At 36.2% G+C, this 65,498-nt stretch overlaps 1 protein-coding gene across 1 annotated transcript; it reads right to left on the bottom strand.

The window, feature by feature from the left end:
• Positions 1–11,053: 11,053 nt before the first annotated feature.
• Positions 11,054–44,407, bottom strand: METTL14 (methyltransferase 14, N6-adenosine-methyltransferase non-catalytic subunit). The gene is made up of 11 exons (XM_082389677.1): positions 44,155–44,407; positions 40,211–40,299; positions 36,174–36,261; positions 34,676–34,756; positions 34,222–34,309; positions 28,582–28,672; positions 26,046–26,187; positions 22,340–22,432; positions 19,502–19,618; positions 18,170–18,380; positions 11,054–12,370 (listed from the first exon to the last, which is right to left on the bottom strand). Exons 1-11 carry the CDS (start codon positions 44,218–44,220, stop codon positions 12,066–12,068), a joined length of 1,371 nt encoding a protein of 456 aa, XP_082245803.1. The 5' UTR covers positions 44,221–44,407; the 3' UTR covers positions 11,054–12,065.
• Positions 44,408–65,498: the final 21,091 nt, after the last annotated feature.

Here is a 65,498-nt window from a genome sequence, read left to right as displayed (position 1 = left end):
GCCTGTGCTCTAGAGCCCGCAAGCCACAACTAGTGAGCCCGCGAGCCACAACTACTGAGCCCGCGAGCCACAACTACTGAAGCCCATGTGCCTAGAGCCCATGCTCTACAACGAGAAGCCACTGCAATGAGAAGCCCGCGCACTGCAATGAAGAGTAGCCCCCGCTATCCGCAACTAGAGAAAGCCCGCGCGCAGCAACGAAGACCCAACGCAGCCAAAAATAAATAAATATTAAAAAAAAAATCAACCTAATTGAATCAGAATCTCTATTTCATAGGACTGGCAGGTAAGATTTCCTATCTTTGGTCCATACTGATGACTAGTGTCAAAGCCCCACAGTCTCCTGAAGTCCAGGGCTCCTCTGCTTCCACGTTGTGTTTTGGGGAAATGAATGTGTAGCCTGGGGACGACACTTTCCTACGTGCACAACTCAGCTGCCTCCCGGTGAGGTCACCTCTCCCAGAGGCAATACCACCGACCAGCAGCAGTTTCCCAGAACTCCTGGGAGCCGCCCTGTGCCCGTTCTCAACCATCCTGCCCTCTGCTCACTGTCAGGCGATCTACTCTCCCCTGGGTCCACTATTACAAATAGGAGGCATGCTTTTCACTTAAGCTATTAACAAGCTGATACAGATGTGGTTAAATAATTTGCCTTACTTTTTTAATAGGTTGCATCTGGCACAAGTATTTTAAAAATTTGTGTCCTGGGGAAAGAGTCAGATGTCTTTAAAGTCAGACCAAAGTAAATTGATTCTGTAAGTCCCCTAATAAGTAGTAAGCCAGTGGAAATTACTTTGTTTCCTCAGCCTCAAAGATGAGATTGTTATTTGAGAGAAAAAAAATCCTTACTAGAGAGACACATTCCTCTTATGTAGCAAGAAAGTAACAACAGAAGGGAAAAGAAGTGAAACGAGAAGGTTATTTAAAAATCCTCTGGGAATTACTTCCAATTATTAGTCAAGCAAAGAGTAAAGGATTATTTGTTTATTGAGCACTTACTGTGTGCCACACAGTAGACGCTGAGAAAGCATCCTGCTGCCTTTATAAAGTCAATGATGAAGACCAATTGCTAAGAGCATGAGCAGCAGGGTTACTAACTCGGAACTAAACGAGTAGGCAAAGACAGGTATCCGATGGAATGGGAATCTTTCACTTAAGAAGCAATCACTCGAAAGCAATCAGAACTGGGAATGTTCCCCAAAGAGGTTCTAATGCCATTCTGACCCAACCTCCTGTCAGTATCATCTCAAGCAGGTGGGTGGGATTTAAATTTTAGGGAGTCAGTTGGCTGACAAGCTTACATGTGCTTATATTTTCTTAAATTTTGCTTTGGAATTATTTTTATAAATACAATATTCTTAATCATGCTTATATGCTTTAAAATTTTTATTTCAATAAGACATAGCAGTAGAAAAGTAAGCTATAATCTTGAGCTATTTACCATGCATATATGCCTTGCTTTTTGGACAAGGTGGAGCATAAGCTCCACCTATGCAGCTTATCTGAATCATAGTCAACATGATTACATCAAAAACCAATCCTTTACTTAATATGAAATTATGTACCTACCCAGTTGTCTTGAAAAGCATAAACCTATAAAATGACGGCAAATTCTGTAAGACATTTAAGCAATTACCTTGGAAATTTAACCAGCATAAACTACTAAACTGGGCATCTCTGAACAAAACTGTGTTTGACGTTTTGCCCTCTGCTTTAAAAAGACAAAGAAAACAAAAAAACCATGCAAAAAAGGTAGAATAATGATGTATTCTTTTACGATATTAACAACTGTAATTATAAACTAAAAACTTGTGCAGATGTGGAATTCTATAAAAGGTGTGACAACACAGGCCTATACCTCCACATTTTCTCCACTGGACAGATGCATGAATGGCTGCAGTAACATCACTGTATTCAACTTTAAAGTATTAGTCCATGTCTGCACTTATTTGTGTGTTCCAAAGTGTACCAACTACATAAATTGTTTTCAAAGGTGATGGTTTCCTGTCCTAATCAAGTAAATTTTTTTCTTCAAGTTAATTTGGTCACACAGTATTTAGAAGCCTGAATTTAAAATATGCATGATTTAGCTAGCCAAATTAATTTTTAAAAATTTTAGTTCTATAAAAGGAAAATATAAGCAAAGGACACCAAACTATTTTAACTGCCAACATCTAGGGAGATTTCACATGAACATTTCAGACTTACCGTCTTCCCTCTGTGGTGACAATTAGTTGGAGCTGAGTAGTGATGTCCGCCTTACCTAGGGCATGAGCTCTCTCCCCATCTCTCTCTCTCAGGTCTCCATGGCCCTGAGATCAAGTCAGTGGCTATTTATTAAGGGGCTCTGTGCTGCTCCGCTTTTCTTAGGAGCTGAGAAAACCCACCAATGTGGGAAAACAGCACAGACAAAAGGGAGAAAGTAAATGAGTGTAAGTAAATATTCCCACATTAAGTATGCAAATAAAATGTGTCTAAAAAAGAATTATTCCACTATAAAACAAACTCATGGCTTGCTTCACTGATTTATATTACATGCTTAGTTCCTATATGTGTTTTACATCATTGACTTTGATTTCAATTTTTTAGAAGTATTTTTGGAAAAAACCTACCTTATTTGATTTCACTGTTTATTAGCACCTCCAGTTAGAGGCAAGAACTATAGCACATACTTAAACTGATCATTTTGACATTTTGCCCAATTCTAGAAAAAGGGGTTACTGTAAATGAACATCTAGATTAAATGAGGTAGTATTTTCTCTGTGCATTGTAGCTAGTACTGTTTATATTTGAGTAACTGACTGGGGACCCTGAGAGCAGAAGCAATGTGACTTTTTCAGAAATGGAGTCTTCGATGGGCTCAATTTGCTGGATTAATGTTCTAACATTCTGGTGAGTCCTAGATTTATAGCTTCAAAACTGATGGCATATACTTGAGACCCAAGCTGGACAATTCAATCCCTATCACTAAATATCAAAGACAGGATAATGCTCAAAGTCCTACATGGACTCCAAGATTCAGGACTGTTCTAAGAAAGGCCTTTCTTATAAGCAAAGTCTTACGTTTTTAATAGCTCACAAAAATATGAAACACTTTCAGATCAAGGACTACTATTCAGAATGAATCCCAACTGGGCCATCATTTTGTCAAGTTAATAAAAATTATATTAAATCGGTAAATCTGGAACTATACTTCAAAGACCAAACCTTATGTTCTCAAATTCAGGATGAAAATAGTACGGGTTTTAAAATAAGCTGCTGTAACTAAGCAGAACATTGTAATTTAGCAATTAAGATGGGTAGAAAGTATTTTAAGAGACATGAAAAAGAATCATTCCTAGTAACAGCCATGACACAAGACTCTCAGCTATCAACAGCACACTCAAACTCCCAAGCATCCTACCATTACGACTCCATCAACTTAAAATGAAACTATGGCATAACGCTTACTCGGTTTTCGAATAAGAGACATGTATTGACAGTTTAAGTTTCCACATTTATGAGCTAAGCACTCATAGGTGGCTCTTCTACTTACCAAAGTATCAGCAGTATACTGCTGGTACAGTACTGATCCACTCCAACTCTGGATACGTGACCTGGCTGCCAAGCCAGACTTGATCCCCTGCTCCCCAGCTTGACACCTCTTGCACTGTGCTGCCTCATTCCACACTTTGACTGACATCTCTACAATTCCTTGGTCTAATCTTGTGCAGTAGTATTTGGGTATGATATTCCTCACAACGAACTCTATCATATCTGACATCATCAACCTGCTCCCCTTTTCTATTCTACACAGTGAGGAAAAGTCAAAAAGTACTTTGGGGCTCCTAATCTCCATCCTCTGAATGGAGACAGGTAACAGGGGAAACTGTTGCCAATGAAAATAAACATCAACATTTGGCTTAGAATACCTAGAACTGTAATTATGTATAATACTAGGAAGGCTGATCTTAAAATTTTTAAACTTAAAAAGTTTAAGGTTATTAACAGAGTTACTGGTTTCAATCCTCCACAAGGAATTAGTAAATAAAGCACCTAAAAATCATTTTTGGTGATCCCTAGATGATTCTGTGACATATAAAAATGATCAATATAAATAGATGACCAAAAGTCAGAAGAGGTCAGAGTAACTGAGTTTTCATTGGAAACCTTTCCTCAATGAATAAAGATCTATTGTAAAACTGATACCCCAATCTTTACTGAAAGTGAAGGGTAGCAAAACTAGTAGGTCAATTCCATCCCTTGTTATAAAAATGCCCATTACATTGTCAAAGGGAAATTCTAGGCCTTGCTTTTTTTTCCTAACACCTACTCTTTTCTTATTTGCTCTATTCTAAATATGGTGGGCTGTGGCTCCTTTTAACTTTCAATCTACAAAAAAGCCATTCCTAACTCTCTGTAAGATGACATTATGATACAGATGTCACAGATAACTAGACCAGCTAAGCACCAGAAATGCTGCCATCCCTTGGTTAGGCCCAGGGCATGGACCAGACTAGAGTCCTGTTTAAAGAACAGAGTCACTCCCTAGCTGATATTTCTAAGGACCTACACTGGGCAACTGGAGCATCTCTTTTTTTTTTTTTTTTTATACAGCAGGTTCTTATTAGTCATCAATTTTATACACATCAGTGTATACATGTCAATCTCAATCTCCCAATTCATCACACCACCACCACCACCACACCCCCCGCGGCGTTACCCTCTTGGTGTCCACACGTTTGTTCTCTACATCTGTCTCTCAATTTCTGCCCGGAAAACCGGTTCATCTGTACCATTTTTCTAGATTCCACATATGTGCGTTAATAGACAATATTTGTTTTTCTCTTTCTGACTTACTTCACTCTGTATGACTGTCTCTAGATCCATCCACGTCTCTACAAATGACACAATTTCGCTCCTTTTTACAGCTGAGTAATAATCCATTGCATATATGTACCACAACTTCTTTATCCATTCCTCTGTCGATGGGCATTTAGATTGCTTCCATGACCTGGCTATTATAAATAGTGCTGCAATGAACATTGGGGTGCATGTGTCTGTTTCAATTGTGGTTTTCTCTGGGTATATGCCCAGTAGTGGGATTGCTGGATCATATGGTAATTCTATTTTTAGTTTTTTAAGGAACCTCCATACTGTTCTCCATAGTGGCTGTATCAATTTACATTCCCACCAACAGTGCAAGAGGGTTCCCTTTTCTCCACACCCTCTCCAGCATTTGTTGTTCGTAGATTTTCTGCTGATGCCCATTCTAACTGGTGTGAGGTGATACCTCATTGTAGTTTTGATTTGCGTTTCTCTAATAATTAGTGATGTTGAGCATCTTTTCATGTGCTTCTTGGCCATCTGTATGTCTTCTTTGGAGAAGTGTCTATTTAGGTCTTCTGCCCGTTTTTGGTTTGGGTTGTTTGTTTTTTTAATATCAACCTGCATGAGCTGCTTATATATTTTGGAGATTAATCCTTTGTCAGTTGATTCATTTGAAAATATTTTCTCCCATTGTGAGGGCTGTCTTCTTGTCTTGTTTATGGTTTCCTTTGCTGTGCAAAAGCTTTTAAGTTTCATTAGGTCCCATTTGTTTACTTTTGTTTCTATTTCCATTTCTCTCAGAGGTTGGTCAAAAAAGATCTTGCTGTGATTTATGTCAAAGAGTGTTCTTCCTATGTTTTCCTCTAAGAGTTTTATAGTGTTCAGTCTTGCATTTAGGTCTCTAATCCATTTTGAGTTTATTTTTGTGTGTGGTGTTAGGGAGTGTTCTAATTTCATTCTTTTACATGCAGCTGTCCAGTTTTCCCAGCACCACTTATTGAAGAGACTGTCTTTTCTCCATTGTATATCCTTGCCTCCTTTGTCATAGATGACTTGACCATAGGTGCATGGGTTTACCTCTGGGCTATCTTGTTCCACTGATCTATGTTTCTGTTTTTGTGCCAGTACCATATTGTCCTGATTACTGTAGCTTTGTAGTATAGTCTGAAGCAAGGGAGTCTGATTCCTCCAGCTCCGTTGTTTGCCATCAAGACTGCTTTGGCTATTCGGGGTCTTTTGTGTCTCCATACAAATTTTAAGATTTTTTGTTCTAGTTTCATAAAAAATGCCATTGGTAATTTGATAGGGATTGCATTGAATCTGTAGATTGCTTTGGGTAGTATAGTCATTTTCACAATATTGATTTTTCAAATCCAAAAACATGGTATATCTCTCCATCTGTTAGTATCATCTTTAATTTCTTTCATCAGTGTCTTACAGTTTTCTGCATACAGGTCTTTTGTCTCCCTAGGTAGGTTTATTCCTAGGTATTTTATTCTTTTTGTTGCAATGGTAAATGGGAGTGTTTCCTTAATTTCTCTTTCAGATTTTTCATCATTAGTATATAGGAATGCAAGAGATTTCTGCGCATTCATTTTGTATCCTGCAACTTTACCAAATTTATTGATTAGTTCTAGTAGTTTTCTGGTGGCATCTTTAGGATTCTCTGTGTATAGTATCATGTCATCTGCAAACAGTGACAGTTTTACTTCTTTTTTTCCAATTTGTATTCCTTTAATTTCTTTTTCTTTTCTGATTGCTGTGGCTAGGACTTCCAAAACTATGTCGAATAATAGTGGTGAGAGTGGACATCCTTGTCTTGTTCCTGATCTTAGAGGAAATGCTTTCAGTTTTCCACCATTGAGAATGATGTTTGCTGTGGGTTTGTCGTATATGGCCTTTATTATGTTGAGGTAGGTTCCCTCTATGCCTACTTTCTGGAGAGTTTTTATCATAAATGGGTGTTGAATTTTGTCAAAAGCTTTTTCTGCATCTATTGAGATGATCATATGGTTTTTATTCTTCAATTTGTTAAGATGGTGTATCACATTGCTTGATTTGCGTATATTGAAGAATCCTTGCATCCCTGGGATAAACCCCACTTGATCATGGTGTATGATCCTTTTAATGTGTTGTTGGATTCTGTTTGCTAGTATTTTGGTGAGGATTTTTGCATCTATATTCATCAGAGATATTGGTCTGTAATTTTTTTTTGTAGTATCTTTGTCTGGTTTTGGTATCAGGGTGATGGTGGCCTCATAGAATGAGTTTGGGAGTGTTCCTTCCTCTGCAATTTTTTGGAAGAGTTTGAGAAGGATGGGTGTTAGCTCTTCTCTAAATGTTTGATAGAATTCACCTGTGAAGCCATCTGGTCCTGGACTTCTGTTTGTTGGAAGATTTTTAATCACAGTTTCAATTTCATTCCTTGTGATTGGTCTGTTCATATTTTCTATTTCTTCCTGGTTCAGTCTTGGAAGGTTATACCTAAGAATTTGTCCATTTCTTCCAGGTTATCCATTTTATTGGCATAGAGTTGCTTGTAGTAGTCTCTTAGGATGCTTTGTATTTCTGTGGTGTCTGTGGTAACTTCTCCTTTTTCATTTCTAATTTTATTGATGTGAGTCCTCTCCCTCTTTTTCTTGATGAGTCTGGCTAATGGTTTATCAATTTTGTTTATCTTCTCAAAGAACCAGCTTTTAGTTTTATTGATCTTTGCTATTGTTTTGTTTCTACTTCATTTATTTCTGCTCTGATCTTTGTGATTTCTTTCCTTCTGCTAACTTTGGGTTTTGTTTGTTCTTCTTTCTCTAGTTCCTTTAGGTGTAAGGTTAGATTATTTGAGATTTTTCTTGTTTCTTGAGGTAGGCTTGTATAGCTATAAACTTCCCTCTTAGAACTGCTTTTACTGCATCCCATAGGTTTTGGATTGTCGTGTTTTCATTGTCATTTGTCTCTAGCTATTTTTTTATTTCCTCTTTGATTTCTTCAGTGATCTCTTGGTTATTTAGTAACGTAATGTTTAGCCTCCATGTTTGTGTTTTTTACGTTTTTTCCCCTGTAATTCATTTCTAATCTCATAGTGTTGTGGTCAGAAAAGATGCTTGATATGATTTCAATTTTCTTAAATGTACTGAGGCTTGATTTGTGACCCAAGATGTGATCTATCCTGGAGAATATTCCATGCACACTTGAGAAGAAAGTGTAATCTGCTGTTTTTGGATGGAATGTCCTATAAATATCAATAAAATCTATCTGGTCTATTGTGTCATTTAAAGCTTCTGTTTCCTTATTTTCATTTTGGATGATCTGTCCATTGGTGTAGGTGAGGTGTTAAACTCCGCCACTATTATTGTGTTACTGTCGATTTCCTCTTTTACAGCTGTTAGCAGTTGCCGTATGTATTGAGGTGCTCCTATGTTGGGTGCATATATAATTGTTATATCTTCTTGGATTGATCCCTTGATCATTATGTAGTGTCCTTCCTTGTCTCTTGTAACCTTCTTTATTTTAAAGTCTATTTTATCTGATATGAGCACTGCTACTCCAGCTTTCTTTTGATTTCCATTTGCATGGAATATCTTTTTCCATCCCCTCACTTTCAGTCTGTATGTGTCCCTAGGTCTGAAGTGGGTCTCTTGTAGACAGCATATATATGGGTCTTGTTTTTGTATCCATTCAGCAAGCCTGTGTCTTTTGGTTGGAGCATTTAATCCATTCACGTTTAAGGTAATTATCAATATGTTTGTTCCTTTGATGATTTTCTTGTTTTGGGTTTGCTTTTGCAGGGCCTTTTCTTCTCTTGTATTTCCCACTTAGGGAAGTTCCTTTAGCATTTGTTGTAAAGCTGGTTTGGTGGTGCTGAATTCTCTTAGCTTTTGCTTGTCTGTAAAGCTTTTGATTTCTCCATCGAATCTGAATGAGATCCTTGCCGGGTAGAGTAATCTTGGTTGTAGGTTCTTCCCGTTCATCACTTTAAGTATATCATGCCACTCCCTTCTGGCTTGTAGAGTTTCTGCTGAGAAATCAGCTGTTAACCTTATGGGAGTTCCCTTGTATGTTATTTGTCGTTTTTCCCTTGCTGCTTTCAATAATTTTTCTTTGTCTTTAATTTTTGCCAATTTGATTACTATGTGTCTCAGCATGTTTCTCCTTGGGTTTATCCTGTATGGGACTTGCTGCGCTTCCTGGACTTGGGTGGCTATTTCCTTTCCCATGTTAGGGAAGTTTTCGACTATAGTCTCTTCAAATATTTTCTCGGGTCCTCTCTCTCTCTCTTCTCCTTCTGGGACCCCAATAATGCGAATGTTGTTGTATTTAATGTTGTCCCAGAGGTCTCTTAGGCTGTCTTCATTTCTTTTAATTCTTTTTTCTTTATTCTGTTCCGCAGCAGTGAATTCCACCATTCTGTCTTCCAGGTCACTTATCCATTCTTCTGCCTCAGTTATTCTGCTATTGACTCCTTCTAGTGTAGTTTTCATTTCAGTTACTGTATTGTTCATCTCTGTTTGTTTGTTCTTTAATTCTTCTAGGTCTTTGTTAAACACTTCTTGCATCTTCTCCATCTTTGCCTCCATTGTTTTTCCGAGGTCCTGGATCATCTTCACTACCATTATTCTGAATTCTTTTTCTGGAAGGTTGCCTATCTCTACTTCATTTAGTTGTTTTTCTGAGGTTTTATCTTGTTCCTTCATCTGGTACATAGTCCTCTGCCTTTTCATCTTGTCTTTCTTTCTGTGAATGTGGTTTTTGTTCCACAGGCTGCAGGATTGCAGTTCTTCTTGCTTCTGCTGTCTGTCCTCTGGTGGATGAGGCTATCTAAGAGGCTTGTGCAGGTTTCCTGATGGGAGGGACTGGTGGTGGGTAGATCTGGCTGTTGCTCTGGTGGGCAGAGCTCAGTAAAACTTTAATCCGCCTGTCTGCTGACGGGTGGGGCTGGGTTCCCTCCCTGTTGGTTGTTTGGCCTGAGGTGACCCAACACTGGATCCTACCCAGCTCTTCGGTGGGGCTAATGGCGGACTCTGGGAGGGCTCACACCAAGGAGTACTTCCCAGAACTTCTGCTGCCAGTGTCCCTGATCCCAAGGTGAAAGAGAGCCACCCCCTGCCTCTGCAGGAGACCCTCCAACACTAGCAGGTAGGTCTGGTTCAGTCTCCTATGGGGTCACTGCTCCTTCCCCTGGGTCCTGATGTGCACACTACTTTGTGTGTGCCCTCCAAGACTGGAGTCTGTGTTTCCCCCAGTCCTGTCAAGGTCCTGCAATCAAATCCCACTAGCCTTCAAAGTCTGATTCTCTAGGAATTCCTCCTCCTGTTGCCGGACCCCCAGGTTGGGAAGCCTGACGTGGGGCTCAGAACCTTCACTCCAGTGGGTGGACTTCTGTGGTATAAGTGTTCTCCAGTGTGTGAGTCACCCACCCAGCAGTTATGGGATTTGATTTTGCTGTGATTGCACCCCTCCTACCGTCTCACTGTGGCTTCTCCTTTGTCTTTGGATGTGGGATATCTTTTTTGGTGAGTTCCAGTGTCTTCCTGTCAATGATTGTCCAGCAGCTAGTTGTGATTCTGGTGTTCTCACAAGAGGGAGTGAAAGCACGTCCTTCTTCTCCGCCATCTTGGTTCAGCCTCAAGACCAGCATCTCTGTCTTCTTCATTGCCAGGTCAACTCTGACAAATACAGTTCTATCTCTAGGTAAGTTTTAATTACTAAAGTTGAATATGTACCATCATTTCAGTAAAAATTCTAACCAACAGTTCCACATCACATCTACATCAAGAAAAGCGTTAGTCTAATGCTATCTGTACTAGAAAGCACTAACAGGTTGAACAAGTGAAATTCATCAGGCTTTTAAGGATCTCAAGCCTATTTCTGTAATTCAGTCCTTATCTTCAAACTGAGTCTTTCGTGGATATAACAAAACCTCATTTTATGAGCCAATGAAAAGCACAGAACGGTTACTCACAGACCAAGAGAATAGTCTCATCTTAGGTCAGTCCTTTTTCATTTGGTAACAACGACAATTCCACTCACAGAAAAGAGACTCCCAAATTTCAAAGGTTTAAAGTTTCATTAGAAAAATCATACACAAAATAAAAAATAGATTTATCAAGAACAATAATGGCATTATTTCATTCAGCAAATTCATTTAAAACATGAGTTACAGTACAGAAAGAGAAATGACAACGTAAAGTCTCACACAACTAACTGATCTGGGAAACCAGTCCCTTAAAAGGCAACTGCAGTTCCATTTTCCAAACTCTCTTCTTAAGATAAGGGTCTTCTGTAATTGGTTTTACATTAAGTTTTCTCCGTAACAAGTTTAAAGATGCATGTCGTTTCCTCATCACCAAGTACTTTATTCCCCAAAATGTTTAAACCAAGTACCTGATAACCAGGTGTCTCTGTTGCGTCCAATTCTTTTATTTTGTTAAGGAATATGAAACTGCTTTGAAAGTCAATCCAAGATCAAGTCCATACCAAAGTTCTAGCACTTGGATATTTGTCCTTGTTTGTTTTTTAGGAAGTATTGTTAACAGTCATCAGTAGCTGCACAACTGAGATTATAATGAGTATTTTTTTTTTCTCTTTGTAATGTCTGCCTACTAGGTTCTACCTCTTCCCTTCCCACCCCTGGGAGCTCCACCTCCCCAGTCAGATTTAGATTTGGGAGGACGTGATTTTGTTCCAAGTCTCTCAATTTCTTCTGTGGTCAAATTATATGAGTTTAAGATTTTTCATAAAGAAAGAAAAAGGAAGTCTCTTTTTATTGTTTCAACAAGAAAATATTAAAAGCCTAAGAGAAGTTCACCATCTGTCCCAACTCCATTCCATCAAGGCTGTCAAACAGCTTCCCATTTGCTGTGACAGCAGTGGCAGGATGCCCATTATCAACTACTGTCAGCACTAGTATGATACTCCAGATTGGGTCTTTTTCACTGCTCACTTTATTTCTAAAAAGCAAAAGCCTTTGTAATTAGTTGAAATCTATCAGAATAAATTCTGTCTCTGAAAGTGAAAGTATTTGTGTTGTTCCATTCTGTTCGGTTACATGCACATGACAAAAGGCAGGATGACTCATTTATTCTGGACAAAACCAGACAGTGACAACTGCAAGGGAGGTTGGGTAAAATATTCCTGCAGCTTGGAGAAACTAAAGCAAAGTGCAAGTTGGAACAGAGTTCTAAACAACGTCTCCCAGTTGAAATTCAAACTATCAGAAAGAAGGTGAAGGGGCATTAATAGGATTACTGTCCTAAAAACTATCGAGGTGGAAAGCCACCTCTGTGTGCTCCTCCACGGCCCCCCCTGAAACCACCTCTTTCTCCTCGGAAGTTAGATCGATTTCTTTCTCGCCCGCGGCCAGCAGATGTCCCACCTCTTCCTCCTCCTCTGGGAGCTCCACCTCCCCGATCAGATTTAGATTTGGGAGGAGGTGATTTTGGTCGAAGTCTCTCAATTTCTTCTGTACATCCAGTCAAGTAGGAATTCGGGGTACTGAAGTAGGATGCATACGTTTCTGCATTGTAGTTGCTATTTGTAAGAGTTGGTCCAACTGTAAGCCAGCCTGAAATGGAGGGAAAAGAGATTATCCTTTCTTTTTCTTTTTTCCAATTCTCTCTTATTGATCCTTTAGGAGCTATTTCAAATCTCCAATGCATTCTTAAAGGTGTCCCAATCACTCACCCAATATTGATACTTTTTACAGAACACATGGCATTTAATCATGGTCGTAAAGAGTTCATATGTATATATCCTGTTTCTCCTCCTAGACTGCAACTTTTATAATATAACCTCTTCATTGTCTCCATCCATATTTCACATTTTGTGAGAACAGCACTTAGAAAAAAAAATATTACACACTATACTGAGTTTGGGCTTAGTGGAAATTTAATAAATTTTGTATCACCTTCCTACTTGTAGAAATGATACAACAGTTTTCTGATTAACATCCTGAAACTCACTTTTGCCTCTACTCTTCCCAACCACAATATTAACCCAGCTGATAGGTCTCAGGAATTCAACCACGACCATGCTGCTCCTATTCATTCCCATCTTTCCATTTCTATTGCCACCCTTAAATTTTAGTCTTTATTTTTCTACTAGGCTATTCCCCTAACACATGTAACAGACATACATATAAACTGTAATGATCTCCCAACCTCTCCTCCCTTTAAAACTGGAAAGCCTAAAGCAAAGCTTAAAATATGTTCCTTCCCTACACAACCTTCTGGGCTTTCCACAAAGCCCAAATGTGTAAACATGGAATCTGAAGTCTTATACAATGAGGTATGAACTAGCTTTCCAATCACATTGCTCATTAATGTTTTTCATGACACCTTCACTGGAGTAAAAACAATGAACTGCTACAGTTAACTGTTTGGGTACTGATCTCCACCTCTGTGCCTATTACTTTTCCTATCCTGTCAACCTGCTGAAAATTCCTCCTTCAACATCCACTTCAAATATATATCTTATATGAAATGAAATTAATTTTCTCTCAGAATTTCCATTGCACTTTACATTTCTATAGGTTAAAAAGGTATTTTGGTCAACTACATTGCTGGACAACTCTGCTTATAATAAGGATGGTTTCTTTTTGATTACATTGTATCTGGAATGGGAGGAACTACAAATTAACTGTAAATGCCTGAGAGACACACCATGCTTCAAGGTTCCCTGGGTGTGGTGATTCTTGCTCATTAGGGCAGGTCGAGGAATCTCTAAGAATCAGGTTCTTCATAGGTTCACACTATTTCTGCCCTATCATTGTGAAGATTATTTCTTAGAATATTAGGTCTATTATAAAATGCTATAAAATGCAAAATATTTTACTAGGATCATATTCTAAAATATAGCAGCCATTTTTGTACAAAATTTTGTTCAGCATTTAAAAAGATCATCAGTATCTAACAGTGCATAGATAACTAAGATCTGTAATATATGAAGAAAAAATGACAGATAAATCAGATTGTGCCTTTTATGTCTCATCTAGTAGATACCACCCTGATAAGTAGAGAAGTACCTAATCAGATGAAAGAGTACACTGAACACCTATGTGGTCTCACTGACAATTGAATCTATGAGACTTCTACTTGCTCCCTTCTGGTTTGTTTTTTGGCATGTATGTTGTGTTGTGGAACACAACACACAAGCAAGAGGAAAGAAAGGAGAAAATTCAAAGATTTAATAAAAATAGTTAATATTGCCTCTTTCATGCTATATTGCCTCTTACATAAATAAGACATGTAAATCTTTACAGAGTAAACTGCAAGGGACTCCGCCTCCCACCCACAAATTCTTCACTGCAACAGCGTTTTATTACAACTTCTAAAGGAATTACTAAGACCCAAGTAAGTTTAAATTAGCCTGGCTTCAGCATATACGACTCATATAGCAATTTTTAAAACTTTTAAAGCAACAGTAAAGAGTATTCCTATGGTATATGTGATATATACCTTTGACTACCTCCTTGAGGAAGAAGTGCATTTGAGGATTCAACCCAAATAAATTAAGGCCCCTTGAACAGACTTCCCTCAATTGCTCCTATTTATTTACATGGTTAACCTCCAACTACTTATAATTTCCCCAAGCAGATATTCCTTCTTAATTTTGTTTTACTAAATCTAATACTAAAATAATTTTTGTGGGACTTCCCTGGTGGCACAGTGGTTAAGATCCCGCACTCCCAATGCAGGGGGCCTGGGTTTGATCCCTAGTCAGGGAACTAGATCACACATGTACGCCGCAACTAAGAGTTCACATGCCACAACTAAGGAGCCCACAAGCCACAACTAAGGAGCCCGCCTGCCACAACTAAGGAGCCGGCAAGACACAACAAAGGAACCCACCTGCCACAACTAAGACCCAGCGCAACCAAATAAATAGAATAGAATAAAATAAAATAATTTTTGCAAGAATGGGCAAAGATAAAGAATTGGATAGTAGTTCGAAGCAAAAAATAAAATTTGTACCAATAAGACTTTGTTCAACTGGTACAGATACAGATAGAAGTAGATTGTATATGAAAGATATAATGTATAATCTAAAGTGGGTAAAGTGGCCACAGCTAAATGGATGGAGAAAACCCCCATTATGTTATAGTTAGAAATAAAAATTGGCATCAAGCAAAATTTCTATTTTAGTTGCTGCTTACGCTTATACCTATAATATATGTAACAATTATTCTCTCTACTCCTTAGGTTCTTCTACTCGTGTTTAAAAAAAAAACACATTAAAATAATGCTATAAGGCCATTAAAAGCATTATAACTAATTATTTAAAATGTAGAAATATACTTGACATAATATTGAGAAAAATACAAAATGATGACTACAGTTATATAAAAATGTGTATGCACAAGAGGAGTGGAAAGTATTATGTAAAAAAAATGAAAATAATTCTTGGAAGTAGTGAGATTGAATCTCTTTCCTTCTTCAAAGTTATCTTTAATGTTGTTACACTAATTTTCAATTATTAAAAAGATATCCATCTGTTTGATGTTGCTTTTACTCTTCAAACAGTTTTGCTTTTTCTTTAAAGTTTTCTACTTCCTTTAAACAGCAGTTGCCACTGGAGACTGTTCCCAGATTCAGGAGCTGTTTTTGGGTAGAACAGGTTAATGATGGAAGAAAAAATCTGTTCCTTATTTCCTCAAACACTAGAGCCATAATCTTGATATTCAATATATATGGACATCTACAGTTTCTGAAAAACACACCACTCGAGTATCTAGTGATGTTTCTTTTAAGCCAGTGAAGAGGAAACATTTGCTTACCACAAGCTCTGCTGCCAAAATATTTTACTTTGATAAGAGAGTAAAATCATCCACAAAACTTCCAAACAAGATGTTCATGTATATGTTCAGTGGAAGTCTAAACAACTCAAAGCTCATTCTATAGCTGTATATATACTATGGATGTAGTGACTTATGCATGAACTGTATGTATATTGAGAAAAACTGTTTTAAAAAGATTAAATTTAAACCATAGCATTCCCACCCTTTAAAAATCAATATACTATTTTAATTTAGAATAATTCAAGTATGCATGCTGCAATTTCCGAGATAAACACTGAAGGAACAATAAAACAATATCTAACTAACAAGCTAATTAAAAAAAAGAAAAATTGAATAATACAAGAATACTTAATCCAAAAGAAACGAGAGAAAAGGGAACACAGAACAGGTGGTACCAATGTAAAGCAAACAGTTAGATGGTAATTTATGCCCAAATATATCAGAAATTACATTAAATATAAACTGACTAAACAATTCAATTAAAAGATAAAGAAAAAATGGATGAAAACTATGTGTTTGCACACAAGAGATACACCTTAAATGTAAGGATACGGAAGATTGAAAGTAGAAGGCTGGAAATAATATGCCAAGCAAACACAAACCAAAAGGAAGCTGAAATAGCTATAATAATGTCAGATGAAGTAGAATTTAAAGTTGAGAAACACTGGATAAAGAAGGACATTTCATAATACTAAGAGGGTCTAGGAAGACGTAAAAATTTTTACCTTTTAGATACACCTAACAGAATCTCAGATATAAACTAACAACTAAACAAAACCACGAACCCATAATCCTAATAGATTTTAATATACCTTTCTCATAGAATAAGTAGTTTAAAAAAAAATCAGTAAAGACATGGCTGATATAAACAGCAACAACAAATACTACAACCAATCAAAAAAAACTATATATTGTTACATTCTTTTCAATCAGACTTAGAATATTTATCTAAATTGGGTCAAAAGCAAATCTTAACAAATTACAAACGAGTGAAATCTTATGGTATATGTTATTTGACCACAATATTAAGCCAAAAAGCAATGACAAAATGATAACTTAAGCAACACAATACTGAATAACAACCTGCCAGAAGCAAAAATTTACTTTTAAATATAGGAAACATTTTCTCTAAAGCCAAGCCCCAGAGTAAACATTTCACATGCAAAATATTTCTTTGTAAAGAGAATGTAGTTTTACTTTTCTCTTTATCATTTTACACAATTTTATGAAATTTAAGGCCATCAGTTTCTACAACTGAAATATTTTTAAGATATTGTGTTCACCAATGCACACTCACAAAGAAATAGCTGATGGGGCTGAGGAGGGGGTAGAGGAGTGGTGGATTACGTCATACATACATAAGGCAACTTTAAGGATTACTTTTTTTTTAGAATGAACATCAGAGTTTCTTCTAAATTCTTAGGTACTTTTAAGGCCAATTATTCCACTGTAACTTCTTGAATTTTTACTTTTTATAAAATATAGACTGTTTAAGACAAATAAGATCCTGGCTCATTTCAGCTTTTTTTTTTTTTCAGCTTTAAACAGCATTTCTAGCATGTTAAGGCCAAACAGGTTGATTTTGTATATTGTGACTGAAGCGATACAATGTTCTTAAAAGTTACCTCTATGTTTCCTGAGAAGAAACAGAACGCACTATTATTTCAACAATACTTTGTAAACAAAAGCTGTGCCCTCTATAAAAGAAAATCCTAGTCCATAATAGATTATTATTTTCCACTCATTTTTTTTTCAAAATAGTAAATTCACATTATACCGATTTAGTAAAGTGTTAAAATTTTGATGAAACAACATCATGATACATTTAAGGAAAGAAGCCAGGTACTTTAGTTTCTAATAAAGCCAAGATCTGTATTTCACAAAGGTATGGTTATTTTCTGCAGGATCATTTTATTAGCAGACATTTAGTCCTGTCCAAAAAGTCAGTTAAGACATTTGGTTCATGCCAGAAGATACTTGAAATTTAGCCCTATCCAAAACATCCATGAGCAAATTTGGTCCATGCCAAATGGTTTTGGACAGGGCCATATATCAAGGACATTCTGGTGTGGACCAAATATCTTACAGATGTTTTGGACAGGACCAAATGTCCTTTATGCATTTCTTCACTCAACACAATATTTACTCAATAACCTGAATGCTGGGTAGAAAGAAAAGAAAAAAACAATCTTTGTTTCTATGAGACTGCATACTAAAGAGACTGACTATAAACATATGCCCAAATGAATCTATAATTCAGATAACGATAAGTGCTATGAAGAAAAAGAAAATAGATTAAAGGGAAAGAGAGCAGTGGGAGGAAGGGAGTGGAGTGGCAAGTTGGCTAATTTAGACAGGGTTGTGAGAAAAGGTCCATCAGGTATTTGAATGATAGGAGAGAGGTCCATGGAAGAGTACTGAGACAAGACTGAGCTTAGCATATCTGAAGTATAGCAAGAAGAGGAATCAAATATATAAGAATTTTATTTTACATAACACTGTGTGCTCTTTCTTAACATCTATATCCCAAGGAACTATCAAAGTTTTTTTTTCCTCCTGAGGTCTTACCTGGTCGAATTGTACTATCTCTTCCAAATAAATGAAGGCGTCTTCTACCAAGACAAAAATGTTCAATTATATGAAAAATTTCTACAGGCTTTTCTATATTGCCAATTTCAGGTTCTTCTGTGATAATCAAGTCAATGTCAACATTAGCATGAATGAAGTCCCCGTCTGTGCTACGCTTAACAGTTCCTTTGATCCCCATAAGGCAATGTTCCTAAATAACAATAAGAGCAGAACAATTAATCTCTTTTCATCAACAGTCACATTTCATAACATTTTACATTTCTGATGTTCCCCAATTCCAAAACAATCCTCATTTCTCTGAATCTTTGGGATACAGGTCTATGGGCAAAAACACACAAGGAAAAACCTGGATCTCTGGATCTGAGAAGACTGCCAGGGAAACTAGACATTAGAGTATTAAACTTGGGGACATGACATTTTAGAATTGAGTCAACAACCGTAGAATCTTTTCCTATGCAACCCTTGATAATAACTTGTCTTCAGCAGTTATGGGCATGGCACTTGACCTTGGAATCTTAAAATGATGTTATACTGGGCCTCACATGACCCAAGATCAAAACTATATATTAGGTATAAGCCTTTTCATATGGAGAGGACTTTAAGCATGGATACAGACTTATAAATACTCAACATAAGTAAATGTGAAAATCAAACGATTTCCTTTTTTGTTGTTTGTTTTTTGACCTCTATTTAATCTGGATGACAGAGTATGATTTAAATAAATTTAATCTCACTTGACTCTATGAACCAATAATAGCAAGGATGGCTAAGATTCCCTTCAAACAGAATTTCTAGTCCAGGAAAGACTTTAAAAAGACTCTCCACCAGAGGCTCCCTGAAGGGTGAAAGACTGGAGGACAAACTGTTAAACCCTGATAACTAGCTGGGCAGTTCTCTGAAGCAGAGGTTCTCAGTGGTTCTTGTTCAGGTTCTTATGTAGAAAAAAGAAAGGAAGGTGAAAGAAATATTCATCTAAGCTGCCCAGCTATGAGTCTTGCTGCCATTTCTTTTCTCTGAGCATAGAGAAAGGAAAAAAATCTCAGGGTCAGAAGTACTAAAAGCCCATATCTGACTCAGAATTACAGCAGTTTACGATATACAGGAATACCTTCTCCAGCACAGTATAGGTTGATCTGAGTGAATAAAATATTTTAAAATTAACTTGGATGTATTACTTTAATGCTCAATGCCATTTGTACAAGTCAAAGAGAAGGACCTTTCCACCAAAATTAATTAAACAGTATATAGTCATTTGGAAAAGCTTGAGAGAAAATAATGAAAATAAAGAAAACAAAACAGTAAAGGCAATACCTTTGTTCTCTGGAAGACAGCCTTTGGATCTAAAGTCTTAGTCTTCCCAGGATTGTTTTTATTGGTTTTAATCCAACAAATATCTTCACATCTTCTGTAACCCCACTTGCGTAAACACTAGAAATGAAAGAATTTTTAAAAAAATCCTTAGCTAAAAGAAATAAACAATACTTAAAATAACCAACCAGCATTAAAAACTTCCTAGAGGTTTGAGACATTAAATTCCAAGGTGTCACAGTAATTTTGTCTTTGTGCAGAAATAGAAAAAAAGAAATACTAGTCTTTAAATATACAGCCATTATACAGAATACACATATACCTTCTAAATATTAATATACAGTTGATATCAAAACATAGAAAGGATTACATAATACTCTGATTCTTTAATACTACCTTCTACTGTCATCAATAGAAAGTTTTAAATCATAAGAAAACTCAGTCCCTCTTTAATCAGAAAATAATTCAAAAGATAATTCTGAATAAATGGGCCACACTCTTCAAAATGTTAAGGTCATGAAAGATAAGAAAAACTAAGAAAGTCTTCCAGATAAAAGAAGATTGAAGAGACATGAAAACTGATGACACTGAGTGATCCTAAGACCAGAGAAAAATTATTTTTACTATATAGATGTTATAAGTGGGACAACTGCAAAAACTGTCTTATTGAGAATAGTATCAAAACAGTGTTAATTTTATGATGCTAATAATTGTACTATTATTATATAAGAAAATGACCTTATCTTTCAGAAATATAACTGAAGCACTTAGGGGGAAAGGGACATTATGTCTAGAATGTACTCTGAAATGGGGGAGGGAAAAAGGGAAAGAATGAAAAAGAGTAAAAGAGAGAGTGAAGGGGAGAGGAGAATAAAAAAGTAAATGTGAACATTTGAGCTTCTGGGTGAATGGTAAATGTGGATTGTTGCATAATTTTTAGAACTTTTCTGTAAGACTGAAGTTATTTTGAAATAAAATGTCTTAAAATCAGAAAAAGAACAAAAGATAATTTTGTTCCTTCCACCTCAACTTTCTATCCTCTGACAAAGCTAAAAACTGTTGAAAATGTTCTAACTGATAACTTCTTTCCAAATTAGAGTCTTATAAAATGTTACTTTTATGATTTAATACTAAACCTCAAAAATTCAAAGACTTAAAATTGTTCTTATATTTCTTTATTGGGTAAAACTTTACTTTCATCTTTATGTAATCTAGACAATAGAGAGATTTGAAACTTAGTGTCCTAGAATGTTATATATGAAGATATAACAAATACTAACTAAGTGAGTACTCAGAGTGGCATTTTGAGGCCCACCATATGTAGGTGTTGGCTAGCTGCTGGGAAAAAAAACATGAGTAAGATATAGTCCTTACCCCTAGTTGATTAACAGCAAAGTAGGGGGAAATAAGTAAATTGTGCAGTACAATATTGTTGGTACTATGATCAAGTACAAATAGAGATGTAGTGGAGCATAAAATATACGCACTTTCCAGGAATGCTCTTACTGTATATACTGAGATACACCACAAAATGAGACTTAGATTTTTAATTTAAAATCTCAAAACTCAAGATCAGTATCTGTTCCTGTTGCCAAATATCTGTTTCGCACTGCATTAAATATCACAAGGGCCTAAATCCAACATGCCCTAATCAACTTAGCACAAGCTCATGAGTATTTATCATGCTGAATTATTTTTGTAATCGTTTGGAGCCAAAATCTGCTTTCACCAATATGATAAATTGCTGCATAAACTAATAGATAAAACCTCCTAATCAATTTCAACCTAATTTGGGGGGTGGGAGAAAAGCCCAAAGCCAGACATTAGAGCTAAAAAAGGTAAATACCAATATACCTATAAAAACATACAGTATGTCTCTATTTTCTTAGATTTTCTATAGCATCTTAGGGAGGTGCCAGCAATAAAATAGATACCCTATATACAGTTACAGTCTTACCATGGAGTTAATAAATGACAGAAGCAATGATGTTATCCAACAGTCTCAAACTTGCTATTTATACAAAGAATACAAAAGCAATTGCAGAATTTCAGGGTTTGAGAACAAATTTATCTCAATATAATCCTACTTAAATTCTTCACCTGTCAAACCTCCTAAAATTACCAGGATTTAAATGAGATCATAGGCAGTAGATCAAGTAATATTTCCTAAAAATGGAAAGTATTATCCAATAACAAGTGAGGTAACTGAAACACACAAGAGTAAATATCTCTTTACCCAAAGTTTCACTGTTGGACATCAGAATTGAGACCAGAACTAGCCGCAATGCTTCCATTATAAAAAAGCTTTATTATTTTGTTTCCATTTAGAAATCCAAAATACTCCAATCAAAAAACCAAAAAAAGTTCTGAAATACAATAAATATAAGGTACTTAAATTGAGACGTTATAACTTCTTTCTCACTCTCATGCATTCATTCAAACTATGTGCTCCAGATGCTGTTATTTTTCCAATTTGATTTGGCTTCCATTTGGAATTCAGGAGTTAATGCTATTCAGAAGAATACTTTTTAGCTACTAATAATGAACAGTAAATGACACTAAGTGGCTTGCTTTTGCTGCAGTTCAGTTTCAAATCTCTAAACTATTCTCTTCCTGCAGTTGTAATAAATCATATTTTGATTTATTCACCCCTAATGCTAGTTAACTAAGGGGTACTGTCTTTTGCACATTCTTTTTTAAACATTTTTTTCTTCTGAATATTTTAGTACTGTTCAAGAAACAAAGAACAAAATAACATTAATCTTCAAACTTCTTATGCAACATATTGTGTTATTTTTTTCTTATGAATTTAAAAAACCACTTAAAAAAACACCATCTTACCACTCTTCCAAGGTCCAATCCCTCCCCAGAACCACACCAGAGAAAAATAAATGATCGAGGTGCTGCAATCTCATCAATTTCCAACTTCATGATCTGTAAGAAATCAAACCAATATTGCATAGAAGCATTTTGTTTCCCATTCATCCTAAATCCAAAAGAACAACCATTGAGATTTATCAGGACTTACAGCAATGTGTTCTTTAAATGTACTAATTTTCATTAGGAAATACAATGGAAAATAAATTTTATCCTTAAACCTTGTTCTTCCGGTTTTTTATTCCCTATTAAGACAACACACGCAGATGCACACATGCACATACATACACTTGATTTTATATGGAAAGAGTTTACAGGAAACCATATTTATAGAATTATAGAATTTTATAAGTTATGGCTTGAGAGCAACCTGTTACCATTTACAGAAAAAGAAACTGAAAAGGGATTAAATTACCCCAAAGATAGGGGCAAAATTAAAACATAAGCACAAATGTCTGGGGGAGGACTTGGTTTCCAGTAGAACAGTTCTAAATAAAATAAATCAATATACACATTTCAGTATAATGACTAAGTCTGAAATGTCACAAACAATAGACTATAATTGTTTGCTTTGTATTTGTTAAGTGTGTCAATTTTAAAAAAAGTTCTGCAATAATTAAATCTCTAAATTGGGGAAATACCATATACTTGTATAAATGACTACAAAAGCAACCATTTTACATGGTATTCCTTTTCTTTTAGCTTCCTGTCACAGTTAAGAAGTTCCAGAGACAACGGTTCAAGCAAATATTTATTAGTTTCATGTATTAAGAAAATCTTAACTTCTACCTGAGTGGATCATAACCACATCATCTATAATTTATCTAGGTGAAAAAACATTATTTGACAGTGATAATGGAAAAAAAATTACAATAGGCATAAACCTATTCAGTTTTATACTTCCGACTTTAAGTCTTGATATCTCATCTAATATTCTCATAGGAATATGAATTAAAATAAATATGTAATACACACACACATGTATTCCTACAAACGTCTATACATGGTATAGTTAAAGATAAGTGATGGCACATATCAGTGGAGAACATTAAGCAAATTACTCTCTTGACATTACAATTATAAATGCTAAATGTTGGTATTTTTAGAAAGTGCTTATATTCTTAAACAAAACACACTGGCCTCTACTGACTCTCTAATGTGAAAAAGAATACCTGTGAAACCCGAATCCTTTTCTTATTTATACTTTATTTATATTAGCTACTGGCACTTTCTTTAAGGTATTATCACATAAACGTTAAGAGCTTAGGGCTCTGGGGCCAGACAAAACTTTTCAATATGCATATAAAATGGAATTCCTTTATTTCAAAAACTCTGTTAGTTTATCATATATAATTGAAGCTCCTGTACCTTCACTGACCAAACCTTAGAGATTGGCTAGAGAAAATAAAGTTCAACCTAACCACTAATCATAGACATAATAAGATTAATTTTTCAATTTTCTTTTGACTAAATTGACAAAGATTGTTTTATCCTATTAATCAATTTTGATGAGGATATGGTGAAATAGATATTTCTTAAACACTACTAGAAGGAATGTAAATTTGTGCAATCTATCTGGAAAACTTCTCAGCGATAAATATCAAGAGCATTACATCTTTAACCTTAAGTTTTGGGGATACTATATACTGTACACTTTTCTGTGTTTCAACAATAAACACAGATTACACTTATCAGAGGAAAGGAAAAACTTTTGTAAAGTAAAATAAAATAAAAATAAAATAAATAAAATTGCCAGAGGTATTGAAGCTGAAAGGAAAAGCTTCAAGGAAGAAACACTGAAGTTATTACATCTTGAAAAGTAAGTAATATTAACAATAGTTAACAATTATTAACTCGGAAGAAGACATGCAAGGATTCAAAGCAGTTTTCTATGGAACAGCAGTCTAGAATTTCAGTCCTTTCCCTTCCCTGCCTCTCCTGTGTTCAGTGCTCCTGATCACACTCTCCTCCTCAAAATTCCCTATTCCCTTGGTTTCCGTGACATTCATACTCTCTTGGTTCACCTCATTCATCTTTGACCCCTTCTTTTCACATCTCTTTTATAATGTGCCTCTTAAATGTAAGTTTCCTGAGGATTTACAGTAAAGCCACACTGTATCTTAATTGAGACACTATCTCAAGACAAGTTCATTTATTCTCATAGGTTTATTGTGCTAACCCTTTAAAATCTGTATTTTGAGATGATCAGATCTGTCTTTTAAGTTTCATACTCTAATTACAACCTCTACTTGAATGTCTCACATACACCTCTAAATCAACACATTAAGTATAATCTAATCCCTCTAATCCTGTTACTCTTCTTAAATTGACTCTCTCAGCTGGTGATAACTCAACCCATTTATCCAAAGACTCAAACTCCTGAGTCATCCTTTACTCTTCCCCTCTTCCCAATCACTAGATCTCACCAGAAGTACCTACAAAACATTACTGAATTTATCACCTCCTTTCTATTCTTATTACCATCACCCTACATCAGGGTCCCTTCATCTCCTAACTAGACTACTGCAATGGTCTTCTATCTGCTCTCCCCTCTCCAGACTTCATTTTCCCTAGTCCATCCTCCTCTACACACTAATCTGACCATTTTACTAAACTGGTTAAAGCCCTTCAAAGACTCCTTAATGCCTTTAGGCATTAAGCTAAGCTTCTAAGAAGACAGCATCTCAAGACAGTCCCAACCTGTGTTCCCATCAACCTACACACAGACCTCCCTCACCCGTCTCTCTGCCTCCATCCCTTCTGCTCTTGCTGTTCCTGCTGCTTGGAATCCCTAATCCACCCTTTTCTTCAGCTGGCCAATTCCAGCTAATCTATCCATTCATACTGTTCATGTGTCACCTCCTCTTTGTTTATGTCCCCCAGCTTCCTCAGCTTGGTCAGTTTTTCTCAGATCACCTTATGCAGTCCTCTACTACTGAACTAACAATATGATAATGCAATTAACTGTTTAGGTAATTGTTTATTTTATCCCATTAAACTGTGTGCCCCTTAAGGCCAAATACTAAGTCTTATTCATCTTTGAATCTCCAGTACCCAGTTGCCTAGTACAAAGTGGTGCTCAATAAATATGTGTTATTTCTGTTATTGATCAGTAAAAACAGATTACTTTATGTAACTAACTGAAGCTATCAGCTTGTTCAATTTTATTCAGGAAAATATAACATTATCACAATTATATAATACTGAATTATATCACAATTATATAATACATATGCCCCTTAAATCTATTATACTGTAAGTTCTTTAAAGAGTAGAAATTATGTTTGTGTGTGTGTGTGTGTGTGCGTGTGTGTGTACGTATACTCTGATGTTTACTAAAACTAACCAAATATGGAATGTTATCAACCATTCAATCTGTTTTTAGACTTATTTCTAGCTATACATCCAAGGACTCTTAAGACTGGAATTGTGAGTCTTCCACAGACGATTTACTCACTACCTGCTCAACTTCTGCCTCAAAAAGACAAACCAGACTAAAGATATTATAGTATTTGTTAATGTACCTTAGACCTTCAACCATAATATATACTATAAATCTATATTTACAATTCCTAAAAAAGTAGAAATATTTATAATATTACTTTCTGACCAGACATATATTTATTTGAAAAATAAATAATTCATTACAATGTACAAAGTTTGATCATACATCATCCCAAGTCCAGCATTTTTCATTAGCAGTGATGCCAGTCTCTCTGTAATATTCTTCTAAAGGGGGTTCAAGAAGAATCACATCAAATTTGGGTGTTAGTTCTCTGATGTCAAAGGCTTCTATATCTGCTTGTAAGTACCTATTTGATTAAAGCATAAAATGTAAGAGATTTTCAAATACTTTACAGACGGTAATGAAAGAAATTTCTTAAATATTTCCTAAACACTATTTACAAAGTCACCATGAGCTAATTACTGAATACCTTTTTATGGAGGAGTATCCTTCCTCAGTACAGACAGTAAACCATCTACCAGTGCTCTTCCCGAGGACACGGATACACTCACACTACAAAGTAAAATCACAGTCCCACACGAACATCCAAAATACAAACTTCTCTCATTTCTTATATTGAAAATCCATACTCAGATATGAGTGTCTGAGCCCCTTTCCATTATCATCTTAATATTCCAAAGAATACCATATTACTTTTTCCACAATTGTTAAGTTAGTAAAACTATTTGTTAGTAAGTTTTAAATTCCTCCCTCTAAAAAAGTTTCTAAAAATGGACATAATTTTCTTTCATTAGTTTGTGCCTTAGTAATATTGTTTAAGTCTTTTCTAGCTACTTAGTATAAATTACTACTAGCCTTTACTTAATGGTTATTTCCACATAGTATGAAAGTATTTTAAATATAAATATAAAATACTTTAAATGTAAGAGTATTTCTAAATAGGATGAATATTAGTCTGCTAAAATTTTCACCACAAACTCAGACTTCTTTGTGGTTCTTCTAATCATTAACAGTATACATTTTAGCAAACTGTTAAATGTACAAAATGTTCAAAGTAAGCTAAATGTGAAATAAACAGTCTCCAATTTCAAAGACCTTAAACACATTTTTTTAGGGAAACATTAGTCTGTTTAGCAAAGGTTAAAATGAATTTTTGTATTCCAAAATGTTAATAGCATCTCTGGTTGCTGAGTTATAATTAACTTTCATTTTCTTACTTTCCCTAAGTTTTCTAACTTTCTTCAATAAATAAATTTTGAGAAGAAAAGTCATTTTAAAACATTTTAAGATAGTCAGGAATACAACAAATATGATTTTCTAAGAAAAAAAATTTAAATTAGTAATTTAAAGTAAATTATCTAGAAAACTGAAAATAAATTAAATGAGAACCTACTGTGTACTCAGCACTGCAGTTTCAAACTAATATATATTACTATACAGAAGAAAGAGAGTGTGTTAACCTTACAAAGATGGTGAATTTTTTGGAGAAAAGGAAACACTCTTGCACTGTTGGTGGGAATGTAAATTGATACAGCCACTATGGAGAACAGTATGGAGGTTCCTTAAAAAACTGAAAATAGAACTACCATATGACCCAGCAATCCCACTACTGGGCATATTCCCTGAGAAAACCATAATTCAAAAAGAGTCATGTGGGCTTCCCTGGTGGCGCAGTGGTTGAGAATCTGCCTGCCAATGCAGGGGACACGGGTTTGAGCCCTGGTCTGGGAAGATCCCACATGCCGCGGAGCAACTGGGCCCGTGAGCCACAATTACTGAGCCTGCGCGTCTGGGCCTGTGCTCCACAACAAGAGAGGCCGCAATAGTGAGAGGCGTGGCGCGCGCACCGCGATGAAGAGTGGCCCCCGCTTGCCACAACTAGAGAAAGCCCTCGCACAGAAACGAAGACCCAACACAGCCATAAATAAATAAATAAATAAATTAAAAAAAAAAAAAAAAAGAGTCATGTACCAAAATGTTCATTGCAGCTCTATTTACAATAGCCAGGACATGGAAGCAACCTAAGTGTCCATCAACAGATGAATGGATAAAGAAGATGTGGCACATATATACAATGGAATATTACTCAGCCATAAAAAGAAACGAAATGGAGGTATTTGTAGTGAGGTGGATGGAGTTAGAGTCTGTCATACAGAGTGAAGTAAGTCAGAAAGAGAAAAACAAATACAGTATGTTAACATATATATATGGAATCTAAGGGAAAAAAAAAAGGTCATGAAGAACCTAGTGGCAAGACGGGAATAAAGACACAGACCTACTAGAGAATGGACTTGAGGATATGGGGAGGGGGAGGGGTGAGATGTGACAGGGTGAGAGAGTGGCATGGACATATATACACTACCAAATGTAAAGTAGATAGCTAGTGGGAAGCAGCTGCATAGCACAGGGAGATCAGCTCGGTGCTTTGTGACCACCTAGAGGGGTGGGATAGGGAGGGTGGGAGGGAGGGAGATGCAAGAGGGAAGAGACATGGGAACATATGTATAACTGTTTCACTTTGTTATAAAGCAGAAACTAACACACCATTGTAAAGCAATTATACTCCAATAAAGATGTTTAAAAAAAAATGTATAAATGGTCATATGTTATTGTTTTCAATAAATCCATAAAATACAGAAAAAAAAAAAAAGATGGCGAATTTTTTTCAAACAGAAAAGAGGTTACATGATAAAAAGACTAATATTTTAAGGCTGAGTTGGGAACAAAAAACCCCACTTACATAGGAGGAGTGTTAGATTTAGCTATTAACTCATCCTTCAGCCTGATGAGCTCCCTCAGTTTAGGGTATTCTTCAAATCTGTCAGCCAAACCTGAAGAGGAAACAGAGTAAATTCCAAATTTCAATACAAAGGAACATCAGTGCATTCAGACGTGACGAGCCTGCACAGAACAAAGCAATACACAACCACCTCTTCATCTGCACATCCTTTTAAAAAAGTCTGAGGACTTTTAAGCAATGCATATATACATTTTATATACCCAGTGACCCTAATCCCACATGCAGGCAAACTCCCAGATGTTCTAAAGCCCAGATCAAGTCAATTAACCATTTAATTTCTCAAATTTATTAAATTAACTAACCTGCTTATAGCATCAAATTTAGCCATTCTGTTCTCAGGAAAAGAAAATTTTTTCTCTCAATCATGCTTTTTTCGTTTTCTTTTTACTAAAAAAAGTCTTTCTCCCAAAGAATCTAGTGATTGTTAAAATTTTTACTTAGTTTCTTAGACAGTTACCCAAAGCAGAGAAAATGAGGATTTCTTTTCTTTACTACTGATGATCTTAAATTAAGTGGCTACACTTTATGGACACAATCCCAGAACAAATCTAATTAAGAAGATAATGAGTCCCTGACAGTCATTAGCTCACACCTCATTCACTCTGATTACTTATCTAAATTGTACTACCAATTCCAAGATAAGTCACTTTCTCTAAGAATATTTCCTATATCAATATTTATAGTTTTAAAGATCTCACTCCACATTATTATAAACCAAATCCTCAGAAACATTTTCAAGCTTAGGACCTTGAAAAACATCTCCAAATTCCATAAAGGTTAAAAACAGGAGACTTGTTCCCATGTCCTCAAAAATATTTAAATCTTTGAGCCTCAGAAGAGATTTTAGGTAAAACAACATAATAACTGTTTAAACAACTGTAGGAGTAAGTAGGGCTTTGAATATCAAAGATTCCTAAAAGTTTTTATTTTTTCTTTCTTTGTTTTTTCTTTCTTCCCTACAAGAAGCATATTCATAACAATATAAATTATATAAACATCTTAAGTTGAAAATCAGAAGTACATTTTAATAACTTTAATATCAAAGAGTAAAAAAGTGAAAGATTTTGTAAAGCCTCCTCAATCAGTGGTTACAGATCAAATTTCAAATGAAACAAATTTGAAGATTTTAGTACAATCATGTTTCAATCACAGTAGAGTCAGCTCTCAATCATCTACAAAAGAGGTACACCTTTTTCTCAATCCATAATACTTTCCTAAGTACATTTTCTTTGCCTTGGAGAAATAAGTGTCTTAAAAGCAGAAAGTCTGATAATGAAATTTGGTTATATCAATATAACTTATCATAACTTTAAGGAGAAAAACAGCTTTTTGAAGTATAATTGATAAATAAAAACCTTATATATTAAACCTATATTTAATGTATGCAATTTGATGAGTTTGAACATATGCATACACCTGTGAAACCATCACCACAATCAAGGTAAGACATATCAATAACCTCCAGAAGTTTCTTTGTGTTCCTCTGGTTTTAGTGTGTGTGCGTGTGTGTGTGTGGTAAGAACACTTAAGTAAGATGAAATCTACCCTCTTAAATTTTAAGTATTGCTGACTATAGTCAACAGTATTGCTGACTACAGACAATTTGCTATACAGCAGATCTACAGAAAAAATTTATCTTGCATAACTGAAATTTTATACCAATTGAACAACAACTCCCCATTTTCCTCTCTCTAGCCCCTGACAATCACTGCTGCATTCTCTGCTTCTATGAGATTGACTATTCCAGGTACCTCATAAAAGTGTTATGTATTTATATACACATACTATTTTAGGTACCTCTATAAGTGCATGCATATTTGCCATCCTGTGACTGGCCTATTTCACTTACCATTATCATAACTTTTTGTGCTACATCTAAATTTTGCCTGTGAAAACATTAAAATCAGTTTCTACATGTTGCTTACAAACAAGAAAGGAAAAAATAAATTGGATTACATCAAAATTAAAATTTTTGTGTTGCAAATGGTACCAACAAGAAAGTGAAAAGACAGGAATTCCCTAGCAGTCCGGTGGTTAGGACTCTGCGCTCTCACTGCCAAGGGCATGGGTTCAATCCCTGGTCGGGGAACTAAGATCCCACAAGCCGCAGTGTGCCCAAAAGAAAGACAACCCACAGAATGGGAGAAAATATTTGCAAATCATACATCTGATAAAGGACTTGTACTGAGAATATATAAACAACTCTTACAATATAATAATAAAAAGACAAATTATCAATTAAAAAATAAGCAGGGTTTAGACATCTCTCTAAAGTAGGTATTTAAGTGGAAAAATAAGCATAGGAAAAGATTCTTAATATCATTAGTCACTAGGGAAATGTAGATCAAAACCGCAATGAAATACTACTTCATACCACTAGGATGGCTATAATTAAAAAGACAGATAATAAAATGTCAAGGGTGGTAAGAAACTGGAAGCCTCACATATTGTTGGTAGGAATGTAAATGGTACAGCTGCTCTGAAAAACATTTGGGCAGTTCCTCAAAAACTTAAACATAGAATTACCACATGACCCAGCAATTCCACTCCCAGGTATATACCGAAGAGAAATGAAAGCATACATTCACACAAAAGCTTTACATGAATATTCACAGCAGCAGAGTTTATAACAATCAAAAAGTGGAAACAACACAAATGAATAGATAAACGAAATGTGGTATGTACATACAATGGAATATTTGGCAATAAAAAGAAATGAAGTACTGATAATATGCTGCAACATCAATGGCCCCTGAAAACATGTTAAGTGAAAAAAGCCCAGTCACAAAATATCACATATTGTATGAGTCCAATTATATGAAATGTCTAGAATAGGCAAACTGATAGAGACAATAGTCAATTAATGATTACTTAAGGCTGGGGGGCAACTGTGGGAGAAGGAATAGGAATTGACTGCTAATGAGTACTGAATTTCTTTAGGGGAGATGAAAATGTTCTAAGGATGTGGAGAAAGGGGACTTGTACACTGTTGGTAGGAATGTAAATCGGTGCAGCCACTGTGGAAAACAGTATGGAGGTTTCTCAAAAAAACTAAAAATAGAACTACCACATGATCCAGCAACTCCATTCCTGGGTATATATCCAAAGAAAATGAAAACACTAATTCAAAAAGATACACGCACCCCAATGTTCTTAGCAGCATTATTTACAATAGCCAAGAAATGGAAGCAACCTAAGTGTCCAGCAAAGGTAAATGGATAAAGACAATGTGCTATATATATATATATATATATATATATATATACACACACACACACACACACACATACAATGTGGTGTATACACACACACACACACAATTACTACTCAGCCATAAAAAAAAAGTGAAATTTTGCCTTTTGCAACAACATGGATGGATTGGAGGGTGTTATGCTTAGTGAAATAAGTCAGACAGAGAAAGACAAATACTGTATATTATCACTTATACGTGGAATCTAAAAAATAAAACTAGTGAATATAACAAAAAAAGAAACAGACTCACAGATAAAGAGAACAAACTAGTGGTTACCAGGGGGGAGAGGGAAATGGGGAGAGCAAAATAGGGGGAGGGGATTAAGAAGTACAAACTTCTATGTAGGGCTTCCCTGGTGGTGCAGTGGTTAAGAATCCGCCTGCCAATTCAGGGGACATGGGTTCAAGCCCTGGTCCAGGAAGATCCCACATGCCGTGGAGCAACTAAGCCCGTGCACCACAACTACTGAGCCTGCGCTCTAGAGCCTGCGAGCCACAACTACTGAAGCTCATGTGCCTAGAGCATGTGCTCTGCAACAAGAGAAGCCATCGCAATGAGAAGACAGCGCACCGCAACGAGGAGTGGCCCCACTCTCTGCAACCAGAGAAAAGCCCACGTGCAGCAATGAAGCCTCAACATGGCCAAAAATAAAATAAATAAAATAAAATAAATTTATTAAAAAATATATATATAAAATAAAATTTTTAAAAAACCTTCTATGTATATAATAAATAAGCTACAAGGATATATTGTAGTACAGCAGAGAAAATACAGCCAATATTTTATAATAACTATAAATGGAATATAATCTTTAATAATTGTAAACCACTATTTGTACACCCAAAACTTATATAATATTGTAAATTGACGATACCTCAATTTTTAAAAAAAGTTCTAAAATTAGATTGTGGCAATGGTTGCACAAATCTACAGATATTCTTAAAAAACTGAATTATATTCTTTAAATGGGTGAACTGTATAGTACATGAATTATCTCAGTCAAGCTGTTTTTTAAAATGTAGGGATAATGCCTTTGGTAAGCTTATCGGTAGACTGGACACAGCTGAGAAAAGATTCTGAGCTTGATGATATCTCAATGGAAACCTCTAAAACTGAAAAGTAAATAGAACAAAAATTGGAAAAAGAAAAAAAAGCCAGACTATATACGGAATGTGGGACAACTACAAAAGGTATAATGTGTAATGGAAATATAAGAAGGAGAAAAAACAGAAAGAGGAACAGAAGAAATATTTGAAATAATAATGACTGAGAATTTTCCCAAAATAATGTCAGACATCAAACCCCAAATACAGGAAGCCCAGAGAGTACCAAAGAGGATAAATGCAAAAAAACCCCAAAGCAAACAAAACCCAGCTATACCTACACACATCATTTTCAAACTACAGAAAATCAAAGCTAACGAATAAATTCTGAAAGAAACCAGAAAAAAAAAAATACCAAACCTATTGAGGAACAAAGTTAAGAATTATACCCAACTTCTCAGAAACAAGCAAGCAAGAAGAGGGTGAAGTAAAATACTTAAAGTGTTGAAAGAAAGAAAACACCAATCTAGAATTCTGTACTTTGCAAAATTAATCTTTCAAAAGTAAAGGAAAAATAAACACTTTCTCAGGCAAACAAAAATTGACGGAATTTGTTGCCAACAGGCCTGCCCTGCAAGAAATGTTAAAAGAAATTCTTTAGAGAAAAGGAAAATAATATAAGTAAGAGAATCAGATTTGCATAAAGAAAGGAAGAGCATCGAAGGAATAAATGAAGGCAAAATAAAAATGAGGGATAGTGGGCTTCCCTGGTGGCACAGTGGTTGAGAATCTGCCTGCCAATGCAGGGGACACGGGTTCGAGCCCTGGTCTGGGAAGATCCCACATGCCGCAGAGCAACCAGGCCCGTGAGCCACAATTACTGAGCCTGTGCGTCTGGAGCCTGTGCTCCGCAACAAGAGAGGCCGTGATAGTGAGAGGCCCGCGCACCATGATGAAGAGTGGCCCCCGCTTGCCGCAACTAGAGAAAGCCCTCGCACAGAAACGAAGACCCAGCACAGCCATAAAGAAATAAATAAAAATAAATAAATAATTTAAAAAAAAATGAGGGATAGTTACAGAACCAAAATGAAGGAAAGATGGAAGGAAGAAGGAAAAAAGTAACACTGCTTGATGGAAAAAGAGAGTGGACTAGAAGTACTAAGAATGGAAAGGGGAAGCCAAGCCAGGAAAAATAATTTTGTTAGAAATAAACCACAAAATGGATAAATTACATGCATGTAATCAACAGCTAGCAACAGCATATTCCCAACAAATCTGACATACCTACATCTCTGATGAAATTTTGAGGTCTATGTCCGGTGTCTACAAAATGTTGGCAGTAATCATTATGGGGATTTAAACTCTGTGTTCCCTAAAGAAAACATCAAAATTAAATTAATAGCATTCGCTCTGATGGCAGATACACTAACTCTGTACTTTATTTTTTATTATGAGGCCATACAAAATATAAGTTAATTGACATTAAAAAAACCAGAAAACATCACTATTAAAATAATAGTATTACAATTCAGTATCTACAGACATTAATAAAGCATTATCTCATCCTAAATAGCCAAGCATCAGAAGAATATTTCATGAATAATTTTAAATCACCTTTATTTTATAATAATGATCCCTCAATAACTGAAAAAATCTTGAAAACAAGTAAGTATCTAAAATCTTTTAAGGCATAGAGCTAAAATGTGAACAGTTATGGACTTGAAATTTATTTATTTACCTTAAGAAAAGTACTAGAATCTTTGTAAATCTCTTCTTCATATGGCAAATTCTCATCCTCCTGTTGCATTTCTAATTCATCCTTGGAAAAGGAAGTATACATTTTATGTATAAGAGGAGTATCTTACATATTATGATATCTCGAGTATTAAGACTCATATAAATATTTTCTTTCCCTAAGATACAATAAAGTTTTCAAATTACTGTTAAAGTCAAACATTGAAGTCAGGACTTCCCTGGTGGTCCAGTGGTTAAGAATCCGCATTCTAATACAAGGGACGCAGTTTGGATCCCTGGTCGGGGAACTAAGATCCCATGTGCCGTGGGGAACTAAGATCCCACGTGCCACGGGGCAACTAAGCCCGTGCACGCGCCCGACAGCTAGAGAGAAGCCCACGCGCGGCAATGAAGAGCCCACATGCCACAACTAAGGCCCGATGCAGCCAAATAAATAAATAAATAATTAAATAAAATACAAATTAAAAAAAAAATTTTTTTAATCTAAAAAACAAAAAAAATTGAAGTTTTTGCTTTCCCATCATTAGCTGTAACTAGTTATGTTTATAATATATAAAATAAATGTTTCTTTTTCATTCTCATCAGTAATAATTGTCTATAGCTACTAATTTTGTTGACTAAGTTATCTAGGATTATTTATCTCTGATATAATACCTTAAATATTAGAATTTAGCTCAAATCATGAAAGATACGACCACCAATGGGGCACTTTTATTTCTACTAGATCAAACCATATGAAACTGCTATTTTATAAGTCAAAAATGCTAAAACACCAGATACTGTATATGGTTTGACCTAATATAATCACAAATAGTTGTTATATAAAAGGATATATCAAATGCAACCAACACACAAGAGAATATTTATGAAATCAGATTAATTATACCTAAAGATTTACTGAAACTATTTGTTCTCTTCTCTATTGAATATAGTTGTATGACAATTAATTTGAAAAAAATGGAGGTAGGTTTTTTTGTCCTTAACTTTCTTTCTTTTCAACTACATATTGTAATTACAAGTTGAGAAGCTGGGTTTTTGCCTTGGGCCTCTGTCAGAAATGGTTCTACACTGCTGTCTAGCCCATGAGTTCTCAAAATATTTCAATTTGACTACCCTATATTGTTAACATGGAATAATGCAACTCAAAAAAGACAGTATTGTAGCCTCTCGAAATATGATCGAATTATCCAAAGTTTCTGATACATCTACCTCCTTACTCTTATTTAAGAATGCTATCACCTAGTGCTTACTAGGCATTATGCTAAGTGCTTTATATACATCACCTAATTTAATCCACATACCTCTTGTGTTAAACTGATAAAAATGTCTTAATTTACCTAATTACATACACACTACCAACAATTATTCAGTATTCTGTCAAAATTCAGCTTCTGTCAAATTTTGTTTTCCTGGGTAAGACTCTATGGATTGTAAGGACTTATTTTCTTCTTGACCATAAAATTGTCCCATTCTCTACTTGCCTTATATTCTTCCATTTTGTCTTCATCTGTCTCTCCTTCATCCTGATACTTACGTTTTGCATTTGGAGCAGAGGTATCATAGGAAGCCCTGAAAATTAAAACTGAAATATCACTCACAAATATATACAAGATGTATAAATGTATCCATTAATAATATTAAAGAACCAGTTATAAAAACAGAACAAGGCAAATTTTTCCTGACTAAACAGTATCTATTCACCCAGTTTATAAATCTTAAAAGTATCACAACCTGATGAATAATCTGTACTTTATTTTTATAAGAAAGCAAACAAATAAGAAACTAAGCTTTTATAAGGTATGTATGACAAAAAGAAACTTCTACGTTATGTATCATTCTAATCTGTCTTGAGCAAAACTGATGTTCTATAAAGGACCATAAAGGACTACTACAAGCAACTATATGTCAATAAAATGGACAACCTGGAAGAAATGGACAAATTCTTAGAAAGGTAAAAAGTTCCCAGACTGAACCACGAAGAAACAGAAAATATAAACAGACCAATCACAAGTAATGAAATTGAAACTGTGATTAAAAATCTTCCAACAAACAAAAGTCCAGGACCAGATGGCTTCACAGGTGAATTCTATCAAACATTTAGAGAAGAGCTAACACCCATCCTTCTCAAACTCTTCCAAAAAATTGCAGAGGAAGGAAAACTCCCAAACTCATTCTATGAGGCCACCATCACCCTGATACCAAAACCAGATAAAGATACTACAAAAAAAAGAAAATTACAGACCAATATCGCTCATGAATATAGATGCAAAAATCCTCAACAAAATACTTGCAAACAGAATCCAACAACACATTAAAAGGATCATACACCATGATCAAGTGGGATTTATCCCAGGGATGCAAGGATTCTTGAATATATGCAAATCAATCAATGTGATACACCATATCAACAAATTAAAGAATAAAAACCATATGATCATCTCAATAGATGCAGAAAAAATTCGATAAAAATTTGACAAAATTAACACCCATTTAAGATAAAAACTCTCCAGAACATGGGCATAGAGGGAACCTACCTCAACATAATAAAGGACATATATGACAGATCCACAGCAAACATCATTCTCAATGGTGAAAAACTGAAAGCATTTCCTCTAAGATGAGGAACAAGACAAGGATGTCCACTCTCACCGCTATTATTCAACATAGTTTTGGAAGTCCTAGCCATGGCAATCAGAAAAGAAAAAGAAATAAAAGGAATACAAATCGGAGGGACTTCCCTGGTGGCGCAGTGGTTAAGAATCCACCTGCCAATGCAGGGGATATGGGTTCGAGCCCTGGGCCGGGAAGATCCCACATGCCGCAGAGCAATGAAGCCCATGCGCCACAACTACTGAGCCTGCGCTCTAGAGCCCACGAGCCACAACTAATGAAGCCCATGTGCCTAGAGCCCATGCTCCGCAACAAGAGAAGCCACCACAATGAGAAACCATGCACTGCAATGAAGAGTAGCCCCTGCTCGCCACAAGTAGAGAAAGCCTGTGCACATCAACGAAGACCCAACGCAGCGAAAAAGAAATAAATAAATAAATATTTTTTTAAAAAAGGAATACAAATTGGAAAAGAAGAAGTAAAACCGTTGCTGTTTGCAGATGACATGATAATATACATAGAAAAATCCTACATCTGCCACCAGAAAACTACTAGAGCTAATCAATGAATTTGGTACAGGATGCAAAATTAATGCACAGAAATCTCTGGCATTCCTATACACTAACTACAAAAGATCAGAAAAATAAATTAAGGAAACAATCCCATTTACCAATGCAACAAAAAGAATAAAATACCTAGGAATAAACCTACCTAATGAGGCAAAAGACTTGTACTCACAAAACTATAAAACACTGATGAAAGAAATCAAATATGACACAAACTGATGGAGAGATATACCATGTTCTTGGATCTGAAGAATCAATATGGTGAAAATGACTATACTACCCAAAGCAATCTACAGATTCAGTGCAATCCCTATCAAATTACTAAAGGCATTTTTCACAGAATCAGAACAAAGAATTTTACAATTTATATGGAAACAGAAAAGATGCCAAATAGCCAAAGCAATCTTGAGAAAGAAAAATAGAACTGGAGGAACCAGGCTCCCAACTTCAGACTAAACTACAAAGCTACAGTAATCAAGACAGTATGGTACTGGCACAAAAAAAGAAATACAGATCAGTGGAACAGGATAGCAAGCCCAGAGATAAACCCACACACCTATGGTCACCTTATCTTTGATAAAGGAGGCAAGAATATAGAATGGAGAAAAGTCAGCCTCTTCAATAAGTGGTGCTGGGAAAACTGGACAGCTACATGTAAAAGAATGAGATCAGAACACTACCTAACACCATACACAAAAATAAACTCAAAATGGGTTAAAGACCTAAATGTAAGACTGGACACCATAAAACTCTCAGACGAAAATGTAGGAAAAACACTCTATTACATAAATCACAGCAAGATCTTTTTTGACCCACCTCCTAGAGTAATAAAAATAAAAAACAAACAAATGAGACCTAATGAAACTTAAAAGCTTTTGCACAGCAAAGGAAACCATAAACAAGATGAAAAGACAACCCTCAGAATGGGAGAAAATATTTGCAAACGAAGCAACTGACAAAGGATTAATCGCCAAAATATACAAACAACTCAGGCAGTTCAATATCAAAAAAAGATAACCCAATCGAAAAATGGGTGGAAGACCTAAATAGACATTTCACCAAAGAAGACATACAGGTGGCCAAGAGGCACATGAAAAGATGCTCAACATCACTAATTATTAGAGAAATGCAAATCAAAACGACAATGAGGTATCACCTCACACCAGTCAGAATGGCCATCATCAAAAAAATCTATGAACAGTAAATGCTGGAGAGGGTGTGGAGAAAAGGGAACCCTCTGGCACTGTTCGTAGGAATGTAAATGGATACAGCCACTATGGAGAACAGTATGGAGGTTCCTTAAAAAACTAAAAATAGAACTACCATACGACCCAGCAATCCTACTACTGGGCATATACCCTGAGAAAACTATAATTCAAAAAGACACATGCACCCCAATGTTCATTGCAGCACTATTTACAATAGCCAGGTCATGGAAGCAACCTAAATGCCCATCAACAGATGAATGGATAAAGAAGATGTGGTACATATATACAGTGGAATATTACTCAGCCATAAAAAGGAATGAAATTGGGTCATTTGTAGAGATGTGGATTGACTTAAGAGTCTGTCATACAGAGTGAAGTAAGTCAGAAAGAGAAAAATAAATACCATATATTAACACATATATGTGAAATCTAGAAAATGGTACAGATGAACCTATTTGCAGGGCAGGAATAGAGACAAAGATGTAGAGAACGGATGGGTGGACACAGCGGGCAGAGGGAAGGGGAGGGTGGGATGAACTGGGAGATTAGGACTGACATATGTTCACTACCATGTGTAAAATAGATAGCTAGTGGGAACCTGCTGTATAGCACAGGGAGCTCAGCTTGGTGCTCTGTGATGACCTAGATGGGTGGGATAGGAGGGGGTGGGAGGGAGGTCCAAGAGGGAGGGGATATATGTATACATATAGCTGATTCACTTCACTGTACAGCAGAAACTAACACAACACTGTAAAGTAATTATACTCCAATAAAAAAAAATTGATAACTACAACACTGAAAAATTCTAAATGCTTTACGAACTATCAAATCAATACCACTTTTAGGGCAAACTGTGTTTTTTTAATAAGGATTTTAAAAATAAAATTATATATGGCATATAAGCTAACTCCTAGCCTAACATTCCATTTTCTAACTACTTTATAATTGAAAACTTACTGTATTCAGATAGTAAGTATTTCATAATTCATGAACTAACAATAAAAACCAATGTTTCCTAAATCTATACACTGATGCTTATAACAACACACTTCATACATAGGATTATTGTTTATTAAAACAGTGATCCTTTCACAAATATTAACATGTCACTAAAAAAAAAATTATTCAACTGACCTGCAAGTTTCTCTTGTTTCAGCAATTTCTCTCTGCTCATCTTTGCTATTTAACACAGCACCAATACTGTCAGCACTTTCAGCTCCCAACTGAGAAACGGCAAAAACCAAAAATTAGATGACAGTGTACTAAATAGCCTTCCTAGTCATTTGTAGCAGCATTTAATACATCAAGTATTAAAAAAACAAAACAAAACCCATAACTACTGCAGCAGGCAAATGGACGAATTACCTTGCAGGAAAAACAGAAAACACCTTGGAGCAAAACCATGTTAATTAAGAATGATTTTGCCAGCTGAAAAGTATTTTATGTTTTCAGTTATTTTGAAATTAAAACAATTAACTTGAGCCAATCTTCTACTTTTAAAGCAAATAATAAAACACAATTTAGCAGCAGTAGCAATAACAAAACAAAAAAAAAAGCAGCTAACATATAGGGTTTATAGTGTGACAGGCACTACGTTAAACACTTTGCATACATCGGCTCACGTATTGTACCTTATTTATTCCATGCTGTAATAAATACCTTTTCAGTTTTATTCAAGCCAAGTCTTTATAATGATTATAGGCACAATACTAAACTTTACAAAAACCTGAAAAATAGTCATGCAAATTCGGGTTGGCAGTTCGGGAAATTTTGCAAAATACAACAAATGTAAACAAATCACTAGTTGAGATAAGCCTGGCTACACAGTGTGGGATCAATTCATGGAAAACTTTCAAAGCCAAACCAAGAAGTATAGAATGCAATTTACAGGCCATGAGGAACCACTTAATATTTTTAAGCACACAAAGGGCATGAGGAAATCTGCATTAAATAATCCCCTAGCTCAAGAAAGGTGAGAAGGCACACTACAATATTAGAGCTGCAAGTCCCCAGCCTTGAACTTAAACAATTACCACTGCCTCTTTAGACTACCCACTTCATGACTCCCCTAAGGTTTCCCCAATGATAAATCTCTTCCAATATATCAACTGTTCCTGATATTTTAACTCTTCCATAAAATCTTCCTGACCCCTATTCTCTTTAGTCAGAAAACACATTTATTCCCATAGGTGGAATGCTTTCTAACCTTCTTCCCAAGACTGACTCCACTCCCTTCAAATCTCAGATGAGTACATTTCCTCTGAGGGTCCTTGCATGAACACTACATACAGAATAGGTAGCCTCCTTTCCATTATTTTTACCTCCTCATTTCCTCATTAAGATCATAGCACTTAATACATCCTTTTTGCTTTACTTTTATTTATTTGTTTCACGGTCACTATCACAACTTCCAATTTTTTATTTGTACAATTCAATTACTTTATCAGTTTACTTTTGTTTACTTCTCCCCCACTGAAATGTTAGCTCACTGAGGGGAAGAACTCTGTCCTGCTGGTATCTGTATGTTCAGCAGCTACTATAACATCTGACTTATAGTATATGTTTATAAATATGTGAATGAACCAATGAGATTTTCTACCAAGGTGTAAATCAGAATACAATGTTTTACAAGAGAAATGCTTTAAATCAAATTGTGCTTACATATATAATTGTCTTCTCATGCTCCAACATTTTAAAAAAATTGTGGAATGACTGGAGTAATAGACTTTCCATTGTGGTAGCACTAAATATATTATTTGAATAATTATGACAATTTGGTATCATTTGAAAGCACGTATAATTTTTTGAAACAGAGCTACAAGTTAAATAAAAACAGGTGTAAATCGTTGATGATAGCATCAATTGCCACAATCATGGTCTGGGCCTATATACTACATCCGATATCTTCATCCAGCAGCCAAAAGTAAGTCAAGCAAATTATACACACTTGAGTTGTGCTCTACTCTGACAGATCATCAATCAACAAAAATTTATTAAAAACTTACTTTGGGCAAGAAACAAAGTTAGGATAGAAGTTTAAGCCAACAGGAATTAAATGCAAAGACGTTGCACGCAAACTGTTTATATTCTGTATGATGGTTAATAATATACAGTAGTGGACTCAACAGTAAGGAAAATGGATGCTCAGAGGGAGAAGAGCCTAAGCCAGGGAGATCACAATAGGTTTCATCACAAAATTCTGACCTGGGCTGTCAGAGGATAGACAGAAATCAGAAAGAAAGGACAATTTTTAAAAATCATAAAGTATGTACTGCACAAATCATGTTCTGGAGAGTAATAAACCAGTCTGTCTTGTTCATACAGAGAAAAGTAAGTGAAAGAAAGGCTGAAATTAGTTGGTAAAGTGGAAGTCTGTCATTGATTATATTGTACATCCTTACTTAGGTGGAAAGGTTCCTATCCAACTGTACTAGGAGGCAGCGAGGTGTATTGAAAAGGCCTAAAACTGCAGCCTGCAAATGTAAAAGGTTTGCGGCCTTCAGCATATAACAAATTCCCTGAACTTTATTTTCTTCATCTATAAGACACAGATAGCATCTGACTGGTAGGATCAAATATAATGTATGTACAAGCTTGGCAGAGTCCTGACACACAGAAAGGACTTAATAAATGGCAGCCATTATTAAATTCTGTGCAGTATGTAAGCTCTCTGAGGGTAGGACCACCTATTATTATTCATAGCTGAATTGCCAATGTCTACAAAAGCTCCTGGCACATAGTAAGACACTCAACCAATCATTGTTTACGACTATTCTGAATCAAACAGACGTTCGAATTCAAAACTAAAGAGTAAGAATCTTGGTGGTAACAAAGAGCTGCTGAACATTTTTGAAGATAACATAATAGAAACTGGGAAAAGGAAGGCTTGGAAAAGATACCTGATTTGTCCAAAATCATTATGCCAGGAACAGATCTGATTCCAAACGCCCCCTTTTTTTTTGGCCGCGCGTTTGTGGGATCTTAGTTCCCGACCACAGACTGAACCCGGGCCACAGCAATGAAAGCGCTGAGTCCTAACCACTGGACCACCAGGGAACTCCCTAAACGCCCACATTTTTAACACTGTACCATAAATCTTTTCATCAGATCATAAAAGAGGATAGGTCTCAGATTTCCATGTACTAAAATGAAAATTTATTACTGAAAAAAATAACAGTAAGATGCCTCATCAAGCCTGCGAGCATTTCCCCCATCCCTTTTACCGGTCTGAGTGGCAGAAAGTAAAACACAACCTCTAACTTTAATTAAGCAGAGGTGTGCATCTGCATTCTCTGCTTGTGTACTCTACTAATCAAGTGTTAACTTACTCATACACAAGAAGGAGTGAAGCCAAGATTTGGAGAGACAAACCTGGGTTCAATTTTCTGGGCCAGAGGTAAAGGAGCCGGGGCAAAAATTAACCTCTGGAGCCTCTGTTTCATTATCCGATAAGTGAAGACAACATTACCTATTTCAGAGATTTGTTGTGACCGATACAGATTAAGAATTCAAACATTAGCTGCGGGTGAGGACGCGGATACCGTACACGACACAGTCGACTGCAATACGCATCATGCAGAATCTAAAATTTACACTCAGGCTACTACCAATGCAGTCGTTAGACACTATCCCAGAGACAATACTGTAAACCTGGCCCACAATGAAGCCACAATCTCAAGAATCGGGTGCTGATTACGAAGAAAGGCAAGACACAAACCACCATTTAAAAAGTGAACAGAAATTCTGGAGGATAGCAAGTCACTTTTCTTTGCGTGAACTGGGTATTTACACAAAGACCACTGTATTCTCATCATTGAGCCCCACTCGGCGGCCATTCTATAACGGCTGCTGAAGACCAAGCGTGGCGTTCGGTTTAGCACCACCACAGTGACCGCGAGGTAAAACGAAAAGATTCGGGGTACCCCGGGAGTTGAGAACAAGAAGGTAGGCGGGCGCAGGGATTAAGGTCGCGGGACTAGAAAGGACTGCACCGCGGCCGGTAAGGAGACAGAAAGGGGGGGAGGAGGTAAGAGGCCGGCCGCGCACGCGCATTCGCGATCCCACCCTGGGCCGCCGACCTGCTGCGCGAGAAGCTGTCGCCGTAACTTCTGCCGCTCCCGGATCTCCTGCAAGCGGCTGTCCATGTCCCAACTCTTGTTTTCCACTGCCTCGAAAACCTGGCAATGAGCGGACGAATCCCCGCCCAATTTTTCTTCGGAGACTGTGGAACACAAAATTCTCCAGGACCTTCAAGCGGCGTCTGCCCACTCTTTTTTCCTCAATAGGTGTTTCCGGCGCGGCCGGAATTTGGCTCCACCGCTCCCGGAAGTCCCGCCTCCTTTTGGGCGCCCGCGATTTGCCGCTGCCGAGAAGGAGCCTAATGAGGGTCCTGCGATGCCGGCGCCAGAGGCGTCTCCGGAGGCTTCGGCCGTCCAGAGCCGGGGCTGCCGGAGCTGTGCGGGCGAATCGCTTGACCCCTCACTTGCCCCTTCCTGGGACTTCAGGCTCCCTTGGTCTGTCAGCACTGTTGCCAAGTGGTGGGCCGTTTGGTTGATTCCCTTTTCCGTTAGTTCCCCAGTTGCCAGTTCTGACGTTTTAAACATTGCCAGATACCCGTTTTTTCGTGAAAGCACTAACGCGAGTCAGATTGCGGGGTTTGAACCCTGGACTGTCGTTTACTACCTGAGTGGCCTTGGCTAGGTAATCAACCTCTATGACCCTCTAGTTTTCTCATTTGTAAAATGGGAGTGATAAAGAGTGCCTACCTCACAGAGTTGTGAAGATTGAAAGAATAAACAGCCAAACACATCCCGCCATGCAAGTGTTCAGTAAGCTTTTTATTACCACTTTCCACTTGAGGCAGGGAACAGCAACTGCATCTGCCCGTGCTCTTCTCCACAACTCACTAGACCTTGAGAAGTTTCCTATTTTACCATAATGCATTTCATGGATTCTTTAGAGAGGTGGGAGGGTGATAGTAAAATATGTCTTGGTTCATGTCCTAGAGGTCAGAGGCTGCGGGGGCCCTTTTTGTGCTTGTGCATTTGTCTTAGCTGGAAATAACCCTGAGATATGAAAACAAATAGCCTACTGAAATTACCTGCTTGTGGCAGGGGGGCTCAGTGACGATTCTCCTCTCTTCATAGGAAGGCAACAAGGACCAAAGTCTTAAGTTATTACCATTATACACCATATTTGTCATCTTATTCCAAATTCAAAGTAGCAGAAGTAGACTAAGACGTCATGTTGCCCCAAGTTTAATTGGAAATTGTGGCACATACTTACCAACATTAGTAACAGGTCTGTTCTTTGAGAGAGGATTTAATTTTTGAAAATAGTATTAAATCCTCCAGATCAAAAGCAGGTGGGTCAGGCTAGGCCAAAAGTGGGCAGACTAGGCTCTTACTAATTGTCATGTCTTTCTCAAGAACTAGCTCTGAAAGGCAATTTCAAAAGAGGAGTCCTAAAACTCCCTTGAGTAATGGCAGCACTGTTGGAAAAAGTATGTTAACTTCCAAGGGGCCTATACTGTAAAAGACAATCGTAATTTGTACATATGAATTAAAGTGTGTTTCTTTAACAATCAGCTGCATCACCTGCCAGTCAGGTAAGTTGAGTACTGATTTGGACTATTTATCAGTGATGTGAATAGACATTTTGTTCACTCAAAATTTTATTATATTTATTGAGCATTTTATATGGCAGACACTGTGATGGACCCTTGAGTCTATCAAAGACCAAAAACCAAATCAGTCAGTTTTTCTTTAGGGAGTTTACTATCTAAAGGAGGAAAAAATGTTTTTCCTGGTAAAGTGTAGTGCAGGTGCTGGTGGTATTTAAGCCCCATACTCACCTAAACTCTGCTCTGTGACGATGGTTGGGCTGGGAGTTTGCAAACTGTAGCTCCCAGCTTTCCTTGTCAGATGGCTTCCTGTAAGATTCTGCCAAGAATTCTGCACAGGCAGAAAATCAGAAGGCGGAACATGGGAAAGCTATTGTTCCTTAGTTCTCTTCCTCTCTGCTTCTGGTATCCAGGGGAGTGGCTGTGCCCTTTACGAAGTCCAGCACCAGCTGCAGCAACCCCTCCTTGGTGGTCCTGTTTTCCCTTTCCCTACACTCACGTGGCATCCCCAGAAGAGCATTTGCTCCTGGGCTCTGATGATACCACCTCCACCCTCTGTTCTACCAGCTCTAGGACTAGTAGCCACTTCCTGCCGTTAGGAATTTCTGATTTAATCTCACCTTCCCCTTTATGCTCTTCTAGCCGTCAACATTTCTCCATAGCAAATGCTGTCTGTTTAGAATTCCTTATTTGATTTCTGTTTTCTTGCCTGGGACCTGTACTGATGAAGATGCAAATGTGTACTACCTTTAGTATTTACAAAGCCTTTGGAATGCAGCAGAGGGTTGTCCCGGTTTCCACAAAGAAAGGGCTATAACTCTGAAATCTGTCTCCCAACCAATGAATTTTAAAATACCAGACCACACCTGTGGAGTACTGTACATGCCTGTCAGTAACATTTGTTCATCACAGCAACGTAAGGACCACTAGGGAATGTGTGTGGTGGGGAGAAGGGGGAGAAGAAATTTAGAAAGTCCCCACATACAATTCATATTCTTTGAAAAAGCAATTTAACTTCTAGGCACTTATTTTAAGGAAGTAGTGAGAGATCCACGTAACAGTGAATGCATCTGCCCTGTTGGGCTGCATCCCATAGGCCTACAAGTCCTGTGCTTGCCCAGCTTCAAGACTAAAGAAAGAGCCCAGAGTCAGCAACAGAGACACCAATGCATGGGGGAGACTACACGTCTGAAGCAAAGTCCTGGAGCAAAACCCCACCGTGTGCGTTGGAGGGCAGGCAGAACAAGGTGGCCGTCTTCGCTGTGGGGAAGGGAGGGAGATTACCAGTTACAGGGGAAATAGAAGTCAGGTGGGCTCATTTGTTACCAGGGAAACCAGTAGAGGGGAATGCCCCTCCCCCCCTTTGATAAGAACGCTAGCTGGGGCCTGGAGCAAGTACAGAGGAAGGTCAGTCATGTGAGTAGGGTGTAGGTGCAGCCGGTGCTGGTCGAGAAAGGGACACCATACATTCCCCCTAAGTTCCTTGAGAATGACTCTTCCAAATCTATGTATCCAACGCCTATTGTCCAACTTACTAAAATGTCCCTCACAATCTCGAAGTTAACATGGATATAACCTGAATTCGTCAATCACCCCTATCCTCTCAAAAATAATTTTTTAATTCTACTCCTAAGGTGTTTCCTATTTCAGCGAATGGGATCAATATCCACCCATTTTCCTAAATAAAAAGCACTCTACCTCTCCTTCAGCCTCCTTATCTACTCTGTGCCTGTAGTTCCACCCTTGACCTCAACCCTCACACACACACACACACACACACACACACACACACACACACATCATTCTTCATTTCTGCAAACACAACTTCTGATGATACATATCCTGATTCATATCCTAATTTCCCTACCAGTTTCCAGCCTATCAGACTCTTCCCAGAGATTTGTGGAAAATTATAACTTTATCACTTCCAACTCTGCTCAAAATTTTTACATGTCTCCTCAATGTCTGGGGCAGTGCTGTCCAAGAGAACTTTTGTGTGAATATATCTTCATTTCTTTGGGATAAATGCCTGGAGTGCAATTACTGTGTCATATGGTAGTTGCATGTTTAGTTTTTTTTGTTTTTGTCTTTTTAACTGCCAGACTTTTCCAGAGCATATGTATCATTTTATATTCCCACAAGCAATGTATAAGTGATCCAGTTTCTCCACATCCTTGTCTGCATTTATTATTTTACCTATTCTGATATTTTATATACATACACACACACAGTGTGGCTTACATAGCAATTTGATGAAGCATAGAACATTGCAGACACATTCCTTGTTTTGAAATGAAAAAACTTTCTGATGTTACTAAAAGCATCCCGTGGTTTTAATTTGCACTTCCCTAATGAATAATGTTGTTGAACATCATTTTATTTCTTTATTTGCCATTACATACCTTTTTTGGTGAAATATCTCTTCATGTCTCTTACCCATTTATTAACTGGATTGTTTGCTTTTTACTGTTGAGTTTTAAGAGTTCTTTGTATGTTCTAGATATTAGTCCTTTGTTGCATATATGGTTTTCAAATTTTTTCTCCCAATCTGTAGCTTGTCTTTTTGTCCTCTTAACAGAGTCTTTCACAGAGTGAAAGTTTTAATTTTGATGAAGTCTAAATTTTATTTTTATGGATCATACTTGTGGTATAAAGTAATAGGTAACATTTTTTTGTGTGGAAATAAGCATCCTCTCTTTCCCTCACTTCCCATGTCCAAATTATTGGCACATCCTGTAAGAAACAATCCTAAAATATAACCTAAATATGTCTACTTTTTCTCCATTTTTACAACTATCTCCCAGGTTCAAATCACCATCATCACTCACTTAATTTATTTTCCTTCTTCCCTTTCTTCCCTATTTTAAAACTGTAAATTAGATCATGTGATTCCTTAACTTAAAATTCTCCAAAAGTTTCCCATTAAGCTTAGAGTGAAATCCAAATTCTGCTACAGCCTATGAGAACTTACCTCATCTGGCCTGCCTATCTCTGACCTCACCCCGGTATACTAACCTCTGATCTTCCTGCACCTCACCCTAGTGCCCTAAACTGCAGCCAAACTCTTTTCTGTTTGTCTCTCAAATACAACAAGCTTCATCCTACTTTTGGCCCCAGCATCTACAGGTCCCTCTTCCAATGTTTGTAGGACTAGCTTTTCTTCATTAGGTCTCTCCACAGTCAACTGCTCCAAGGTGCCTTCACTGATGGCCTTATTGAATGAAGTCTGTGTTTCTTTTATCACTTTGTGTTATTACTCTGTTTCACAATTATTATCTTTTTGCACTTGACCAGGTGGAGTTATTTGTTTACTTCATCTACCCCCACTTAAAGGTGGGCAGTGGCCCACCTTTATCAGAGCAGTGGCCTTGCCTTTCATATTCACCACATCTCAAACATCAAGCACATAGGGGTCATTCAAATACTATTTATTAAATGTTTAATATTTCCATTTTCTTTTTGAGTGTTCGACTACTGGTAGATTCAGTATGTCCTCAAAAAGTACTATTTATAATATAATGTTTCTAATTAATTACAGAAACAAAGAAGGTGAGTTCTGGTTTCTGATAATTTCAACTCATGCTATCTACCACTAAGTCATGTCCTTTATTCATGTTTCATGAAGTAAATTAAAAATGTAGAACAATATATAACTCAAACATATCTTGATTCTAACTGCAAGACAGGATACTGTTATTGTGTTTCACAAGTTTCAGAAACCATGGAAATTTTTATCCTTTGACTTCACCAGTAATTCTATTATTTAACCTAGGCAAGTCTGAACAGGTCTTTACGGCTTAGTGTCTTGCTGTGTTAAAAGGATATAACACAAGCTTACCTCATCAAGATGCTATGTAAAACAGTTTCTATTTATTCCAAGTACTGTATGATTTTGTGTCTATATTTGTGTGGAACAGCACGTTTATTACACAATGGCGTCAAAAGAGTTATGCCACAAAGGATGCCACATTCTTAGAGATACTAGTGGGATTATATTACATCTGTTAAATTAATTTTGGGGATTGTGTTGCAGTTAAATCTAAAGATAAATTTGGAATTTAGCTAGGCTGAAAAATTGTCTCGGATCATTTTAAATTGTGTTTTTAGAATAAGACTCTTAGATATCTCAGGATAGCCTCAAAACTTTAGTAGAAAATCAGTGAAATATATCTTATAAACTTATAATTTTATAAAGTTTATGTGTGTGTTTATTATATAATTAGAACATTGAAGACACATTCCTTATTTTGAAATGGAAAAACTTTCTGATATTATTAGTATTCATTTACTTGAAACCCTGTGGAACTCAACACAATAATAGAACACAGGGATAAAAAAAAAAACTGTCAACTTATCCAAGATGTAAGTCTGATTCTGAAAGGATTTTCAAAGAAACTGAAACTTGAAATATACTCTACAGTTTCATAAAATGCATTGTGTAGAGTTTTTAAAAGAATTTTAAAATGTCAAGAGTCTTTTAGTCACCTTAATATAACTAGCAGTAATATTGTAATAGAATTCAGCAAAATAACAAATGTAATTTAATTTATAAAATTAGAATTTTTATTTATAAATGTAAAGTAGGCTTTTTTTTTTTAATTAATTAATTTATTTATTTATTTATGGCTGTGTTGGGTCTTCTTTTCTGTGCGAGGGCTTTCTCTAGTTGTGGCAAGCGGGGGCCACTCTTCATCGCGGTGCACGGGCCTCTCACTATCGTGGCCTTTCCTGTTGCGGAGCACAGGCTCCAGACGTGCAGGCTCAGTAATTGTGGCTCATGGGCCCAGCTGCTCTGCGGCACGTGGGATCCTCCCAGACAAGGGCTCGAACCCGTGTCCCCTGCATTAGCAGGCAGACTCTCAACCACTGCACCACCAGGGAAGCCCTAAAGTAGGCTTTTAAAATTCTGGAGCCATGAAGATGAACTAGCTTTATGACTTGGATCAAGTGATCTAACCATTTTGTATCCCAGGTTCCTCAACTGTAATTCAAAGGGAATGAAATAATTCAGTGGTTCTCAAAGAGTTTGGTCAAGGATCCCTTTACTCTCTTAAAACTGAGGACCTTAACGAGCTCAATTTATGTTTGTGAGGATTATAGCAATCATTATTTACAATATTAGAAATTAAGACTGAGAAAAACTTAAGAATTTTAAAATAACTATTTCACTATATGTTAGCATAAACAATATATTTTATGAAAAATAACTATATTTTCCAAAAGAAAAGATTTTTTTTGAGAAGAGTGGCATTGTTTGACATTATAGAAAAATTGTTTAATGTCTGACTTAATAACGAATGGCTGGATTCTTATATTTTTTCCTGAATTAATTTTGCTGTCATATGTTGTTTTGGTTAAAGTATATGAAGAAAATCTGGCCTCATGCAGGTATTTGGAAAGGGGTTTAAGCCTTTAAAACTTTAATATTCTTTTAAAATAACTATGGATATTTTTCTTCATACTGCATGGAAACTTGACATGTGATCATTTTTTAAAGCCTAGTTGCTATGTGAAATCTGAAATCATAGCAATGAATTTTTCATATCAAAGAGTAATAATAACTTTTTGGAGAATGGCTTGAAAAATGAATAGAAATTATGCCACCCTTTAGCATACCACTGAAGAGTGACGTGATGAGAGCTTTTTATTCCTTTATCTTTATTTGGCTACTTTTCATTATTGAATATTCTTTCATTGTTTTAAAAAATATTTATTTTTGGTGAATTTTCTTAAGGCTAGATAATAGTTAAATAATCTCTCTGTATAGATGGGTAGTTAAATAGGTAACACAGTAAAATGACAAATACTGAATATCATTAATTTAATCAGAAATTCTGTGAGTCTCTCTCAAATCAAAGATAGAAGTAGATTGGTGGGAGAGGAGAGAAGGTAGAACAGTGTTAGTGGCTAAGTACAGTCACAGTAATAGTAATAATAGAATAATTCTCTGATTCAATTCTACCAGCAGAATCATGGGAACCTAACTCCTAAATCTTTTGTTCAGGATCGAGAAGTGCCCAAAATGTCTCTTAGATCTATTTACAATCTGAGTCTTCTTAGTCTTCTCTTAGCAGCCTCCCTTTCTGCTGCTGATAATGGCCTCGTGGGTCCTATATCACCAGATCTCTGATCATCTGTTCTTCCCTGAATTGAAGACACACCCTACTCCTCATCTGTCTGTGCCATTAGGACAGACATAATGTAACTCTCCTCAAAATGACTTTATTCCATTCTTCGTTTTATTTTGAGAGTTTCTTTCCATCTGACACTGTGGATGAGAGGTTAAAGATTAGATCCTGTTCTCTGATGATTTAGGGACCTTACACCTGAGCCAGGGAACAGCTACCAAAAGTAGCTAAGCCAGCCATTGCCCTTCTCATGAATTTTACAGTTCTTCAAGGAAATAGACCCAGCAATTCCACCTGCTTTCACCATAAAAGTAGCTGGTGGATACACAAGTGGTACATGCTTTGGACCTCATTCTGGGAAACTTCCTACCCAGAATTTTGGTCTACCTTGCTCTCTCTCTTGATTTAATTTTCTTTCAGTCTCAGATACTCCTGTGCCTGCATTCTCTCACTCTCTCTAGCCCAATTATTACTTGCTTAATCATGAGCAAATAAATTTGATCCATGCTCCAAAGGTTTAAATACTTCTCTGTGTCTAAGAATCATCTGAGGATATTTACAAAAGTTTTATTCTAAGGCTGTGTCTACCTCTTTCGAGATACAAAGGCTGTGTGTATGTGTCTGGAAGAGGAAGGAGGTGATGACAGGGAATGGTGACCTACAGATGAAGAGAGCTAGGCATTAGGAATGGAAGTTGGTTGGAGGAAAAGTTGCCCTTTTCTCTCTCCTACATTGTTCTGGCCAATTATTCCCCATCCCATTGCCTCTTCAGGGCCTGAAAACAGTGGCATCAGCTCAGGGCCAGCCCAGGGTAATGACGTGGTAGCATATAACAGCTAATGCAGGCAAGCTGGTTATGCCCTGAGCATTCATTCTACCCCTTCATCCCCTTCACCCCAACTCTTTGGCCAGATAATTACAGCTGAAGGAAACAGTTGCTGGAAAGAGCAGTGCCCAGGTTGGTAAAGGTGTTAGAAGATCTCCTAAGGGATAGGATTGCCTGGTAGATCATGGAAAGGGTGGGGATGGGGAGTGGTCAATCCACATTGCAACATCAAAGACAAAGAAAACATTTTAGAAGATTTCTGACAGACAATGCATATCACCTATAAAGAAACAAAAATCAGGGCTTCCCTGGTGGCGCAGTGGTTGAGAAGCTGCCTGCCAATGCAGAGGACACGGGTTCGAGCCCTGGTCTGGGAAGATCCCACATGCCGCGGAGCAACTGGGCCCGTGAGCCACAATTACTGAGCCAGCGCGTCTGGAGCCTGTGCTCCGCAACAAGAGAGGCCGCGATAGTGAGAGGCCCGTGCATCGCGATGAAGAGTGGCCCCCGCTTGCGGCAACTAGAGAAAGCCCTCGCACAGAAACGAAGACCCAACACAGCCATAAATAAATAAATAAAAATTAAAAATCTTTAAAAAAAAAAAAAAAAAAAAGAAACAAAAATCAGATTGACATCAACCTTTCATTAGCAACTCTAGATGCAGGAAGATAATGTAGTAATATTTTCTTTCAAAGGATTTTAGCAAAACAACTTTTAGCCTAGATTTTCACTTCTAGGTAAACTACATTTTGTTTGGTTGGTTTTTCCCGAGTTTCTTTTTTTTTAACGTCTTTATTGGGGTATAATTGCTTTACAATGTTGTGTTAGTTTCTGCTGTACAATGTAGGTAAACTACATTTGTGTGTAAGGGCTTGATAATACAAGGAGGCAAAAGTTTATCCCTCAAAATTCTTCTTTGAGAGCACTCTTGGAATACTCCATCAAGAGAGAAATAAATCCTAGAGAAAACAACTATATATTTATATTTATATTTAAAGTTGGTTGATGCCTAATAAGAACCTGCAGTATAAAAAAACAAACAAACAAAACAACTAATACTAAACTTTCATTGGGTTATTTGTATGGAAATATGTTAATATAAATGTTTTAGACATTACATGAAATTTCTAAAAATCTTAAAAAAAAAAAATAAAGTTGAACAATTAAGTTGATTAAGCATTGACTCAAGGAAAAGAACACAAAATAAACACTTAAAAGATATTCATATCAATTCGGAACAAAAGTGCTAGATGGCACCAATATGGCCTGGTGAAGGGCTGGGGAAGAACAGAAAGAAATGGGCTGATGCTAAGGTCCTTATCTTGTTTGAGGCAAGACATAGTTATTGATAAGCTTAACCGATTTATAGGAAAAATTGATTCTAACCCTTTGGGTTTTAGGCAAAGATAATAAAGAACAAAAATAACACAATACATAACTTTTAAATTAGCAAAAGATAATATGCATTATCCTACGGGAAGTAGGAAAAGAAGAAAAGGATATGGCAATTGCAAAACTCTAAATAAGGGATCAGAAAAGATTCCAAATATTACAATAATTTAAATCAATGTCAGTGGGTTAAATTTACAGATTACAAGGCAGAAATGTTCAGATTGGATTAAAAATATAACAATTTCTGAAAAAAAAATATATTTCCTAAAAGAGACTCTTTTTTTTCTCAGAGAGATACATGGGTGAGCTTTGTATCCTCATTGGAATCTGCAGTACTGTCCTCCCTCATTACTGGACATCAAGAACCTACAGCCAGATCTTCACCATATCTGTTGGCAAGATCATTGCCAAAGCTTCCTAGAAAGCTTGGTGTTGAGGTTAAGCTTTATATCAGAAAATTTCTCTTCAGAGCTCTTCTAATAGCATGTCAATCAGTGTATATAAGGCCCTCAAGCTCTGGGAAACAATGAGGAAAAGTGCCACAAAAGCTGTCAAACACATCAATGAAACTATTGGGACTGCCTAGTAAACAAGGGACTGAGTGTTATGAATAGGAGATTGACAAACTGATGACAAATTGGCACTGAGAAGGAATTTAAATAGAAAAATTGTCAAATTAGGCATTCCCCTTGCTGTCAAGGCTGAAACTGCTGAAAAAGGGGCTTCCTCTCCTATCTCATTACCAACTAATCTGGCCATTCAGATGTCATCTAGTCAGTTCCAGTTTTCAGTGTGCTCAAGAATGGATCTTACACCAGCAACAAGCTCACAATGCAGCATTTCATAATCCTTCCCTATCGGTGCTGCAACTTCAGATAATCCACATGCACCAGGGCTGAGGTCTAACAAAACAAAAGAATGTCATCAAGGGGGAATAAGGAAAGATGCTGCCAATTCGGGGCATGAGGGGTTTTTCTCTAAATGTCCTAGAGAATAATGAAGCCCTGGAGCTGCTAAAGAATATCATTGGAAAGGCTGCATACATGGATAAAGTTGTTGACATAGATGGAAGTACCTCTGGTTCTTCCAGGGTTGGAAATATGACCTGGATTTCAAGTCCTCTGTTAACTCTAGCTGGCATATCATATCTGACTAGCTATCAAACATGTACAAGTTTTTCATCAAGGATGATTTGGTGGTGTAGTGCTGTTATGTATTTAACATCCTTTTGACAAGGATGACTGGGAAACTTGAAAGAAGTTCCCCAGCATATAGTGGTAGGGGTTGATCTCATAGTGACCAACCCAAAGCAAATTTCCAAGGTTATGATGAGAAGTCATGCCGTTGCATTTTTTTTTTTAATAAATTTATTTATTTATTTATTTTTGGCTGCGTTGGGTCTTCATTGCTGCGCGTGGGCTTTTCTCTAGTTGCGGTGAGCGGGGGCTACTCTTGGTTGTGGTGCACAGGCTTCTCACTGCGGTGGCTTCTCTTGTTGTGGAGCATGGGCTCTAGGCGCGAGGGCTTCAGTAGTTATGGCACGCGTGCTCAGTAGTTGTGACCATGGGCTTAGTTGTTCCACGGCATGTGGAATCTTCCCAGATCAGGGCTCAAACCCGTGTCCCTGCATTGGCAGGCGTATTCTTAACAACTGCACCACCAGGGAAGCCCTGGCAGGTAAATTCTTAACCACTGCGCCACCAGGGAAGTCCCATGCCATTGCCTTCTGCTCACAGTGACAGATCAGCTCTGCAACTGAGTCTTTTCAGGTATGGTATTTGGTTCAGTCCAAAAGGTAAATTCTCACTGTTTCCCATAATTCTATAGATACTGAGATATTATTATTGTCAACATGGACAAAACAAGACCATCCCTGTTCCAATCTAAGTGCTTGGCCAAGTACAGTCAGGCAACAAAGAAACCAAAAATTCCTTAGACAAGCATTACTGAGCTGAGGAGGACCTCTGCTCCTATTCTAAAAGCAGGCAGCCCAAGATAGTATAAATACCTCTTTTGCCCATTTACCTTTTGATATGCCCACTGCTAAACTGGAAACTAAGCTTGCATCTGGAACATGTTGGAAGAATGTAGATTTTGTGTCTGGCTCAGAATTATCATGTAATCCCATCTTTCTCTATGAAGCTATATACTTACAATGTAGACCTTAAGGTGTTTGTAAGCAAGACCTCCTGTGGCTTTATGTGGTGGGAAAAAATTCAGTAACATACCTGAAATATTTTATAAAGGTCATATGTTAAGGGATAGAAAAAGAGATATCAGGTAAATATGAACAAATCTCTTTAAAGAAGCCATGATAGCAAAATAGAATTTAAGGCTAAAATTAATCTTTAAATAATCATATACCAGTAAACTATAATGATATGAATATATTAGCAACAAACACTATGGCTTTGAATTATATAAGGAAGCAGAAAGCACTACTGAGAGAAATTCATAAGTCAATTTAAGCTGGAGATTTTGTCATCCCTCTAAAAAAACTGATTGAAGAAGCTTTCAAAAAAATCAAAATTATACAAAATTATAACATGATTTATAAACTGAAATGAAGAAATGAAGATGTAGAATCTTACACTCAACAGAGTATACATATTATTTTCAAATACATACGGAACACCCACAAAAATTAACTAGGAATTAAGTCATAAAGATAGCTTTATATATTTCAAAGAATCCATGAAATATAGATTTTCTTTCATCATTTAACAATTTAATTAAGAATAAATACTAAAAAGATGTCTGGAAAAAAATCCTATAAGTCTAGGAACTAAAAATGATTAATAGCCCCTGGATTAAAAAGAAGAGGAAAAAATTTAAGGGAAATTTAAAAACTCTTTTAGGGAATGAATAACTTTAAATACATTTATCAGAAAACAAGAAAGATTGAGAAAAATAAAGCAAGAATTAAGCTCAAAGAACTGGAAAAGGAAACAATAGAAAACATACAGAAATAAGGGAGGAGATAATACAAATGAGGAAAAATCAATAAGAAAGAAAGAAATCAATAGAGATGATAAACAATCAAAACCTATTTCTTTGAAGAGATAAAGTACAAATATCTGACAAAGCTGATCAACCAAATAAAAGAGAGAATAAATTAAATTTAACCCCCAAAAGAGAATTAATTATAGAAGTAATAGAGATTTTAAAAACAACAAAAACTATGAACTATACAACAATAATATCAAAAATCTAAATAAAAAAAATAATTTTCAGGAAAAAAAGTTGCCTGAGAAGAAATAGAAAACTTGGATAATGTGCTAACCATGAAAGAGATTTCTAATCATTCACCAGGACTCCAGTCTAAGTAAAATTTATGGTCAAGCTTCTTAATTTTAGTTAAGCAAATACACTGTAGCTAGTATACTCTGTAAAGGGTTTATTAAAGAATGTATAAATCACAGAATTGTTGGAAAGACTGAAGTAACAGACTATGGCTGAGCTTTCAAGAATGATCTCCAAAACCCAGCAGAACTGAGCCACGAGAAGAACTCTGGCCACTATTATGATTGGGAATTTGTTGCCAGCACTGCTGGTTTTAGTCTAGTACCACCACTGCCAAAATTTATACCATAAAAATGAATGTACAAAATTACAGCTATAAGATAAAATAAGTACTAGGGACGTAATGTACAACATGATAAACATAATTAACACTGCTATATGTTATATATGAAAATTGTTAAGAGAATAAATCCTGACTTATCACAAGGAAAAAAAAGTTTTTTCTATTTCTTTAATTTTGTATCTGTATGAGATGATGGGTGTCACTAAACTTATTGTGGTCATCATTTCATAATGTATTTAAGTTGAATCATTATGCTGTATACCTTAAACTTACAGTGCTGTATGTCAATTATATCCCAGCAAAACTGGAAGAAAAAGAAATGAATGCACTGTACCCTGTTTCCACGTGACTCAATCTTGAATCAAAATCTCCCACGAGTGAATCTTATTGCCAGACCTTAAATCACATTCAGAATTCTGTCAGGGAATTTGAAACGTGTAGATTTTACTTTCAGTTTCTGCATGTTATAAAAGGGTTAGAATGAGATTGAAAAATTAATCCATAGGATCATATAATTTTTTGAGTTCTTCAAAACTTTCAAAGTAAAAATAATTCCAACTGATATAAAGTGTTCCAGAAAAAAGAAAATGAGGGAAAGCTGTGCAACTCATTTTAGGTCTCAATTCAAATTAACTTATTAATTATAATCTTCGACCAATACTAGATTAGGTCAGTACAAGAAAATAATCTATTAGCCCAGTTCACTTATGAACAAAATGTGAAATCCTAAATAAATATTAATTGAGTTCAACAGTGTTTTAATAAATAAAACATGGTGATGTAAATTTCATTCTAGAAATGTAAGGATGTTCATCACCAGAAAAGACAGCAATACAATTTAGCACATTAATGACCTAAAGGGGAAAAAATTACTTCAACATATGCAGATAGAATATTTGGTAAAGTTTAAAACTTATTTATGATATTTTTAAGTGTTAAAAAATTAGGAATGAAGGATACTTTCTTTAACTTGATAAAAGCTTTTAACAAAAACCTATGAAAAGATTATGACACATTATGAACAGGGAAGAAAGGCTTGTTATCACAGCTCCCATAGTGAGGAGTTCTTAGCCAATACAATAAGACGAGAAAAAAGTAGGATGTATAAGGATAGGATAGAATGGGTAACTGTCACTGCAGATTATGGGGTGATCTTCTATTAGAAGACCTAACTGAATCAATAGACAAACTATTAGAACTAATAGGAGAGGGACCTCCTTGGTGGCACAGTGGTTGGGAATCCACCTGCCAACGCAGGGGACACAGGTTCGAGTCCTGGTCTGGGAAGATCCCACATGCCACAGAGCAACTAAGCCCATGCGCCACAAATACTGAGCCTGCGCTCTACAGCCCGTGGGCCACAACTACTGAGCCCGTGTGCCACAACTACTGAAGCCCACTCTGCTAGAGCCTGTGCTCTGCAACAAGAGAAGCCACCTCAATGAGAAGCCCGTGCACTGCAACGAAGAGTAGCCCCCACTTGATGCAATTAGAGAAAGCCCGCGTGCAGCAACGAAGATCCAATGCAACCAAAAATAAATAAATTAATTAATTAATTAAAATTTATAAAAAAAAAAGAACTAATAGAGTTCAGAAAGATTGTGCAGTTGCAGGATCAATAATAGGCAACAACAACAATAATAGCAAATACTAAGTAACATGTAAGCACTTACTAAGTACTATATAAGAAACTTTATAAATATTTTACTTATACTAATTTATTTAGGTTTCATGTAAATATCAAAACAGTCTTCTGTATCAGCAGCACCCAACTAGAAATAAGTATGGAGAATATGGCTGCACTCACATTAGCAACAAAAACTACAAAGTACATAAGATATAACCTAATGAAGAAGTACTAATCCTTTACAAGGTACTTTTCAAATTGTATTAAATGACATAAAATAAGATTTGGGTAAAAAGGGAAAAGTAACATGTTCACGGATGGGAAAAACTACACTGTAAAAATATCATTCTCCATAAATGAACTTATAAATTCAATGCAGTTCTGATGAAAATTTTAGCAGGGTTTTGTGAGGAACTAGAAAAATAGTTTCCGTGCATGGAAGAATAATGGACTAAAGAAAGGGAACTTGTCTTATTGGATATATTAAGACATCTTATAAAACCATAGCAATAAAAACAGTATTGTACTGGTATAGGAACAGATAAAAAAAAATAGATGCAACAGAATACAAAAGCAATGAACAGCACCTGTTATATATGAGGATGTGGAATGTAGCAGAAATTAGCATCACAAATCAGAGGGGAAAAGAGGAATTATTTAGTATATGGCTCAATATATAGGGAAAAGTAAATTTAGATTCTTACCTCACTCCAAATACAGAAATAAATTCCAAATAGATTAAAAACCTAATTATAAAAGGCAGTATATAAAGTAATAAAATATATGAGGCTATCTTTGTGAACTTAGGATGGGAAAGGATGTTTAAAGACTAAAAAAGTATAAACTTTAAGGGTGGGTGGTAGAAATTGATGGATGTGTTCATATTAAGATTAAGTATTTCTATACGAAGAGGACATGATAGACATACTTAACTGGCTGGTGGCAGATTAAAAGATGTTTTCAAAATTTAAATCTGAAAACTGATTATTAACAAATAGAGTACATAAGGAACTACTAAAATCTGCAGGGCAGGGAAACAAAAATTGGACAGGAGTAAAAATAGACAATTCATGGAAGAGGAATTCTAAATAGCCAAAATGTGTATGAAGAGATGCTCAACTTCACATGAAGTCAGAGAAATTCAAATTAAATCAACATAGTATTGGGAAAAATTTTAAAGTCAGCTAATACCAAGTGTTGGCTAGAATGAGGAGGCATGAGAAACTTTATGCACTATTGGTGGGAGAGCAAACTCATAACACTGAGTGAAATTAATTAGCCATATATTTTGTATACATCATTCCTTCCTCTGGGTTTATATTATGTACAAGTTTTTAAGGGGACATTTATGAGGTTAATATCATTGCATTATTTGTGTTATCAAGAAGTTACAAGAAGCCTTGATATCTGTCCCTAGAGAAATGAATAACCAGAATGTGTGGTGTATACATGCAATGGAATACAGTACAGCAATAAGAAGTAGTTAATCATTTTAAGGTATAGCAATACAGATAAATCTTAGAAATATAGAATGAATTCTATAGGGCAAAACAATTTATGTACATTCAAAACATACATGCATAGAAAATAATATATTATTTCTCAGGGTTATATTTTCAGATGCCTAAGGACATATATTGAATATACTATTGTAAACATCTCTGATGGGAAGGACAATGTAAATGAGAATGGGTAGGACAAAGGGGAAAGAATAATGAAATAAAATGAGAAGGGTGTTGCATGGACTTATAATAGCAGAAAATGAAATCTGTGTATTTGAGAGCCATATGACTCATGGATAATTAGCATGTTTGTCCTAATTTGGGAGAGGAATAAGTAATGTTCCCAGCAAAAGGATGCACATGTTTAAAAACAGATTCTTGGAAGATTTGTATGGTCTTATGTGGAAGACAGATGGATATCTGATTAGTATAAATTCTTGCTTTAAATATATTCCTCCATCAAAAGTGTTAGAAATTAATCTGAAATTTGCCTCCAGCAATCAATCTGGGAAAGGAGTGGAAATTTGAAAATGTAATTTTTTAGTATTCAAAGAGCATTGCTCTGTAAACTGGAAAATGCAAAATACTCTGTAAAAAGTTTGCCTTTTGTTGAGTTTCATGTAATCTGTCAGGTAGTAGTTTAAAAAGCATCAGTTTGTTTTCTTCTGATGGTATTATCTCATTCCACATACTCATTGACTAAACCTTTTATTCATCAGTAAAATTTTCCCTATCATTTATTCTTGTGTGAACAATATACTACAAATTATAGCTTGTAGATGCTGCTCTGTCATGCTTAGCATATTGCATTATTCAATTGCTTTGGTATTCTTGGTATTAATCTTAGACTCTTTAATGTCTTCTGGGTATAGTGTCACTTCTGTCCACATTGTACTTAATAAATCATAGCCATGTCCTCTATATAATGAAATGAAGGTTAAATTCTATGGACTGTAATATTCAAAGAGCGCTACTTTTTGATAGTCCAACCTCATTTAGAAGCTTTCATGGATGTTTTTCTTGGTTAAATAGAAAGTGTTCAATATAACCATCTTTTCCTATGACTCTTTCACATTTTAGAAATAATATGATTTTCATTATTAATATTTTAAACAATATTCTTTAATCATAGTTAAATATCTCTACTAAAATGTCTTGGAGCTTGTCAAAAATATTCCTAATAATGTTATATATATATATTTCTTATTGTTTCAGAATTTTGTGATTCTTATTCAAGATTTCATGTTCTTTTCTAGATCACTGAAAAGTGGGTCAGTGTACAAATGTTCTGAGCATATTAATGTTCTTCTTTCCAATGTTTTTCATGCCATGGCAACATAAAATATGATAATATTTATAAAACACCCAGAGAAAGCCCTGTGAAGCTGCTTGTAGCCAGAGGTAACTGCCCTGCCCTGTAGGTCTTGCCCCACCACCCTGAAGCTGAAGGGGGAGCTATTTCCTACACACTTAACACCTATTTGTGCTCCAGCAACCCAATTGGAAAGCTCTGAATTAACGCTTTGAAATTTTTCAAAAGAAAGAACTTCTTTTCCAGCTTCCAGAGGTAAGATTAGTTCTAGAGGGCTTCCCTGGTGGCGCAGTGGTTAAGAATCCGCCTGCCAATGCAGGGGACACGGGTTCGAGCCCTGGTCCAGGAAGATCCCACATGCCACGGAGCAACTAAGCCCGTGCGCCACAACTACTGAGTCTGTGCTTTAGAGTCCATGAGCCACAACTGCTGAGCCTGCATGCCACAACTACTGAAGCCCATGCGCCCTAGAGCCCGTGCTCTGCAACAACAGAAGCCACCACGATGAGAAGCCCATGCACCACAACGAAGAGTAGCCCCCGCTCACCGCAACTAGAGAAAGCCTGCACAGCAATGAAGACCCAATGCAGCCAAAAATAAATAAATAAATTTATTTAAAAAAGATTACTTCTAGAACATAGTGAGACCTCCTCTTTTATACAGAAAGAAGGAATAAAAGATGATAAGTTGTATGGCCCTTCAAAGAGTAGGAAAGACTCAGGGAAAATCTCTGGAGACTACTTACTAGTAGTAGTAGTAGTAGTAGTAGTAGTAGTAGTAGTAGTAGTGGTAGTAGTAGTAGTAGTAGTAGTAGTAATGATTTATATTTGGAATCATGACATCAATGTCTGTCTAGATTTATTAGTATTTAATGGATGCTAGTAATGGGGCAGGCATAGAAAGGTGACAGGCAAGCAGGAGAGGACACTTGGAGTAACAATGGGGTGGACAAAAGGAGACTACGTTGCAGGTGAGACAAGGTTATTTGAGAACAATGATCCACAAACTGCTCAATCTTTTAATGTCCAAGATAATTGGATGAAACCCTGAGTAGGTAATGATTGGACTGTCTGCATTTCCCAAACTGGATGCTGCAGGATATCTTTGTGAGATATTCAGAAGTGTTTGGAGGTGGAAAAAGATGAACCTCTTTATCAAATAAATGTGAGAAGTTCTGAAATAACAAAGTTACACTTGATGCTTGATTTCTGAGTCTTTAATATGCTGCCATTATTTGTATGTTTCTAGGAAGAAACAGTAATAAATACCCTTTCTCAGATGAGCAAACTATAATATAAAGCCTTTCTCAAATGTGTTTGGCCATGTGCACTTTATTTTTTCTCAGACATATTATTAACCCCTTCAGGACACTAGGGTTTTTTCTAAGATAAGAGTAGACTTATCTCACTGCCTTAAAGTGTGTTATTAGGAACCGTATGTACCAATTTTGAAGACTAAGCTGGTGGTAGTAACCTGTACTTCAGTTGGATCAATAGAAGTGTTCTTTTTTTACCTTTAATTTGTCTTCTATATCTAGTCAATATCTTTTAATAAACACTGTTGTAATATAAATTGATCTGTGACACACTTCTCAATTTATATAGCTGATTTCATCCAATCAATCTTTCAAGTAGTTGCAATTTTCCCCTACTCTGGAAAAATTTGGGGGAAAGTTATACATGGCTTTTATAGCCTTTTAGTATTAATTTTACGTGCAATATTAATTTTTTTCTAATATGGTTAACAAAATGTAGAAAATTAGACATTAATAAAACGGATTAAGTTAATTTTAGTTTATAGTAAATTTTATTTCAGTCATTAACCCAATTGTTTTTTTTTTGAATTTTTGAATTTTATTTTATTTATTTTTTTATACAGCAGGTTCTTATTAGTTATCCATTTTATACATAGCAGTGTATATATGTCAATCCCAATCTCCCAATTCATCACACCACCCCCGACTCCCCCACCACTTTCCCCCCGTGGTGTCCATATGTTTTTTCTCTACATCTGTGTCTCAATTTCTGCCCTGCACACCGGTTCATCTGTACCATTTTTCTAGGTTCCACATATATGTGTTAATATATGACATTTGTTTTTCTCTTTCTGACTTACTTCACTCTGTATGACAGTCTCTAGATTCATCCACGTCTCTACAAATGACCCAATTTCGTTCCTTTTTATGGCTAAGTAATAGTCCATTGTATATATGTACCACATCTTCTTTATCCATTCGTCTGTCGATGGGCATTTAGGTTGCTTCCATGACCTGGCTATTGTAAATAGTGCTGCAATGAACATTGGGGTGCACGTGTCTTTTTGAATTATGGTTTTCTCTGGGTATATGCCCAGTAGTAGGATTGCTGGGTCATATGGTAGTTCTATTTTTAGTTTTTTAAGGAACCTCCATACTGTTCTCCATAGTGGCTGTATCCATTTACATTCCTACCAACAGTGCAAGAGGGTTCCCTTTTCTCCACACCCTCTCCAGCATTTGTTGTTTGTAGATTTTTCTGATGATGCCCATTCTAACTGGTGTGAGGTGATACCTCATTGTATTTTTGATTCGCAGTAATTTAATCCATTTACATTTAAGGTAGTTATCAATATGTATGTTCCTATTATCATTTTCTTAATTGTTTTGAGGTTGTTATTGTAAGTCTTTTCCTTCTCTTGTGTTTCCTGCCTAGAGAAGTTCCTTTAGCATTTGTTGTAGAGCTGGTTTGGTGGTGCTGAATTCTCTTAGCTTTTGCTTGTCTGTAAAGTTTTCATTTCTCTGTAGAATCTGAATGAGATCCTTGCTGGGTAGAGTAATCTTGGTTGTAGGTTTTTCCCTTTCATCTCTTTAAATATGTCCCGGCACTCCCTTCTGGCTTGCAGAGTTTCTGCTGAAAGATCAGCTGTTAACCTTATGGGGATTCCCTTGTATGTTAATTGTTGCTTTTCCCTTGCTGCTTTTAATATTTTTTCTTTGTATTTAATTTTTGATAGTTTGATTAATATGTGTCTTGGCGTGTTTCTCCTTGGATTTATCCTGTATGGGATGCTCTGCGCTTCCTGGACTTGATTGACTATTTCTTTTCCCTTGGACTTGATTGACTATTTCTTTTCCCTTATTAGGGAAGTTTTCAACTATAATCTCTTCAAATATTTTCTCAGTCCCTTTCTTTTTCTGGGACCCCTATAATTCAAACGTTGGTGTGTTTAATGTTGTCCCAGAGATCTCTGAAGCTGTCCTCAATTCTTTTCATTCTTTTTTCTTTATTCTGCTCTGTGGTAGTTGTTTCCACTATTTTATCTTCCAGGTGATTTATCCGTTCTTCTGCCTCAATTATTCTGCTATTGATTCCTTCTAGAGAGTTTCTAATTGCATTTATTGTGTTGTTCATCATTGTTTGTTTGCTCTTTAGTTCTTCTAGGTCCTTGT

This window comes from Balaenoptera borealis, assembly GCF_965194805.1.
Source record: "Balaenoptera borealis genome assembly, chromosome: 4".
NCBI classification, from domain to species: Eukaryota; Metazoa; Chordata; class Mammalia; order Artiodactyla; family Balaenopteridae; genus Balaenoptera; species Balaenoptera borealis.
This window is presented reverse-complemented; position numbering and strand designations above follow the sequence as displayed.

Coding starts and splice junctions, on each gene's coding strand:
- METTL14 (XM_082389677.1), bottom strand. CDS start 44,220: ATGGACAGCCGCTTGCAGGAGATCCGGGAGCGGCAGAAGTTACGGCGA. Junction 34,757..36,173: donor ACAAAATGGAAGAATATAAG/GCAAGTAGAGAA, acceptor TCCTTTTCCAAG/GATGAATTAGAAATGCAACA. Junction 12,371..18,169: donor AGATAGTACAATTCGACCAG/GTAAGACCTCAG, acceptor CCTCCATTTCAG/GCTGGCTTACAGTTGGACCA.